Here is a 72,089-nt window from a genome sequence, read left to right on the forward strand (position 1 = left end):
GCTGGCCTAATAGAATGAGTTTAGAAGTATTCCTTTGTCTTCAACTTTTGTGGAACAGTTGGAGAAGGATAGATGTAACTGTTCTACAAATGTTTGAGAGAATTCACCTATGAAGCCATCTGGGCCTGGACTTTTTTTTTGGGGGGAGGGAGTTTTTTGGGGACCGGGGGAATTTTTAAATTACTGATTCAATTTCATTACTGGTAATTTGACTGTTCGTATTTTCTATTTCTCCCTGATTCAGTCTTGGGAGATTGTATATTTCTAGGAATTTATCCATCTCTTCTAGGTTGTCCATTTTACTGGCATATAATTGTTCACAGTAATCTCTTATGATCCTTTGTATTTCTGTGGTGTCAGCTGTAACTTCTCTTTTATTTCTGATTTTATTTATTTGGGGCCTCTCTCTCTCCTTTTTTTTTCCCCTTGATGAGTATGACTGAAGGTTTATCAGTTTTTTTTTTAATCTTTTCAAAGAACCAACTCTTAGTTTCATTGATCTTCTCTATTTTTTTAGTATCTATTTCATTTATTCCTGTTCTGATTTTTATTGTTTCTCCCATTCTAATAACTTTTGGTATTGTTCTTCTTTTTCTAGTTTCTTTAGATGTAAGGTTAGATTGTTTACTTGATGTTTTTCTTATTTCCTGAGGTAGGCTTATATTGCTATAAACTTCCCTCTTAGGACTGTTTTTACTGCATCCCATAGATTTTGGATTGCTGTGTTTTCCTATGTTTAGCCATTCTTCTCCAGAGTTTCCTGAACATCTTTATGATCATTACTTGGGATCCCAATGCTCAAATCAGATCTGTCATAGAGAATTACTATACTATGCTAAAGGCCCAGAATCTTAGGGTTGCTAAGAATCCTAACGATTGTCAGTTACACCCAAAAGATCCTGAAACCATCTATATAGTTCCTGCTGAGGGACTACTGCTTGAGTACCTTGTATGCTGGGGAACTCACTATCTTATAAGGCAGCCAAGCCATTATTTTATTAATTAAATATTTATTGAACGTATTCCCTCTGACTGGCACTAGGACTACAAGATGACAAAAACGTAGGCCCAGTATTTAAGAAGTTTACAGTTCAGAACAAATTTCTCTGCTGTATTTGTTCGTTTGTTTGTTTGTTAAACAGGGCCATATGCTTTGTTTCTGCTGATGGTACTAGTTACTACTCTCCACTCCACAGGTCACCTGGGTAAATTACAAACACGCTGCCATAGTCCTCTTTCAGACTCAATCAATCTCACCCTAATTATTCCTAGAAAAGTGCCTTCTAATTCCCCTGAGGCATTTAGAAATGGCTTACACAGCATTTTCCAAACCCTATTCTCCCCAGAGGGCTTTTTAGAGTCAGTCCTTTGTCTACTTGCAAAATTGCTTCTCTTCTGCCTTTCCATTTTAGGTTTCCAAATTCTGCCCCTGGGTCCATTTCAAAACCTGTAATTGGATCACTCATGGGCTGAGCTGCTGTGGAGTGTCTGTGTCCTTCTCCATATTCATTTTGGAACAAACGCACACCAGAACTCACTTTTCATTGCAAAACTTGCCTGTGCTTCTTATTCCAAAACCACTCATCTGAAAAATGGCCACCCATCTCAAAGCCACCCTCTACTTTGTGTTACCAATTCAAAACATGATTTGTGTCTAGAAACCAGGATGCTTTCAAAATTGTTTTGGAAGATATTCTAGAAGGTCAGTTTAAAACCCCAGGATTATCTTCCCTGACTACTCTCCTCCACTCCAGTCCCCAGCTCTTCATTCTCCCTCATTTAGAGTCCTAAGTCAGACCACAGATCATCTTCTCAATTTTTCCTCTCAGCCGCACCAGAAGGAATTCCTGTCTGATTAATTTGTCAAACTTCACTGTAAAGTGGGCATTTGCAGATTGATAAGCAAAAGTTATTTCTCAATCTCTCATTTTCAACTTTTAGGCAAAGCCCATTGTGTTCTTAAGCTCCATTCAGCACTCAGTTCGTTCTACTGGGCTGTCCTGTTCTAACTGGCCTTGGAATGTTCTAGTGATGTGAGGAGAACCAAGCAACTAGTGCCCACTGGGTACCTGATCTCTGCCAGCCCATTAAGTACTCTCCACAATCCTGGGAGACTGGCTCTATTATCTCAGTGCTAAAGATGAGGAAACGAGGCAGAATCAGGTTGAGTTACTTGACAAAGACCTCCAAGCTGGCAAGTGGAAAACAAATTCACATATATTTGACTCCAAAGCCAAAGCTTTTTCTACTGCTTCAATTAATTAACTTCCTTATTTGAAGGTTGCAACTATTCAGGCAAATAACCTTGGACAAGCCAATTAACCTCCTCTGAACAACAGGTTCCTTCCCAAATGAAGTTGGACTATATGGATGCTAGGGTCCTTTTATCTCTTACATACTCTCCATTCCTACTGCACTCGGGCTAGCTGATTGTGGAGGAAGAACTTACACCTAACTTAAGGCACAGTAACAGCAGTAATATCAACACTAACCATTTACTGAGTGCCTACCCTATAGGAGGTGAATTATAACTTTACTTACTTTTATCCTTCTACTATGTTCTACTTATCATTCCTATTTTATAGATGAGGATCACAAAAGCTAGAAACATGCCCAAGGGCATGCCAAAGGGCTACTACCCTTTTCTGGCTTCAATGTACAGCCCCCGTCAATAAAATGAGGATGACTAGAACTTCACAGGGTGGCTGTAAACATTAGAAATAATCCACACAGTGCTTTAAGCACACTGGAAGAACAGAAAGGAGGCAGGGCTTGTTATCCTTATTCTGAAGGAAACAGCATGAGAAAGGCTTTTTTTCTGCCATGAATACCCAATCAATCATCACTATTTTTCATGCTGGTTTGCTTGTCCGAAAATTGGGGTGTGACCACTTAGTAAAAGCTGACAATACTCCCTGGGCACTAAAATTTGGAATGAAGTAAGTCTTTGGAATAGAAAGCCAGCTACTGGAGACTAGAACACAGCACTCAGAGCTTCAGTGGAGGAGTCATACAGCTTTTTAAATGGGGAGTTTTGAAAACCTGCCTTCCCACCACTTCAAAATAGAGACCTAATTATTGCCTGAAGATCACTGTTATCCAAGAAAATAAAAGAATAATAGGTCAGAACCGGACAAGGAAAAGTACAAATCAGTTACAATAAAAAAAGTCACCTGTGGGGCTTCCTAGGTGGTGCAGTGGTTGAGAATCCGCCTGCCAATGCAGGGGACACAGGTTTGATACCTGCTCCAGGAAGATCCCACATGCCACAGAGCAACTAAGCCTGTGCGCCGCGACTATTGAGCCTGCGCTTTAGAGCCCGTGAGCCACAACTATTGAGCCCATGTGTTGCAACTACTGAAGCCCACGTGCCTAGAGCCCGTGCTCCGCAACAGGAGAAGCCACAGCAATGAAGAGCCTGCGCACCGCAACGAAGAATAGCCCCCACTCACTGCAACTAAAAAAAAAGAAAGCCCGTGCACAGCAAAAAAGACCCAATACAGCCAATAAATAAATAAATAAATAAATTTATGAAAAAAAAAGTCACCTGTGAAGTGGGGTGGGATGGTGACATGTAGGATGAGAAATGGACCCACCAGTCATGCAGGTGACCATATGTCATGGGTAACAGCTTTGTCCCAGAATTTTCAATAGTGCCCCCTTTAATTCTCAGAGATGTCCCAGTGTGAATAATAAATTCATTGGTCACCCAGTAGTCATGTGGAATCTAGACTATTACTCACATATTCATGTGATGGGAGGGGGAAACTATATATGCTATTTGGGCTACAAAGCCCCAGGCAGACGGACATTTAGAGAAGGAACTTCCATAACCTTGCTCTCTAAGCCCAGGCACTCTTCCTCATATTTTCACTTAGTCCCTCTGATTTTCACTTAAGGCCATCTGCTGGCTGGTGAAATGAAGTGGACAAAATAGGAGGGTGTGGGGTGAGGGAGGGAGGGGAGAAAAAGCCCAAGAAATCACAGGATCATCAGTCAGTCGTTTTACACAATGAAATCAAATGGGGAAATGGACTGAGTGACTATGTTTGTCTGTGGCAGCTCTGTTTGTCTTTCTGGAAGGCAGAAGTATTGTTTAGGGAGTGGACAGCATTAGTCAGCAGCCTGGCTTGGCCTGACTCAATGTCCCCTTTGAACACTGTCCTGGTCTGGGGTTTCTGGGAAGTGTCCTAAAGGAGCTCACCAGTTTCTGACCGTTGCAGACCCAACCATCTGAAGACTTGGTATTTGTCCCAGTTCCCCTGGAAGTGAGGATGTGTATGTGCGTGTCTGGTGGGCGGTGTGGGTGTACCACCCTGATCCAGGAAATGCACAAAGGCAACCCTCCTATTCTGGCCACACCCAGCTGCCCCACTGTGTTCTATTTTAAAAGCCTCAGCGTAGCCTGATCTGAGGTCTGTCCATTCCATCCCCTCCTTGTTTACTGGAACACTGGGTCACTGCAGTGCAGCTGGAATGCAATCTCTGGGCGATTCAGCAAGGCCCTACCAGGCGTCATGTTATTGCACTATTTTTCCTCCCCTCCCATTGAGTTTTCTTGGAAGTTCTGAGCCAGGCTCAGTGTGTATCTCCAGAGATGCATTCCAAATTCCCAGCTGCTTGCAACTCAGCAAGTCTCACTGCCCCTCCTTTTAAAATCCAGGTGCCCTGAAAGGCTAGAGATGAAGAAACCTGTACCAAGGGGTGTCCCAGACTCCTGATGTGTTTGTTACTGCCTGCTGTCACACAGAGTTCAGACACAGTGTCCCTCCCTTAATAAGCAAAGAGGAAAATTACCTCTGTTGAGATGGCTTTGTGACTTGGCAAACTTGCCTCTAGTTTGTGCATCTGTCCTAGCTGAGAGGAACTGGGGGCAGCTTTGCTGCCCTTTTTCTTCCTGGGTACAAGTTTGATGTAATTCTCCACCACCCTGAACTCCCGGTGATCTATTGCAGTCCTTCTTCTTATTTCCCTCCAACCTTCCTGCTTCCTTAATTTCTTCTCTTCAGTGTTTTCTCTCCTCATCACAATCACTTTATCCCTTCCCAGACTAGAGGAAATAAGGGGGGGCACAGGAGAAATGGCCAAACACATCAATTATGTAAAACTCATATTTGTCTCATTAAGGGTGAAAATGGTACCTGTGCCTTTTAGAGTTGTTATTGTTCTTGAATTATATATTGATTCTTTAGGATTGAGCACTGGTTCTCCAAGTGTGGTCCCCTGACCTGCAGCAGCAGCCTCACCTGGGAACTTGTTAGAAATGCACATTCACAGGCCTTAGACCAGACCTGCTGAATCAGAAACTCTTGGGCTAAACCCAGTAATCTGAGTTTTAACAAGCCCTCCAGGTGACTGATGTGTGCAAATATTTGTGAACCACAGGCTTCCTAGGTGGCGCAGTGGTTAAGAATCCACCTGCCAATGCAGGGGACACAGGTTCGATCCCTGCTCCAGGAAGATCCCACATGCCACGGAGCAACTAAGCCCATGTGCCACAACTATTGAGCCCATGTGCCGCAACTACTGAAGCCCACGTGCCTAGAGCCCGTGCTCTGCAACAAGAGAAGCCATGGCAATAAGGAGCTCGCACACTGCAACAAAGAATAGCCCCCACTCACCGCAACTAGAGAAAGCCTGCGTGCAGCAAGAAAGACCCAACACAGCCAATTAATTAATTTAAAAATAAAAATTAAAAAAAAATTTGTGAACCACTAGGGTGGAGGATTCTCCATGGAGTTGAGGGCAGGGGAGGTTTGAGGTTTCCCTCTGCTCTCCAGATGTCAGAATCAGTGTGAGAAGAACAGAGCCTATGCCCTGCTTCTGAGGGCTGGCTCATGCACTTTGCTTCTCAAGTTGGGGCAGGTGTGAGAGTGAATTTGAGGAGAAGGACTGAAGGGTGATGGCGACCCTATTTGATGCCCTCCATGAGCTGGCTTCATGGGCCACCCCTTGGATGGGGTCTGAAGTTTCCTGATCTTCTTGTGCCCAGCACCCCTCTAAGAGTATGTCATGTAATGGTGTAGATTCACCACTCAGCTTCTCATCTGCTTCAGGCAACTAAGCCAACCACTAGTTATCAATGGAAATAGTAGAATTGATTCCTTTTATTTTTTTCTTGGACTAAATCAAGCACTGACTAGAAACGTGCTCTTCATCTTGCCAATTCTTTCCTTTCTATTCTCTGAAGAACCTCTAAGATTATTAAGAGGATTGGGATCTATGAGTCTAGACTGGTGATGTCCAGCTCAGTAGCTTCTAGCCACATGTGGCCATTGAGCAATTGAACTGAGACATGCTGAAAGTGTAAATACACACCATATTGCAAAGGTATAGTCCAAAAAAAGTGTAAATTATTTCATAAACAATTTTTATATTGATTACATGCTGAAATCGTAACAGTTTGCATGTATTGGGTTACATAAAACATATTAACATTAATTTCTTCTATTTATTTTTACCTTTTAAAATGCTGCCTTTGAAAAAACTAAAACTATAAACGTGGCCCATATTTGTGACTCACATTTTATTTTCATGGGGCAGTGCCGATATGATTAGCTGGGGGCTCTGGTCAAACCCACGATTTTGTATAAGATTAGCGGATATGCTAGGAGCAAATACAAGGGAGCAGGCGTAAACTACAGCATGTACAGTATGTTAGGTAAGGCAGTGTAGCCTAAAGCATGGCAGCTGATCTCCTAAACCTTGAAGCTAGACAGACTAGGTAGGGTTGTCTAGATTCTGCCACTTACTTGGTCAATAACTTAACCTCTCTGAATTTCAGTTTTCTCATCTGTTTTGGTTCCTAACTCAAAGTGCTCTTGTGAGAATTAGTTAATACAATGACTGTAAAAGCCCAAATACTGTTCCCAGCTGTTAATACATACTCAATAAATACTAACTCTCCTCAAGTAAGAAGAAATTCTATTACTAGATGGTGTTAAATGTTCATTGTGGAACCTTGCTTTTGGAGAGTCCTTAACATTTAGATGGATTCTCCTCTATCTGGAATGGGTTGTGTTTCATCCTATTATGGATGAGCCCTGAAAGAAGAGTTTCAGTCCTTCTGTCCAGAAGAGCACAGAACATTTAGTTTAGATTTTCCCAAAGAGAAGGTATAGCTCTCACAAGTTTACTTGGAGGCAAGGATGAGATAAAAGGGTGATAGTGAGATAAAAGACAGTGGAAAAGGGACTTCCTAGATGGCGCAGTGGTTAAGAATCTGCCTGCCAATGCAGGGGACACAGGTTCCATCGCTGCTCCAGGAACATTCCACATGCCGTGGAGCAACTAGGCCCATGAGCCACAACTATTGAGCCTGTGTGCCGCAACTACTGAAGTCCATGCGCCTAGAGCCTGTGCTCCACAAAAAGAGAAGCCATCAACATGAGGAGCCCGCACACCACAATGAAGAGTAGCCCTCACTCTCCACAACTAGAGAAAGCCCGTGCACAACAAAGACCCAACGCAGCCAATAAATAAATAAATAAGTAAAATTAAAAGTTGGCACCAATAAGAAATACAGACCAAAAAAAAAGACAGTGGAAAAAACAAACAACAAACAAACAAAAAAAAATGGTGCTCCCTGGCTCCACTTTGAAAGACCCTAAGAGAGCGTCCAGTCATAGTGTATCTCCAGGTGCAAAGTCTCTGAGATCCCAGAACACTGAGAAAACCTGTAAATGTTTCTTAGCCATTAAAAAAAAAAAGATCCTGAATTTCCAACCATGGCTACTACTCAAAACAACTACAAGAATGAAGAAGCAGAGACCATGCAAGGTGTTTCCATGAAAGATTGAATGTTCTGGATATCTGCTCTGGGCGGTGTTCAACCCTGAGAAAAGAAGCAAAGTGTAGAAATGGTGTACTTGGCTGAGAAAGGGATTAAAGAGTCTTTGGTTTCTTTCTTTTTTCTTTTTTTTTTTTTTTAAGTACTTTTATTGAGATGCAGTTAACAGACAATAAACAGCATATATTTAGAGTGTACAATGTGGTATCCCAATCTCCCAATTCATTCCCCCACAACCCTCCCCGCTTTCCCCACTTGGTGTCCATGTCTTGGTTCTCTACATCTGTGTCTCTATTTCTGCCTTGCATTTCCTCTTTCATAGTTGTTAGCATTTGGCTTATGTATTGAGGTGCTCCTATATTGGGTGCATATATATTTATAATTGTTATCTCCTCTTCTTGGATGGATCCCTTGATCTTTATGTAATGTTCTTTCTTGTCTCTTGTAACATTTTTTATTTTAAAGTCTATTTTATCTGATATGAGTATTGCTACTCCAGCTTTCTTTTGATTTTCATTTGCATGGAATATCTTTTTCCATCCCCTCATTTTCAGTCTGTATGTGTCCCTAGGTCTGAAGTGGGTCTCTTGTAGACAGCATATATATGGGTCTTGTTTTTGTATCCATTCAGCCAGTCTGTGTCTTTTGGTTGGTGCATTTAGTCCATTTCCACTCAAGGTAATTATCGATATGTATGTTTCTATTACCATTTTCTTCATTGTTTTGTTTTTGTTTTTGTAGGTCCTTTTCTTCTCTTATGTTTCCCACTTAGAGAAGTTCCTTGAGCATTTGTTGTAGGGCTGGTTTGGTGGTGCTTAATTCTCTTAGCTGTTCCTTGTCTGGAAGGCTTTTGATTTCTCCATCAAATCTGAATGAGATCCTTGCTGGGTAGAGTATTCTTGGCTGTAGGTTCTTCCCTTTCATCACTTTAAATATATCATGCCACTCCCTTCTGGCTTGCAGAGTTTCTGCTGAGAAATCAGCTGTGAACCTTATGGGAGTTCCCTTGTATGTTATTTGTCGTTTCTCCCTTGTTGCTTTTAATAACATTTCTCTGTCTTTAATTTTTGTCATTTTGACTACTATATGTCTTGGCATGTTTCTCCTTAGGTTTATCCTGCCTGGAACTCTCTGTGCTTCCTGGACTTGGGTAGCTATCTCCTTTCCCATGTTAGGGAAGTTTTCAACTAGAATCTCTTCCAATATTTTCTCAGGTCCTTTCCCTCTCTCTTCTCCTTCTGGGACCCCTATAATGTGAATGTTGATGCGTTTAATGTTGTCCCAGAGGTCTCTTAGGCTGTCTTCAGTTCTTTTCATTTTTTTTCCTTATTCTTTTCCACATCAGTGATTTTCACCAGTCTGTCTTCCAGGTCACTTATTTGCCCTTCTGCCTCAGTTAACCTGCTATTGGTTCCTTCTAGTGTATTTTTCATTTCAGTTATTGTGTTGCATATCTCTGTTTTTTTGTTCTTTAATTCTTCTAGGTCTTTGGTAAACTTTTCTATCTTTGCATCCAGTCTTTTTTCAAAGTCCTGGATCATCTTCACCATCATTATTCTGAATTCTTTTTCTGGAAGGGTGCCTATCTCCTCTTCATTTAGTTGTTTTTCAGGGGTTTTATCCTGTCCCATCATGTGGTACAAAGTCCTCTGCTTTTTCATTTTCTCCATCTTTCTGTGGCTGTGGTTCTCAGTTCCACAAGATGAAATACTGCTGATACTGCTTGATACTGCTGTCTGCCCTCTTGCGGAGGAAGCTGTCTAGGAGGCTTGTGCGTGCTTCCTGATGGGAGGGACTGATGGTGGGTTGGGCTGGGTGGGTGGAGCTCAGTAAGACTTTAATCCGATTTGGTGGGCAGAGCTTAGTAAAACTTTAATCTGCTTGTCTGCCAATGAGTGGGGCTGTGTTCACACCTTGTTGGTTGTTTGGCCTGAGGCTACTGAGCACAGGAGTTTACAGGCTCTTTGGTGGGGCTAATGGTGGACTCTGGGAGGGTTCACGCCAATGAGCACTTCCCAGAACCCCTGCTGCCAGTGCCCCTGTCTCCTTGGTGAGCCACAGCTGCCCCCCACCTCTGCAGGCAACCCTCCAACAGCAGCAGGTGGTCTGGTTCAGTCTCCTATGGGGTCACTGCTCCTTCCCCCTGGGTCCTGGTGAGCACACTTTTTTGTGTGCCCTCCAAGAGTGGAGTCTCTGTTTCCCCCAGTCCTGTGGAGGTCCTGCAATCAAATCCCACTGGCTTTCAAAGTCTGATTCTCTGGGGATTCCTCCTCCTGTTCCTGGACTCCCAGGTTGGGAAGCCTAACGTGGAGCTCAGAACCCTCACTTTAGTGGGTGGACTTCTGCAGTATAATTGTTCTCCAGTTTGTGAGTCACCCACCCAGCATTTATGGGATTTGACTTTAACGCGATTGCGCCCCTCCTACCATCTCATTGCAGCTTCTCCTTTGTCTCTGGATGTGGGGTGTCTTTTTTGGTGAGTTCCAGTGTCTTTCTGTCAATGATTGTTCAGCATTTAGTTGTAATTCCGGTGCTCTTGCAAGAGGGAGTGAGCGCACGTCCTCCTACCCCGCCATTTTCTCTTTGGTCTCTTTCTGAATTGTACTACATAATTTATCAGCAGCAGCAACACAGTGCTTCCTACATGCCAGGAGCTTTGCTTTCCCTGGTTGATCTCATTTAATTCTCCTGACAGTTCTATGAGGTAAGCACTATTATGCCATCTTTACGAATCAGGAAACTGAAACTCAGAGACATTAAGTAACGTACTCAAAGTTACACACGCCCCTTTCCCGGGCTTGCTGGGACTTTCAGGCTCAGTAAACAGAGAGGCAAACTGAAATGCCTTATTATAGACCACAAAGGGAATCCCTAGATCACAAGTTCTGAACCCTATCTCAACCCTAGGGGCCCTTTCTATAAGAAATATTTTATAACACCACATTTACTATCTAGAAATGAAATTCACAGATTGCATAACCCATCTAACACACTACGAGGGTGAGTTAAAAATTATCCACACTCTGGTTATGTAAAACTTCGGTAAATTCTACAGCCAGAGTGTGGATAATTTTTGACTCACCCTCGTATATCTGAAAATCAATATTTAGTCATAAAGAGACATTAAATGAGTGTATATTATAATAAGGTAGTATACATTGCAATATCTAAACAATCAAGCATAATGAGATCATCAGATACTGGCACCTATATACAAAATCACCACGGAAACCACAGCTACAGATGCTGACAACTCAAATACCACAAGTAGTGCTATACTGGTCATACAATTATCTGGCAAGATAAGCAATTCCTAGTAAATTTCTAAATAAATAAAGTACAATTTTACCTTGATTTATATGTTGATTACATCCTGGGGAAATTTTGTGTGTATTAATTAAAAACATGCAAATAATACTTTGTGTTTATATGTGAGGTGGAGTTAAGTTCCAGATCATATAAGTTTTTCAACTATTTCAATATCCAGTAGGACACTCAAAAGGTGGGACAATTTTTTTATTGGGAGAGAACTGTCCTAGGTATTATAAGACATTATGACATCTAACCCATATCTCTGCCAAGAAAAATGCCTGTAATATCTCTGCCCCAATTATTGGGCCACCAGAGACACCTTATAAATTTCCAAACACCTTAGGACAATAGTCCTCAACCTTGGCTGTACATAAAATTACCTGAAGAGCTTTAACTCAAATACACTTGGGCAGCATCTGCAGAGCCTCTGATGTAGTTGGTCAGGGCTGAGTCCTGGTCATCAGGCATTTTAAAACCTGCTCAGTTGATTCCATGTAGTAGCCAAGGTTGAGAACCATGCCATAAGGGAGATTCCACCCTTCTGAGTATCATTGCCTTAGCTGACTCAGATCACCAGAACATTGACCCGACAGGCTTTCTTTCTGCCTCATGGAGCTATTTGCTTTCAGATAGAGCCCAAGGGCCTCCTAACCTAAGGAACAATCTCTCTAATTATAAAATGGGACAGCGGCTATGCGGCTATAGGCACTGAAAAGTCAAGGACCTACTTTCAAGAAATCCCAAGAGCTGGAGAAATGATTAACTGCTTACTTCCAAACTTAGAATAAACAGAAGAACATAGTTTAACTAAATAAAAAACAAATCAGCCTGTGACTGATTATTCAGGATACAAATTTATACTATATTGTGGCCAAGCACCCTCTTAGAGTTAACCCTTAGTCATCCTTCCTTAGGCTTAACCTGGGCCTTTAACTTTGTAGGAAAAATAAACTTAGAGTCATTCTTCAGTTGTCTACTGAAGCCTAAACCAGGAATGGTAGATACATTTATCTCCAGTGCTAACTGTAAACGGATCAGATTTGTCTGCCTGGAGAGGACTTTGAAGCCTGATCCCGGCTAACTGAAGAGTGATACAGTGGGTTGGTCAGTGATGCCTGTCATGGACACAGGATGGAGAGAGGAAAGGAAGTACCCCATTCCTCCCATAGACCCAGGGGAGGAGGCACATTTCTCAAAAATAATAGGTGAGCATCTCAGCCCTGGTCAGCTTTGGGAACCTGGTTGGGTTTTATTACCAGCATCATCACCATCATCAGCATCAGCACCATCTAGTGAGTTTCCATTTATTGAGGTAATAGTTATGCACTGCACATTTATTACCTCCTTAATCCTTACAACTCTACAAGTTAGGCATTTTCATCACAGTCTGCGATCCCACAACTCGTGGAAGGAACTAATTGTCTAATCTGTGGCTGCTTGATGCTCAAGTCCCACAGTACAATAAATAATACGCACTGAAATGTGGCCTCAGATCATCCTCCAAAGCTCTAATGTTCTTTATCCTGCATCCACATCCCCAGGGTTCTTGCTCAAATGACACAAGACTCAACAAATACTAAATGATAATACACATACTTATTTCTCAGTATTTTCCCATTATTTCCTGGTACTGCATCCTGTCCACATACTTAAACAAACAACTTAAAACATAAAGCAGGGATGTTTGTGTTAATAAACTGTCTTTGCTTTGTGTTTTTCCTTTGTTGAAAACCTTTTAAAAATGTTCATTTTCCTGCAACAGTCCAGTATAACAGAGGGAATCTGATTCACTGCCATAACTCAGTACCTAGAAGGGTGCTGGCACATAATAGACATTTAATAACTATTTAGAATGAATTAGTCAATGCAAGTGACATTTTTGTCTAAGAGCAAATGATTACTTTTTATGAAATTAAAATGTTTACTTTTGATGAAATCCAATTCACCAATTTTTTTTCCTTTTTTTCTTTTTTTTATACATTTACTTATATATTGTGGCTGTGTTGGGTCTTTGTTGCTCTGCACAGGCTTTCTCTAGTTGCAGAGAGCAGGGGCTACCCTTTGTTGTGGTATGCGGGCTTCTCATTGCAGTGGCTTCTCTTGTGGCGGAGCATGGGCTCTAGGCACACAGGCTTCAGTAGTTGTGGCACACGGGCTCAATAGCTGTGGCTTAAGGGCTGCAGAGCACAGGCTCAGTAGTTGTGCCGCAGGGGCTTAGTTGCTCCGCAGCATGTGGGATCTTCCCACACGGGGGCTTGAACCGTGTCCCCTGCATTGGCAAGTGGATTCTTAACCATTGAGCCACCAAGGGAGCCCCAATATTTTCCTTTTATGGCTTATTTACTTTTAAAAGTTGCCTTTTTTAAAAAAAATACATTTTTAAAAGTTTTATTTATTTTTTTGGCCATGTGGCTTGTGGGATCTTAGTTCCCTGATGGGAACCAGGGCCCTCAGCAGTGAGCGCGCAGAGCCCTAACCACTGCACCACCAAAGAATTCCCCTTTTATGGTTTATTTTTTGTGTGTTAAATCTAAGAGGTTTGGGCCTTACCTAAGGTCACAAAATTTTTCACCTGTTTTCTTCTTGAAGTTTTATGGTATTAGCTTTTACATTTAGGTCTGTAATCCATTTAATTGACATTGTTTTGATTATTAAGGTTGTACAGAGCTTAGGGTCAGCTCTCTAAACACATCTTCATCTGCTCGGCACTGAAGAGGCAGGTGAAGCAGTTTAACAGTATGGATATAATGCTTCCCGTCTTACAACATGGTCTAAAGGTTGTTTTTCCAGAAAAACGTCTCACAGCAGTGTCATTTATCGTTTCACTCTTTCTCCCAAGAAGGGGTGCCTCCCTCCTTCCCTCCTTTTCTCCCCCCAACTCTCTCCCCTCTCTTCAACAGTCTCCAGAAACAGAAAACTCTAGTCTCTCTTTCGTTTCCGAAAAACGATGACAAAACCCAGAAAAGGAAGTTTTAGTCAATAGCTTCCACCCTTCGTCTACTTAATCAGATAACCGCCGCGAGGAGCCCCCTCTCAAGCAAACCCTGAGACGGCGTCGCAGGCGGGTGGCGGCTACCGCGCTTGCAGGCGAGGGCGGGAGGGAGGGAGTCCGTTTGTGTGTGTGTGTGAGGAAGGCAAAGAGCCAGCGGCGCCGCGCCGCCGCCTGCAGCACCAGCCAGGCCCCGCCGCCCCGCAGCACCAGCCAGGCCCCGCCGCCCCGCAGCACCAGCCAGGCCCCGCCGCCCCGCCGCCGCGCCGGGTCGGGCACGGGTCCGGGCCCTGCCGCTCACCGTGTACTGTGTGCGGAGGTACTTCCTCGAGGTGACCTTTTCCCTGCAGGTCGTCACCGACTTGGAGCTGCACCACGCGAGCTCAAGTCCGGCATCCCAGCAGCCCAGAGCCAGACTGTCTCCGCTGAAAGACCCCTCACAGACCACCAGGCATCCCTGGCTTCTGAAGGCTTAAAAGATGGCGGCGTTGGGATTTTACGACAGAAGGAGAATGCAGACCCTCGACCTTCCGTGCAGTTCCCAGACTTACCCCGAGTGGACGCGTAGTTTATCAAAAGGCTTTCTTCAAAGGAATAGCACTGGGTCCTTCCCGTCAGCAATAAGTCTCAAAGTGAGAGGTGTGAAGGGAGAGGGGAGATATGCTGAGCCCTTTTATTTTGAGGTACTTCTTTTTTGTAGCCGATTTTACTTATGTGTATAAAAGCCCCACCTCCTGATAAAATCCACATTCATAACAAAAAAAGATACAAAGACAAACAAACAAAAAACACCAACTCCCGGCAGCACCAGCCACCAGGAGTGCAGCAGTCCTACTCACCTCCTGGAGAAATAGCTTCACCTCCTCAGGGCTTGGACAATCCAGCCTTGCTCTCTGAGACCTATTGCTGGCCAACCCACCGTGAGCTGTACTTGAAGGAACGCAATCCACCCTGGCAGATGCTCTGCTCAGAGGAGATCTTGAGAAATTTTCTAGGGTCCTGGTGGAGCAGCTAGCAGGACCAAGCCTGGAGAGAGCAAGAAAGGTTTCATCTCTTTTCTGCAGACCGTTTTGATCTTGAAGCTCAGGCAAAGAAAAAAAATATAGGGCAATGGGACACTGAGGAAAACATGGCTATAGCTGTGGAAGAGGCTCCGGAGAGTTTTTGCTGAGTAGTGATGCTTTATATTAACTGCAAAGTGAATGGATGTCATTCGAAAGACTTTGTTGACTCAGGTGCCCAGATAACTCTTATGAGCCAAGCTTGTGCAGAAAGGTGTAATGCAATGAGGCCGCTGGACCGTCGGTGGACCGTCGGTGGGCACCCAGAAGATTATTGGAAGGGTACATCTAGTTCAGGTTCAAATTGAAGGAGATTTCCTGGCATGTTCTTTATACTTGAGGAAGAGCCCATGGACATGCTTCTGGGACTGGACATGCTGAAATGGCATCAGTGTTCCACTGACCTCAAGAAAAATGTACTCGTGATCAGCACCACAGGCTCACAGACCGCCTTCCTTCCTGAGGGGGAGTTACCAGAGTGTGCCCGGTTGGCATATAGGGCCAGAAAAGAGGAAGTATGGCCAGAGGAGGTTGCAGACCACACATTAGCAGAAGCCCTTTAGAAATCTGTATGCAGAGCGTCAGAAGTCATGATGCATGTAGTGTGTGTGTCCTGCATCTGGAGTGGGCCCCAGACCAGAGAAAAGCGGTAAAGAAACTGCCTCACTGGGAATGCCATCATTTCCAATGTCAGGTGGATTTAACCATCAAGCCCATCCTTTAGGACAGAGTCCTGAGATTGGTAATCCTACAAGTCTCGCTCACTCTGTCTCTGCTTCAGCCTGCCCCATCAAGCCAGCATTGAACCTAAAGCTGTGAAGGCTTTGCAGGCTTCAGCTGAATTTCAGATAACCTACGAAAAGAAAGAACATCTTTCTCTACAGGATCTTTCTGACTGTGATTCTTCAGCAGACAATGCTCCAGCAAACCAGAGTCCAGCTATGCCTTTGCAGAATTCACTCGAAGAAACCATTGTTGCAGGTAATCTAGAGAAATCTGCTGAGAGAAGCACCCAGGGCCTCAGATCTCATCTCCACACAAGACCAGAAGCTAGTTTATCTGTCACAACTACTAGGATGCAGGGACCACAGAGGCTTAGAGGTGAAAACAGTTGGCATCCAGAATATCAGTACCTGAGTCAAGTGAATGGCCTTCAGCAGCATGAAGAACCAAGGAATGAACAGCATACAACAAAATGCTCCACGTAACCAAGAACATCTTTGTAACACCGGGCACCTTGAACTTCTTGGAGAAAGGCAACAGAATCAACAAAGAAGTATTGGTTTGGAAGCTACAATGAAAGGGGACAGGGGACACCAGAATGTGGACCTTCGGGGTACAGAGAAAAATATTCTACCTTCAGGATGCTTTGGCTTCTCAAATTCAGAAACGCTTATGGAAATATAGTAGAACAGTCCCTACTTGCTGTGCTTATTTCAGCAGGCAGCCAGAATACCAATGTCAAGAACACTGGTACATCTGATCTCACCTTAGATAATCCCTTGATAGACATGGAAATATCAAAATGTAACTCTTCCTCTGAAATTTTGAGTAATTCCGTTTCCACTCAGGATTTACAGCTTCCAGAAAGTAATGCTGAAATGTCTGGAACAAATAAAGAATCTGGGAATTGCCCCTCCTTTTTAAGTCTCTGTGGCTGTTGTCAGCCTTCTGTAGAGTCAGCAGAGGAATCTTGCTCACCTATAACAGCAACCTTGAAGGAACTTCGTGAACTTTTGGTCATTAGTAGTAAACCAGCTTGAGAAAACATACATGAAGAAAGGACCAAACAGGTATTAAGGAACTTTCTGAAAGATGGTCCCCAAATGAGCATCTTACAGCTAGCCAGGGTGAACAGTGTTCACAAGTCACCTTTAACCAGGCCATATCTGTGCCAGTGAAGACAGAAGAATTAACAGACACTTCAATGCTGGAGTAGAAGATGTAGGAAAGATTAATTTCAGGGGTTGAAGTGATGGCCTGTTAACAGGTAAGGTGTCTGCAAGTCTAGGGGATTAATAAATGAGAGCAGTTCTGTCACTCTAGCCTCAGCTAAAATGTCTAATCAACTACACTGCACCTTAGGTATAGAAATTTCACACAAGCTTTTAGCTAGTGAGGAGGATGCACTGTCAGACTTCTCAGCAAACTGAGTCCTTGTCATCTAGTTTCATATTGTTTAAAGATTCGTATCAGGGCACACAGAATCCAGTGACATTCAGGCCTGAGACCAGAGAAAATGTCCTGAAGCTGCAGGGCCACTTCTAGAATTTGAACCACCTACCAGCCATCCATCAAGACCCTCCTTTCTTGCACCATTAATTTTTCCCGCTGCAGACATTGGCTGGATTCTCCATGCTGGCTTTATTTTGCAGGAACCTCTTGGGGCTTTGCATCGAGTTGATGGAAATGCAGACCTTGCACTTCTTGTTTTGCTAGCAGAGAACATTGTAGTTCCTACATAACCATGAAAAAGTGGGCTAAACATTATTCCATTCCCTTAAAAAAAGCTGCACACACACACACACACACACACACACACACACACACACACACACACACACACACACACACACACACACAGCATATACAGTATATGTAGAAACCTGCAAGCAGAATGTTGAGCTAGATTTTTTTTAAGACTTTCTTTTTGGCCAAAGTAATTTATAATCTCTTGTCGGATGACTCTGTCTATTCTATTTGTTAAAATTTGGACCTTTTAAAATGTATTGGCAGTACATGCATTCAAAAGCTTTTTATTATCAAGATGGTTTATTCTGAAATAAACTTGATGGTATTGTGTATAGAATAAAAAATAAAAATAAAGTAAACCCTACATTGTCTGCAAAATAATCTTCTACCTAGTGCTTAAGGAACAGACAGAGACCACCCGTAGGAAGCTGAAGCCTATGGGTGGAAAGGGGAGAGAGGTCAAGGACCCACTATTCTGGTCAACCTGTAGCTATTTCAACTTTGAGCTGTGATACTACCTGAATAAGACCTCTCTGTTTACGGACTTTTGTGGGGAGTCAGGGGAAGGGGATGTCATAAGAAGGATCTTGTCTTCTGAATTCATACAGCTCCTGAGAAGACTTGATTTCATAGCTGAAATGGCAACCAAGGTTTCTGTCTGCTCGCAATTCCAATTGCACATTTATACGTATTTTTATTTCTCTGATGTTCTGGGAAGGGCTGAGCAGAAGGAAATAGACTTTGTTAGATCTTCATTAGATGTATGGAAAAACATTTGCTTCTCACAGTTGGGCTTTACTGTTTGTTTCACATACGCATGCTCAGGATCACCCTACTGGCAGGAAGGACATCCCCTGAGCTTTCAAATCCTACTTACCTATTGGTCAAAATCCAACCTGTCTTTTTCTATGAATCCAACTACTCAAGCATTCTTAGTGATCTCTCTTTTTCTTAAAAAAGGGCACTAATACCAGAAATAGCCAGGAGCTAGGAGAGATGCTGGGTGTATACAGGAAAATGAGACACAACCCATACCTATCAGGGAGCTTCCAGCCTAGTGAAGGGGTCAGATTCACCAATAGCTTATGGTAACACAGTGCTGTGATGAGAGATGTGCATAGACAGCTATGGAAGACAAAGGTTGGGCATCTAATACAGACCAGGCTAGGCCAGAGTGCAGTATGGGATGATTTTCTGGAGGAGGCAATAGGTTTTGTTGAGCGTTGACATTAATTTGGGAATATCAGCGGGGTGGTTCCAGGCAAATCACAGAGGCATGAGATGGCACGAGGAATCCAGAGAACGGCAGATAGTGCAGTAACCCATAACCAGCCCCTCTCAGCTCACTTTTATTTTTATATTTTATTTTTTACAGTAGGTCCTTGTTGGTTATCTATTTTTTTAATTAATTAGTTTATTTATTGGCTGTGTTGGATCGTCATTGCTGCACATGGGCTTTCTCTAGTTGCGGAGGGTGGGGGCTACTCTTCATTGTGGTGCGCAGGCTCCTCATTGCAGTGGCTTCTCTTGTTGCAGAGCATGAGCTCTAGGCACGTGAGCTTCCGTAGTTGCGGCACACGGGCTCAGTAGTTGTGGCTCACAGGCTCTAGAGCACAGGCTCAGTAGTTGTGGCACATGGGCTTAGTTGCTCCACGGCATGTGGGATCTTCCTGGAACAGGAATCGAACCTGTATTCCCTGCATTGGCAGGCAGATTCTTAACCACTGCGCCACCAAGGACGTCCTGGTTATCTATTTTAAATATAGCAGTGGTGTACATGTCAATCCCAAACTCCCAGTCTATCCCTCCTCCCACCCTTCCCCCAGTAACCATAAATTCATTCTCCAAGGTCGTGAGTCTGTTTCTGTTTTGTAAATAAGTTCATTTGTATCTTTTTTAAAAGATTCTGCATATAAGCTATATCATATGATATTTATCATTCTCTGTCTGACTTACTTCACTTAGTATGATAATCTCCAGGTCCATCCATGTTGCTGTAAATGGCATTATTTCATTCTTTTTAATGGCTAATATTCCATTGTATATATGAACCACTTCTTTATCCATTCATCTGTCGATGGACATTTAGGTTTCAGCTCACTTTTAACTGGTTTCCTTTAATTTTTTTCAGAGGAAACTAGGAGGGCTCTCTGATGGCAACATGGAATTCCTCATCTCAGTTGTCCCAAGCAAGTCTAATCCTTGGCCCCTGACTCAGTTCAACAAAATTTTGCAGAAATTTAGAAATCTTCTACTGTCACTCACACAGGTCCCTGGGGGATATCACTCCCTCCCCTTAGCAGTTTATCACAGGACCTAACATAATGTCTACCCCTTGAGGAGTTCTGACAATTCTATCCTCTATACCTTGCTAGATTTCTAGTGATGTGTTAGAAAGCCTTACAAATTGGCTCCCTGAGAGGACTAGCCACCCATAAGTCAGCTCCAAGAGTGGCTGGCACATAAAATGTAAGAGAGAAGTGGCAAGAAATGTGGCTAGGTGGGATATGAGTGGGAAACCAGATTATGAAAATCTTTGAAAATAGAGGGGCCAAAGGAAGATTAGGCTGTTGATGTATAAGCTGAGCCACACAGATGAAAACTTGCTTATCCTAATTACTCTAAGGTACCAGCTGGTCCCTCCTACTGAATTATACACGCATTTTCTAAAGGCCAGAGTCCTGCCTAGTCCTTCCTTAGTGTCCCCTATGATTCTACACACATGCTCAAGCACATAGGAAGTAGTACAAAATATGTTAGTCAGTGTATTCAAATGGATTACCAAGAGAGCCTGCATAGATTTTTTTTAATATTTGTTTATTTATTTGGCTGCATCGAGTCTTAGTTGTGGCATGCAGGATCTTTCATTGCAGTGCGCAAGCTTCTCAAGTTGTGTTGCGTGGGCTTAGTTGTGGTGCGTGGGCTTAGTTACCTGACCAGGGACCGAACCTGCGCCCCCTGCATTGGAAGGTGGATTCTTCTTTTTTTTTTAATTAATTAATTAATTTATTTATTTTTTTTGAGGTACACCAAGTTCAATCATTTGTATTTATACACATATTCCCGTATTCCCTCCCTCCCTCGACTCCCCCCCAACCTCCCCGTCCCAGTCAGAAAGAGAAAGATAAATATTGTATGCTAACTCATATATACAGAATCTAAAAATGGTACTGATGAACTCAGTGACAAGACAAGAACAAGGACGCAGATACAGAGAATGGACTGGAGAACTCGAGGTTTGGGGGCGCGGGGGTGAAGGGGAAGCTGAGATGAAGTGAGAGAGTAGCATAGACATATATACACTACCAACTGTAAAATAGATAGCCAGTGGGAAGTTGCTGTATAACAAAGGGAGTTCAACTCGAGGATGGATGATGCCTTGGAAAGTGGATTCTTAACCACTGGACCACCAGGGAAGTCCCTGCACAAATTTTTAGAGAGGGATCCCTTGCATTGCATAGAGGCAGATTCTTAAAAGGCAGAGGGGGTAGAGTTTGTATGTTTATTTGGAGTCTGAGATCCTCTCCAATTACTCCAGTCTATTCTAAATGGCTGTTTCTCTCCATTTCCCACTCTCTCCACCACTAGGAGGCAGCATCATTTCCCTTTGCCCACTGGGACAAAGGTACTACATATTATGGGATTCTCTATCCCATAATACATAGTACAAACATAAATACATAATACACACAGAAATATATACTCCACCAGTACAAACAAGCACCTGAAGCTTTGACCTTGATTGACTGGAAAAATGTTGCCTGGTGTTTTGACCAGTTGGCCCCAAAGCTCAAGACAGGGCTCTGGAACATAACAATGGTCTGACCTCCAACTATCCCTGAAGGAGCTGGCCCAATGAAAACTACTTTCCGTGAAGCATCTGAATGGTAGATTAATTCTGCAAGCAACAATTGGCAAGCTTAAACATTACAGAATCCTATATTGGGTAAAGAGAGTTTAGATGTGGTTGGCGGTCTTTTCCCATTGAGTTTTATGCAACCCTGGGCCTCTAGGGAGTTTCCACAGAAAATCAATTCAGGGTGTGCTGGCCTTGTGTGTTGTCGCTTTCTGTTTATTTCTTAGTGGTTGCAATATAGTGGCACTTGTGCTCATGCCAGCAGCCTGAAGCCTTTTAGCAAACTAGAAATATAATGCCCTATTAAGAAGCCAAAGTATGTTCCAAGCATATTTTTCTCAAGGCCTGTGTTTTCAGGATTACCTCTGCCTTTGGGGACAGTGAAACTCAAGCAGAGCTATTTACTTTGATGAGCGTTGTCCATGTGCCAATTAAATGGTGTCGAGGTGTCTCAGGCTGTCCCGGAAAAGATTTGTCAATCAGTTTAGCAGAACTTCTCAAAGCTTGTGACATCAGAGGAGTTCAGGTTATTTCTGAGTCATAGGATGGGATAGGCAAGGCCAAGGACATGGTCAGCCTCACTCAGACATAACAGCTTCTGTCAAAGTCAAGTCTTGGGCTGGCCTCCTGCTTAAGCCCCTTTAAGAAAGATTTGCTTTGACAGGTGACTAGAGCAAAGACCAAGATTATAAGCTACTATACGTATGTGGGGAGCAGACACCATGCAAAGTTTTAGGAAGAAATTCAGCTTTTCTTCCTCTGAGCTTTGCTGACGTCTCTCCAGAGTTTTCAAAGGCACAGTCAGCACTGTTCCTTTCATAAGCATGTACTGAGCCTGAACTCTTGCCTGGGCCGAGGACACAAGGGGAAATGAGATCTGGAGTGTGGGTTTGGCCACCACACATGCTGCAAATGGGCTTGCACTGGGCTAAGGGGCATAGCCAAAGACAAGTGTTTTCCATGTGACATGTTCATGAGAATAAATAATAAAAAATAAATGAAATATTACTTTTAAAAAGGAAATAAACATTAAAACAAAACAGAAACATTGATTTTTTGAGCTGCTATTATAATGAGTCACACGTGTATATAATAAAAGAGATGATGATAATGTACACAATTGCCACCCATATAGCTATTTTCTAAATTGCTAAGAGAACGCAGAAGAAGGAGTTATTGAAAGGAGTTTAACTCCCTTCCCACAGAGATTTTGCAATACTAATGACAGAGAAAGCCTGGTGGAAGCACCTACCAGGAAGACAGTGGCCTTGATTCAGACAAATCTTATTCATTTACTCAGCAAATATTTATGGAGCACTTACCATGCATTGTTTGGTTCTTGGGATCCATCAATTAACAAAATGGAAGAAGATTCCTGTCCTTGTATTCTAGCAAAGAAAACATGCAATGACCAATAAAAGAACCTCCTCTTTTTAATTTTTTAATTTTAAATTTTTAAATTTTCAATTTTTAAATTGAAGTATAGTTGATTTACAATGTGTTAATTTCTGCTGTACAGCAGTGATTCAGTTATACATATATATGTTCTTTTTCATATTCTTTTGCATTATGGTCTGACACAGGATATTGAACATAGTTCCCTGTGCTATACAGTAGGACCTTGTGGTTTATCCATCCTGTATATAATAGTTTGTGTCTGCTAATCCCAACCTCCCACTCTGTCCCTCCCCTGACCCCCTCTCCCTTGGCAACCACAAATCTATTATCTATGTTTGTGAGTCTGTTTCTGTTTCATAGATAGGTTCATTTGTGTCATTTTAGATTCTACATATAAGTGGTATCATATGGTATTTGTTTTTCTCTTTCTGACTGACTTCACTTAGTATGATAATCTCTAGTTGCATCCATGTTGCTGTAAGTGGCATTATTTCATTCTTTTTTTATGACTGAATAGTATTTCATTGTATATATGTACCACATCTTTTTTTTATATAAATTTTTAAATTTATTTTATTATTTATTTGGCTGCATTGGGTCTTCATTGCTGCACACAGGCTTTCTCTAGTTGCTGCAAGCGGGGGCTACTCTTCATTGTGGTGCCTGGACTCCTCATTGTAGTGTCTTGCTCTTGTTGTGGAGCACGGGCCCTAGGCACGTGGGCTTCAGTAGTTGCAGCACATGGGCTCAGTAGTTGTGGCTCATGGGCTCTAGAGCACAGGCTCAATAGTTGTGGCACACGGGCTTAGTTGCTCCGTGGCATGTGGAATCTTCCCAGGGTGGGGCTTGAACCCGTGTCCCCCGCATTGGCAGGCGGATTCTTTACCACTGTGCCACGTAGGAAGTCCAGTACCACATCTTCTTTGTCCATTCATCTATCGATGGACATTTAGTTTGTTTCCATGTCTTGGCTATTGTGAATAGTACAAAAGCACTTCCTCTGAAGTAACAGGTAGAAATCTAACTGGTTTGTTATTGCCATCAACTATGAAAAGCCATAGGACGTCATAGCTCTTGATCCTGAAGTCTCAGTAAAATAATAGAATCCAACAGTATGTTAGAATGATAATTGCCCCCAGTAGATCCTGAAGACAGTTTTAGAATCAATGTGGGCAAGTGGTGTGGTAGTAAATGCTAAACAATTTGCTGTCAGAAATAAATAATAAAAAATAAAGCCCTCATTTGTAGCATCTGCCATTTTTTGTGGTATAAATACTCTCGCTGTGGCCATTTCAAATTAACAATGAGATGCCACTGAATACAGAGTTGGAGAAAAAGTATATACAGTGACTCTTAAGAGCCAGTGCAACTTGGCTCCAGCACACCACTGATTGAGGGCTCATAGGATAATGAAATATCCCACATGGAAGGGAGCTCAAAGTCCATGGACAAATGTTTCTTGTTCATGGTGTATTGCAATTGGTTCTGGCTGAGGTGTCACAAGTGAATTGCTACAAATACTGTATTTCCTAAAATCACCTCATTGATTCAACAAAAGCTTTGGGGGGAAAAAAGAAACATTAAACATAGACAGAATTTATTTTATTTACTAACTAGAGCACATTCAGTACTTAAAGGTTCTTCTTATTACTGTTGGCCATAGCAGCTATGCAGCTATACATACTTCTCATATGTAGTGAGAAGCTGCTATTTTGGGGAGAGTTACTGCTTTTGCAGATTTAATGTTAAATCTTGACCTTGAACTTGAGGTATATTAAAGAATACCTGGGTTTGGTCTACATTTCTTATTGGATTAAGCAGGTAATTTGTTTTCTTGTTAAATTATGTATTAAGGATTGTTAAACAGTTCCTCTTGAAAATCAGCCAGGAGATTTTGTCAGATCCATGTTTGGTGTCTGAGTCCTTCATGATGGATAAGTTATACCAAATGATTCCACTTGGATGTTTGTTGCCTCTAATTTCCTTGTGTGTGTCTCAACAACAAAACAAAACCCTACTCGGGTGTAAGGGCAGTTGGTTGTTTCTTTACCAAAAAATGTGAAAGGTGCTCACTCCTCTTTCCACAAACTTTGATTCACTTCTCCTAGGTGTGTCTGCCTGAACTTACACACTAGGAAATTTTTCATCTCAAGGCTGAAATGTGGGGTAATATTTTGGTGAAATTTTAAACAAATTTAGAGAACCACATTGAGTAAAATGCAACCCAGCACCACATATAGTCTAACTTTGGAACTGTGAAAAAAAGTGAATTGTGAAGGAAAAAAAAAGACATAATACAGCAACTACAAAAACATAACCTTTGACTACTAAAATTAAAATCATAGTCATTAAGTTAGGTGCCCACGTTTATAAGAGATGCACTGTTGTTGGCTTTCAGGATGGAAGAAGGCAGCCACAAGCCAAGGAATGTGGACAGCCTCCAGACGCTGCAAAAGGCAAGGAAACAGATTCTCCCTTAGAGCCTCTGGAAGGAACACAGGCCTGGTGACACCTTGATCTTAGCCCAAGGAGACTCATATCAGATTTCTAACCTATGGAACTGTAAGATAATAAGTTTATGTTGTTTTAGGCCACTAGGTTTGTGGTAATTTGTTACAGCAGCCATAGGAAATGAATGCACATGTGCTTCTCTACATTTCCCAGTCTCTCTACAGAGAGCGCATAGGTGGGGCTGTGAGACTAGCTCTGGCTCTTGGAATGGGGGGTGGATGTGATTTGCACCCTAACTGGGCAATGCTCCATAAACTCTCTCTCTGCTGGTTGGGCAGCCAAATGCAGAGGGCCAGTAGAGGACTCCAAGGAGGCTCTAGTGGATGGCAGAGCCACTGTCCACAAGGAGCCTTCAAACTGAAGTCACCATTGGAAGACTGTTGCCTAAGGGGGCTGCCCCAACCAAATGCAGGAGGGCTAATCCCCTGAGTCACCAGAGTTCATGTTTTCTGCAGCAGAGCTTCTCCTAGTCTAACTCTAGAATCTCCAAAGCAGAGATTCTGGAATTCTTTTTTTTTTTTTTTTTATGAATTTGATACTTGAGTCTTTTTTTAAAGACTTCCTTAGCCTTATTTTGTAATTTAGTGTTTTTAAAATTTCACGTAGCACCTGGAGAGCGATGTAATAAAATTTCCATACTTAAGGCTTATGAAATTCTTAAACCTAGATAGACATTTCTCCAAAGAAGACAAACAGATGGCCAAGAGTCACATGAAAAGATGCTCAACATCACTAATTATTAGAGAAATGTGATTCAAAACTACGAGGTATTACCTCACACTAGTCAGAATGGCTGCCATCAAAAAATCTACAAATAATAAATGCAGGAGAGGGTGTGGAGAAAAGGGAACCCTCCTATACTATTGGTGGGACTGTAAATTGGTCCAGACAGTATGGACAACAATATGGAGATTCCTTAAAAGCTAAAAATAGAGCTACCATATGATCTAGCAATCCCATTCCTGGGCATATTGCAGAGAAAACCATAATTCAAAAAGATACATGCACCCCAATGTTCATTGCACCACTATTTACAGTAGCCAGGACATGGAAGCAACCTAAATGTCTATCAAAAAATGAATGGATAAAGAAGATGTGATATATATATATATACACACAATGGACTATTACTCAGCCATAAAAAAGAACAAAATAATGCCATTTGCAGCAATAAATGGATCTAGAGATAGTCATACTGAGTGAAGTAATTCAGACAAAGACAAATATTATATAATATTGCTTATATGTAGAATCTAAAAAATGAAATGAGTGAACTTATTTACAAACATAAATGGAGTCACAGATGTAGAAAACAAACTTATGGTTACCAGAGGGGAAAGCAGGGGAGGGATAAACTGGGAGATTGGGATTGCCATATACACACCACTATATGTAAAATAGATAACTAGTAAGGACCTACTGTATAGCACAGGGAACTCTACTCAATATCCTGAAATGACCTATATGGGAAAATAATCTAAAAAACAGTTATATGTATAACTGATTCACTTTGCTGTACAGCGGAAACTAACAGAACATTGTAAATCAACCATAGTCCAATAAAAAAAATTTTTTTTAAGATCAAACTATTCTAAATGGGCAATCAGAACTTTGTTGGGCTTCCTTAGCCTTATTTTGTAATTTAGCATTTTTAAAATTTCATGTAGCACCTGGAGAGTATTGTAATAAAGTTTCCATACTTAGGGCTTGTGAAGGTCTTAAACCTGTTCTGCTTTCCAGGCCATGGAGGTACCCACAGCCTCACAGTGCAGACAGACAGCTCACTGGTCTCTTACAGGCTCTTCTGGCCCTTTCCTAAATATGCTCTTTATTTCCATACATTTCTACATTTGTTCAGAAATTCCTATTTCTTGGAATATGTACCCCACCCCCTCCTTCAAGCTCAGCTCAATCCCTTTTCTTTCAAGAAGGCTTTCTAGATTCTCCAAGGAATATGAATTTTTCTTCCTCTATGATTTCCTGTATTCTTTCATCATACTTATTGCATTTGTATCTCCTCCAGTATACATACACGCACATACTAAAATGTAGCTTCTAGAAGGCAGGTACCATACTCACTGTTGTCCTTACCATAGCATAGGGTTCTAATGCAGTAAATGTTCAATGCGTTTGTAAATTTTAGCAAAACCATCTTTGGCTGATGGGAGAGTTTTGCTTTGTTTGTTTGTTTACTAGACAAGGTCATGTAGTGCCTTTTAAATGATTACACAGGACTGCTCCATTTATATGGAGCAAGGTGCCCACGCTGTACCTTGTTCATCCACTGAAAAAATAAACATCTGAATGCTTACTCTAAACCAGGCACTGCGCTGAATGCTGGAGCACTGTGTACCCTGTGTAACTATCATATGTCATCAACTAGGACAGCTGCAAACCACATATAGGGTGTACCTACTATGTGCCAGACTTTGTGCAGAGGACTTACATCAGCCTGAGCCTCTGGCCAATCCTTCTCTTTCCAGGACTTCTTCCTTTTCAGGGAAATCTAGCCTCCCAGTATCTGGGGATTGCACTACTCATTCATTAATGTTTGTTTGCACATCAGGATTTTTTACTTTTAGGAACAGTTTGTTTCTCTGGCTCAAATCTCTGTGTTCCCATACCATTATTTATGATGTAACTAAGAATCTATTGTACAGAATTAAACTCAGTTCCATTTTGAAATTTTGCAAGAGATCTACCCCGCCCATTTTCTTTCCATTTAAAATGCAAGAGGGGTGTATAGGAGCAGTTTATTAAGGGGCCCTGGAGCTATTCCCAGTCCCCTATTCTCCATTTCTTTACAGCTCACTGAGAAGGGTGGGGGAGAACAGGAAAGGGGAGACTATTCTTTCCTGAGTGATTGTTTGGCTGATCCACAGGGACCCCTGCTTTCCTACACCCTTCAGGGAAGTAGCTTTCAGAGGGTCATCCCAGGGGCAGGGCTGGCTGTGTCAGGCTGTGATGAATGGTTCAGACTGGAAGGTGGAATTTGGCCAACAACAGGGAAAATGCTGTAGGAGATGATAATCGTTAGAACATTTAGACATTGAGAATAGGATTCACGTTTGTCTTATGTATCCTGGGTACCAACACAATGACTTGGCTTAGTAACTGGCCCATAATGTTTAAATGATGTTCAATGAATGATTGAATGAATGCATGTCGTAATTTTGCTTCCTTCTCCAAACACTCTTTATAAAATGATGGCATCTCATTCACGTCTTCTCTATAAATCAGGAATTTGGCGAGGCCTGGAGTTTACTGCTTTGTACCAGGGGCTTGGGTAAGGAAAAAAGCACAGGCTAGGGAGCGAATAGGATAGAATCTTTCTAGAGACTTTTTTTTTTTGGCTGCCTTGGATCTTTGTTGCTGCACCTGCGCTTTCTTTAGTTGTGGAGAGCAGGGGCTACTCTTTGCTCTGGTGTGTGGGCTTCTCATTGTGGTGGCTTCTCTTGCTGTGGAGCACGGGCCCTAGAGCGCATGGGCTTCAACACTTGTGGTGTGTGGGCTCGGTAGTTGTGGCTCACGGGCTTAGCTGCTCCGCGGCATGTGGGATCTTCCTGGACCAGGGCTCGAACCCATGTCCCCTGCATTGGCAGGTGGATTCTTAACCACTGCACCATCAGGGAAGTCCCTCTAGAGACTTTTCAAATAGGCTAGAGCCCCATTTCCCTGTATGGTTAATGTCAAGCTTCTAAGCCATCCTTCTAACATGTTGAAAGCTCTATGAGAAGAACCAAGATCAGCAGTATTAGGATTAAATGCTCTGCAGTCTACAGCTCTTGGTTCTAATCCTGGTTCTCCACTGACAACAAGGAAGCCACTTAAGCACCCTGCCTTCAATTTCTCATCCATAAAATGTGGATGATACTAGTACCTATCTCATAAGATTACTATGAAGATTAGTTTGTGTATTATTCACAAAAAGTACTTAGCCCAGCCCAGAGACATACTAAGCTCTGAATAAATGAGAGCTATTATTATAATTAGCTCAAAGCATAGGACACAAAACATTACAGACATTTTTTGATTGACTGACTGTAATGGGATATAGCTTGGAGGAAGCAGAACAAATTAGAATCAGACAATTCATCAGGATTCCTTCTAGATCTGTAGTTCAAACTTTCTCTTGCCTTGGTCATTTTTCCAAATGTGAGCACTTTGGGGCTCTTTGCAATGAGGGAAATGGGTATATTTGCAGGGATAAGTTACAGTTTAGGGAAGTTCTCTGAAGGGATAGTTTTCAGGGCTTGGCTCATTCTTGGCTAAGTGCCTTAAAGAACTTGAAGGGTGTTGGAGAGCTATTATTCATCTCCTTTGAGGGCTAGGTAAGAGGAAATGGAACCCAATGGCAGCTGCCACAATTCCTGCTAGACAGGAAGAAATTCCTGGAAGCAATTTAGTCTCCTTTGGAGGGCAGGTGATATCCTTCGAGGAAAAAAATTAATGAATTTTATTGAGGTATAATTTATATACAGCAAATGCCTTCATTGCATGAGTGGAGTTCAATGAGTTTTAACAGATGAATACATTCATGTAACTACTACCACAATCAAGATTTAATACATTCCCATTGCTCCAAAAAGTTCCCTCATTCCTTTTTTAAGGTCAACCTCCCTGCATCTTGGGTCCCAAGCAATCACTGATCTGCTTTCTATCATTATTTTGACTACTCTGGAATTTAACATGAATGGAGCCACACATTATGTACTCTTCCATGGGTGGTGACTTTTGTTTACCCATGTTCTTGTATACACCTGTCACTTGTTCACTTTTTTTCTTTTTCTTTTTTTACAGAGTAACATTCTATTGTATGGATATAGCACATCTATAGCACATCTTTCATTTTCTCTTCACATGTAGATGAACATTTGGGTTGTTTCCAGGTTGTGATCATGATAAAAAAAAGCTTCATTTGTGTAAAGTCTTTGTGTGTATGTTTTCCAAAATGGCTGTACCATTTTACATTCCCACCAGCAGTGTATGAGAATTCCAGCTGCTCCACATCCTCACCAACCCTTGGGATTTGTGGGAAGTAGAATAATAGCCTCCCAAAGATGTCCATCCCCCAAACCTGTGAATAAGTCACCTTCCATGGCAAAAGGGACCTTGTAGCTGTGACTAAGTTAAGGATCTTGAGATGGGAAGGTTATCCTGGACTGTCTATGTGGGCCAGTGTAATCATAAGAATCTTTAAAAGATGGAAGACAGTTAGAAGCATGAACTGGCAGTTATGGAGGGAGAGCTAATATCTTTGGTTGCTTTTTTTGGTGCTTTATATTTATTTATTTATGTTGGCTGCATTGGGTCTTCATTGCTGCGCATGGGTTTTCTCTAGTTGTGACGAGCAGGGGCTACTCTTTGTTACGGTGCGCTGGCTCCTCATTGTGATGGCTTTTCTTGTTGCAGAGCACGGGCCCTAGAGCTTACGGGTTTCAGTAGTTGCAGCACATGGGCTCAGTAGTTGTGGCTCATGGGCTTAGTTGCCCTGTAGCATGTGGTATCTTCCCCGACCAGGGATCGAACCTGTGTCCCCTGCACTGGCAGGTGGATTCTCAACTAGGGAAGTCCTGGTTGCTTTGTCTTAAGCACACAGTTGAGCTGAGCCTTTAAACCAGATTTGCCTAGTTTATATGTACATTCATTCTGCTGCTCAGCCATCTCAGTGAAAGGCCCTCTCAGGACCCCTCTCAACAGAGAGATAATTGTGGGGTTTACGGGATGACATTGGAAAACTGGGAAGAGGGTGACAAAAGGAGCTGAGAAGGGAGTTCTGGGAAACACACTTCCTGGTTAACCAAGTTGACTTGTGCAAACCACCCCATGTGGCAAACCTTGCAAACCTCTTCCCATATGTTGCCATCTAAAGCAGCAGGGTGCCCCATCTAAGGGAGAGCTTAGATATTACCCAGGAGTCTTCAGGCACTAAAATTGCTTGTGTAATTCAATCTTGCGTTACCTTTAGTTGTAATTCAGAAACTTAGTATATGACTAATGTTCATTTACTTTCTTTTTCTTCTGTCAGAAAATTAGAGGAGGGCTTATCATTTCAATTTTGACCATTGGTTTAAAATATAAAAAAGAACAAACAAGTTAATTAAAAAAAGAACTCTCTACAGAGAGGCGAGGTGATGAATTTTTCAAGCATTGGAGCATAGATGACAATTAGTGCTGGGTCTGGATTCCATTTAAAACAAAAGGAAGTAAAGTTTAAAAAAAAAATCCTTCAGTAGTTGTATGCCAAGGATTCCAGCAAAGACAAAACAGCCTGAAAGCACAGGATGAGTCATCAGATTTGTTTGCCAAGGCTTATGCAGGGCTGTACTTTCCTGCGGGCAGAATTCCTGTTTGCAGCTTACTGGTAGTAGTCACCACACCAGTAGGTTCATATCAGCTGCTCACCATCAAAATCAGTATGGAGAAATGAGAGTAATCACGGGGTAAAATTATTTTCAGCTGATTTACAGCATCCAGAAAGACCCTGAACCCCAGAATTCAGGGCTCTCCAACCTGCCTCACTGATCCACACTCCTTGCTCTGAATCCATTCTTTCCTGCCTCAGCTCAACATCTATCTCTTATTTGTTTCATTGTCATCAGGCTAAGAAATTCTCTCCAGCAACAATGCTAAGTTTTCTCCAACATGAAAATTCCCATGGATATCTAGAGGAGAAAAGCAGCTTTCCCTGAGTGTGTGTGTATGTGTGTGTGTGTGTGTGTGTGTGTGTGCGCGCGCATTCACGCACGTGTAGGGCATATGTAATCATTACATAATTATTTGTGAAGCACCTACCTGTGTACCAGGCACTGTGCTAGGTGATGTAGAAACGATGGAGAATAACATGGATGATTCATATCTTTTCTGGACACTGCCATTTACAAGTACTCATATTCTCTGTGAAAATTAGTGTCTATGAGACCTTTATCTGAAAGTGTGAGTTTGGAAAATAGCATGACATGTGAGTATTTATTCCTTTCTATTTTTTCACATTTCACACGCCCTCATCTCCACCCTATTTCAGTCCTTATCTGGCTTCAGTAGATTAGTCTGTCAGTAGATTAGAGAGCAGGGGTCTGTGCGTCATTGTCTATTTCCTTAAAATTCTTTGTCATTAATTTTTGGAAAGACAAGACTGAGGGCAGCCATATCCCCAGTGGCGAAAACTGCAGAAACATCAGCCATGATGTCTTATCACCTGTAACCAGGTGATGTCTCTCATGTCTTTTTCATAGGCTCAGGTTGTAAGTTTCCTTGGAAGGCATCGTCCATTTATTTAAAAAAATTGGGGAAAAAAATCCCAAAACAATGGAGACACTGATGTGGATTCATGTGGGACAGAAGCTCTCAAAGCATCTCAGACCAGCAATTTCCCTGAATCAGAGTGATCACCACATTCTTTCATTTTCACTCAGACATCCCCAAACTCCAGGGACTTTTGCAGCAATAGTTGTCACAGTTGGGTCTTTCCCAAGGTTCTAGCAGAAAGTCCAGATGAATATTCAATTAAGCATGTCTTCTAGGCGCAACCAGACCCTCAGTAGAGCCAGGCCATCCAACCTTGTTCCACAAGTCAAGTTTCTCTCCTTTCTCCAGAGACGGCGCTTTCAAACCTTCTCCATCCTCCTCAGGGGGTTGAACCCTCAGCTTCCCCTTCACTTCCTACTTAACAGAAGACATGGAGAAGTAGCTAGATGAAAATTCCTTCAGCTTCCTGCCTGTCTCGTGCCTACCCTTTCCCTTTCCTTCCTATTCTGATGGAAGAGGCACTCATGCCTCCTGCCTGAGGCTGAAGCTGTGCCCCCATTCCGCCCCCTCTAGTCTGCTCAGGGACCACGCATTGGTCAGTATCCTCTCTGCTGGCTTCTTTCCGCTAGTTTTCACACATACTCTGTAAATTTCTCCCATTTAAAAAAAATCTCTATCTCACATAATCCTCCAGCTGCTGCCTTCCCTCTCTCCTCCTGTTCGTGCATTTACTTTCTCAGCTCCTCCTAGCACAGTCAAACCTATTGAAGTCCAGTTTCTGCCTCCATGACACCCCCCCGAAACTGTTTTGGGGACTGTCTGTGTTAATCATTCAGGGACGCATCTAGTCTCCCCTTCCGCTGACACCCAGCTGCTCCTCAAACCTGCGCTCTGGTGCTAGTTTTTTTGTGTTTTTTTTTTTTTTTATATACCCTTTGGATGAATCTAGAATAGGTCCATAGCTTTTCTGACCATTCTTAAATAATAAGAAACCCTTTAGTCCCTCTGAGTTGCCCCAACAACTTCATTGCCAATACTAAAATGTCTGGTCGAAATTTTATTTAAGGTTACGTCTTCTCTGCCTGAGCTCAGGGCAGCTCCAGGTTTGAGAAAGTGAACCTTGGTTGGCTGCCCTTCTCTTTATTCTGCCGACAGTTCCTTTTTCCCTGGTCCCCACTCCCAGACCTGAAAGCTATAGGCTCTGGTCCCTTGAAGACGGGAGTGAGGAGAGAGAAAAGAGATAGGGCTCAGGAAGTATCTCACTTGGTGGCAATGATGGATTGCACTCGTTTTTCTCTGGAGGCAGCAGGTACGTATTTCATTCTGACTCTCTGTCAGGGCAGTTTGTAGATTCTTCGAAGTTTTCCATTGCAGGAATCTCTCTCCTGCCATTCACTTGAATGGATAAATACATCCTTTGGCTGTTCACGCAGGATCCTCACTTCCTCTCCCCTCCAAGAGGCTGTCCTAGGTGGGGTTTAAGAAACGCAGCAGGCTCTCTCCTACAGCCCACATGTGGTTCAAGGAAGCACTCATTAATCCTTGGCCCTGACAAATCCTAGGAGTGCAAACTGTCAAACACAGCCACTTCTCCTGGCCCTTCCTACAGACCAGGATTCTCCCAACCACAGCTTTTCTGTCTTTAGATGCCTCAGACACGTGACAGAGTCCTCTGTGCCCTACAAGCTGCAGAAAACACATGCCGAGCTTTCCAGGTGGTTCCATGGAAGTTCCTCTTTCTCGATTTGAATAAAACAAGGGAAAAGTACTTCCTTTTCTCTCTCTACCTCCTTATGACTTGCAGGACACAGATGACTCTTCAAAAAACTAACCCCTCTCTCAGCCTCTTTAAACATCTTGTATAAAGTGATCAGCTAGTGGCCTAAAAAAATTTTCAGGCACCTCCTTTCCAAGTCCAGTATATGCACTTAGTACCTCACTGTAAAAAATGGAAGTCCCATTTTAACACTTTCTTGTAAGCACATCTCAACCTTTATCTTATTCAACCTATAACCAGCGCTTTCTCCTAAAATTCAGAGGGAAAAACGTGAGCAAAGTAAGAAGACACAGAAAATCCAGAGCACATGAGTAGACTTCTGTGATTGGCCATGGCCAGTTTCTGGGACAGGGGAGAAGGCATCTTAGAATGAACCTTCAGTTGAAATGCTGCTTGGTTGCATTTTACTTTGACTCAGACTCATTTCTTGGGTCCTGTGAGGCCAGCTCCTCCTCCAAGGTGACATGCCCCAACCAGGACACGGTGACAGTGGCTAGAAAGAGGCTCAAAGGTGGGCTCTGTCAGGCTGGGAAGGGCTAGGTTAGCCATGTAAAGAATTCCAATTTTGTCCTGTAGGACCCAGGGAATCTGGGGAGGCTTTTATGCAGAGGAGCATTATAACCTGACCTGTGTGTGGGAAGGATGACCCTGGCTGTGACATCCTTACCTTTTCTTTATTAGGCATGGGTACTTTTTTTTTTTTTTTTTTTTAACCTTTGCTGTGCGGACAGCAACAATCCCAAAAACGTGGGGACGTTTTTCTGTTCCCACTTGTCTTAGTTTGCATGGGCTGCCATAGCAAAATACCACAGACTGGGTGATGTAACAACAGGAACTTCTCGTGGTTTTGGAGACTGGAAGTTCAAGATCAGGGTGCCAGTATGGTTGGTTCCTTGCAAAGGCTCTTTTCCTGGCTTGTAGACAGCTACCTTCCCACTGTGTCCTCATGTGACCTTTGCTCGCTGTGTAAATGCAGAGAGAGAGCGCTCCGGTTTCTCTTCCTCTTCTTCTGAGGACACTAATTCTACCAGGTCAAGGCCCTACTTTTATGGCCTCATTTAACTTTGATTACTTCTGTAAAGGCCCTATCTCCTAACATTGGGCGTTAGGGCTGCAACATATGAATTTGGAGGCAAAACAAACGTTCAGTCCTTAACAATACCCAATAGATTTTTAAAAATAGTTGAGAGTATCCAGCTCTTAAAATATTCCATGAGTTTAAATGCAGTGGGGCCCCATGACATCAATCAAGGTGCAGTAATTAATCAGCAGATAAATACAAGAACTTTTAGTTCAGCTGTTGGCCAACTTTGATTTTCTTCTTTAACCTGTCCAGACTGTCAGTTTACCGCAGTTAAATTTGTGCTACTTGGATATCCCCAGGAATTCCTATTTACTCTCCTAAATCTGACTCTGGGGGGCTTATCAGGAGCAGAGTTCAAATTCTGGCTTCCTAAGTGGTCCCTAGGAATCCAGCTTCCATGCCATGCCTGCTCCTCGAGCACCCAGAGTTGCATCAGATGCCTCTCTGCCTGGTGTATGTCTATGAACTCTATGGGGAAGCCGGCTGCCCCGTCCCGATGGCACGCAGCAGTTACTCATGAGTCTCTGTGCCCTGGCTGGGGCACGTCACCTCGGAGGAGGAGCTGCGCTCATGGGATCCAAGAAATTGAGTCTGAGTCACAGTGAAAAACAACCAACTGGGGTTTCCAACAGGATGTCACTATGAAGTGGCTACATGTGGAAATTAAGAAGGCAAGTGTGAAAAATATATTTTATAAGTATTTTTACTTCAGTTTTGTTAACATATCTTATTGGCTTTTTTTCTTCCTTCCTTCCTCTCTCCCTCTTTCCTTCCTTCTTCTCTCCCTCTCTTTCCCTGTTTCTTTCTTTCTTTCTTTCTTTCCTCTCTTTCTCCTCTTTTTCTTTAAAAAAAAGAATATTTTTAGTGGATTTTAAAAAGTGAGGCATAATCTCTGCAATTTAAATAGCAAAACACTGGCTATGAATTACTACATATGCTTGATCCATAATAAATGCTAAAAGTTAGTCCTCTGTCATTATTTGCACAATTTATAGAAAATACTAAATAGCCACAAAGTGAGACCATCTCAGCTCAAAAGCATAATTAAAAACTAGCCCTATCCTATAAACAATCTCTATATTCTCCATTATTCTTTTTCTCCAAAGCCATTCTTAAGTTTGGTTCCTGATATTTTTCTCTATGTTTTCCCATTCTGTGGGTTCAGCCATGCTTTCAAAATACATGTAAATGTTTTCAGATTTTTTTTCTGATTACAAAAGCATACATTTTTATGGAAAGAAATTTGAAAAATTCAGATAAGCGGAAAAGATAAAACAAACTCACTCTTATGAATAGAAGTAACCATAGTGAATATTTTGCTGCCTTGTTTTTAGTTTGTACATGTAACATTTATTCACCATTCACTCATTCATTCATTCACTCATTTTTCCGACAATTATTTATTGACCTTTCTCAAGGATGTTACCTTCTAGTGGGAAACTAGATAATAAATAAAATATCAGGTAGTGATGAATTCTATCATAAAGATAAAGCAGAGTGATATGATAGCAAGTAATATTTAAGTTGAAATCTGAATGACAAGAAGAAGCATTGTGAAGATCTGGGAAAAACACTTCAGGCAGAAAGAACAGCTGGTATAAAGCCTTAAAAATATAAGTATCCTTTAACCAGCAATTCCACCTGAGATGGTTGCACTGTTGTTTATAGTAGCAAATGACAATATTTAATCTAATTGTCCATCAATGGAAATTTGTTAAATATTCATGGTGCTTCCATAAAATGGAGCACTTTATAGTTGCTAAAAAATGAGGTGGATCTCTCTGCATGTACTGATTTGGAAAGATCTATAAGATACATTTGTTTTCTAAAATAAGGTTGTATTATATACACATCTTGTGAACTTTTCTCAAGTAATACCTGAGAAGCATTTTTCCATGTTATTGAATGTTCTTCTGTAATGTCATGTGTAATACTGCATGGTCTCCTTACTTTGGATGGACCATGTTTTAATTAGTCAGTCATCATTGTTTCCAGTGTTTTCCTCTTATCAAACTTTGTTTTAATAAAGCTCATTCCATAACAGAAGTCAAAAATTCCCAATTCCCAATGTGACTATGTTTGGAGATAGGGCCTTTATGCAGTAATTAAGGTTAAATGAGGTCATAAGGGTGGGGCCTGATTTGATAGGATTAGTGCCCTTGTAAGATGAGGAAGAGACACTAGAATGCTCTCTCAAAGCACACACAGAGGAAAGGCCATGGGAGATCACAGTGACAAGGTGGCTGTCCTCAAGCTAAACAGGAACCAAGCTGGCCTACACCTTGATCTGGGACTTCCCAGTCTCCAGATCTGCAAGAAATAAATATCTGCAGTGTAAGCCAGCTAGTCTGTGGTAACTGAGCAGACTAAGACAATTTCCTACTGTGAAGAAGAGATCTTAACTTCTTCCTGCAATTTCCCTCCATACAAACATACACACTTACACACACAAACACACACACACCCCTCATACATACACAACAGTCACACACACTCACACAAACATTCACAAATACCTCACAGACACTCACATCCACACATGCCATAACACACATGACACTCACACACACCTCACACACACACCCCTTATATACACACATACATTTATATACACTTCACATACTCACACACACTGTCAAACACTCATTCACACACACCTCACACAGCACACATTCATTCACACACACACACACACCCTCATCTTCTTCTTCTTCTTCCCAGCTTCCCCTGTTTCTTACCTAGTGATGCTCCTGTCCCATTCTCTTTGTCCTTGATGATTTATGTGTAATGTGGTTTTAAAGTCTTTTCCCTGACATATTAGTGGCATTTCAGGTTGGTGACCACGTCTTCAGCCCCCCATGCTTACCAGAAGCTCTTATCACTTATCTTTACCACCATATATGCCCCTACTCCACTCTCCACTCACCGTCTGTGTTAATTTGCCAAGCAATGTCCCTGAAGAAGCACTTGTGTCACTACCGTCCTCACATGCATGGCTTTATGACCATCAGCTGGCTTCCTCAGCCTTGGTGACTTCCAGCCCTTGAACTCTGGCCGATTTGTGTGGCCTGTCTAGGAGTCCTCATGCTCAGCTTCTGCAGAGAAAATATCTTTGTGATGTGGATTCACTCCCGGTTATAATTTCAGAGAGGCATGTGAAGGTGCTTTTTAAAGTTTACAGGGGCACTGTTCAAATACAAACATTATTATTATCAACAGTAACAAAGTAAAAAAAAATGCATAAACTTTAAAATTGTGTCATCAAGATACTACCCTCAGCACTTTTAATCTTTGGACTTCTGACCACTTTCCAACTCTACAACATTTGGCTAAGGAAATGCTCTCAGTTTTGGTTTCCAGGACACAATGCAGAGAAGACTCGCTCCATATAAGGCCACTGATTCCTATTAGCTCACCCTTCTCATTCTGTAATGACCGTATCAATTCTGAATGGCACTAGTTTTTACCTTTATATGTAGAATAAGGTATTACATTACCTTCCATGGGAAACACAAGATTTCTTCTCAAGTGAAGAAATTAAATGCCCTACAAACTCAGACTATAATCCCAACTTGAGAAGTTTTCAGCAGGAGTGGTGTTACAGAATACTGTTTTGCTGAACTACATTAGCGTTACATGGATACAAATGGCTTTTTAACTGAATTCATTAATTTATGCAGAAAATATTTATTGAGTATCTCCTACATTCTGGCCACTAGAAGTAGTGGATAGAAGTAATAGCTAACATTTTTATGTGCTTACTATACTCTATATTGTTACATAAATTAACTCATTTAATTCTCCTAATGATCATATGCAAGAGCTACTATCATGATTCCCATTTTAAAAATGAGAAAACTGAGACACAGAGCCAATAAGTAACTTGATTGGTCTATACCAGAGGTTCTCAACCAGGGGTGATTACCCCACCACTCCTGCAATTTGGCAATGTCTGGAGACATTTTTAATTCTCATGACTTGTGGTAATAGGGAATAACATAGGCTAAGGATGCTGCTAAATATCCTACAATGTATGGAGTGGCTTGACAAATAAGAACAATCCAACCAAAACATCAATAGTGCTGCTATTAAGAAGCCCTGCTATATACCAGTTAATATATAGCATTCGTCTGGCAACTGTCATTGAGCCAGTGATTGACACATGACTTAACTCTGGCCCAATCAGACTAAAGGGGTGGGCTTTGGGGAGAAGTTACTTTCATTCATTTCTCTTCTGCTGGGCATGAACAAGGAGCACATAGCCTGATATCTAGGGGTAGCCATCTTGTTATATTGAGAATAACCAACCTTCCAACAGAGCTGATGCTGAGGACAGCAGAAAGGAAGGGCTGGAATAAGCCCTGTCCTTCACGATGTTACTGAGCAGCACTGAACCATATCTTTCCTGGGAACCACGCCATCTCTGGACTCTAAGCTATGTGAGGCAATACATTCATTTTGTTTAAGCCTACTTGAGTGAGCATTTTGTGTTTCAGGCAGCTAAAAGTGTTATAACCAACACACTTTGCTAATTACAGGCAATATCTTAGAAAATTCAGCAAAGTCTCTTTCACCTTGTCTGAAATTCCCACTTTTCCCTTCTGGCTGATCTTTGTCTTAGGAGGAGATTCAGAGACACCTTCTTTAGCTTGTTCTCCTGTCTGATCAGTCAACAAGCAGTTAGAGTCCAATGCCATGTGCTGGGGAAGAAGGAGGGAAAGGCCAAAGATGGAAATTGCAATCTAGGTGGAAACATGGAATGCTATACACATGGAAAAAACAGAGAAATGAGTTGTGGAATTCTTTGGTGAGGACCATCTGTTTAGTGGAACTTAGAAAATGGAAAGGATGAGCTGCAGTGATTTGGAAGAGATGGGCTTGGAAGAGATGGGCTTGGAAGTGAAGGCCATTCCCATGTACCCCAGGTGACTTGGGATGATATGTTGAGGGAATTGAAAAAAAGTGATCTTTAAACATTGTTCCAATGGGACATTCCATCATTGAAACTAAAGGAGATGGCAACCCGAACTGATTGGTATCCATATTACATCCTATGGACTCTGATGGTGGCAATTTTCTGTACATATTCTGGAAGCCACAGTCTTGTTATTGCCCAAGTACCTATGTGATGTAGCATAGATGAACCCCCACCTCCTTTCATACCATTAGGCACATCTGTGAGAAGATGAGTAGAAAAGGAGAAAGGAGCTGACTTTAGAAGCCCAAGAATGCCAAAAATGAAGTGTGTTGGATGCTGGATGACTTTCTTGGACATTTTTACTGCATTAGGGAATATTCTGGAGTCTGTATACAGAGACATTGTTTTCTTTTGTTTTGTTTTTGTTTTGTTTTGTTTTATTGGGGAATAAATTCTTAGTTTGGTTTCTGAGCCCTGGAAAATGAATCATTTCAACATAATCTGCCAAAAATAATAGTTGTTTTTGTGATGTATATAATACTTTATTATTATAACATCATTTGTGCTTCCCCACATGATCTCAGTGGATGTCAATTCCTCTCATCCTGGATTGGACTATAAGTGCCCAGTAAGTACACACTCCAACAGTGGGGCTACCTTCCTTCAGAACCCTCTCACATGCACAGAAAAACTCTCTCAGAACAGAGAAAACAGGCACAAGTTTTCAATATTCTCCTTCCCAGGTCCCTAGACAACACAGCAAGAAAGGTGGAGCCAAAAGTGGGAGAGTAATTGGGTCTTGGAGGCTCTGAAAAATCCAGGTGACACCATGTGTGTCCTCACACATTACCTGACTTTTAATTTCCCTCTGAAAAACTGGCACATAGTCTGTGGACTCCTTACTGAAAGGCTTAGCAAGACTCCAGAGTTTCCTGTTTTTGCCTTTTCCCTGATCACCCAAATTAGATTTGATTTGATAACTCTTTGCGGTGGTGTGTGAGAAGGGGGTACTTTGCTGACACCCGTATTCACCGCTTTTGCTGAAAGGCAGACACATGATCCAAGCCTCTCCCGCTGAGCCCTGCCCATGGCTGGTACACACTTGTTTTGCAATGGGTTCCTGTGTTGCCACGTCAGGCTCTTTCCCTCTGAAACTGAAGAGAAACTGGCCTGGAGACTGCTCTTACTAGCAGAGAGTCTCACCTGTGGTGAGCTCCCTGGAGCAAGCCATTTCATGTTAACCCAAGGGCTAGAGAGGCAGATATACTGCAGTGTTTTCCAAACCGCAGATCAAGACACATTAGAAGGTCCAAAACAAATTTAATGCAGCACAACTAGCACTTTAAAAATGTAACAGAGTTGAAAAGAACTGAGGAGGGAAGGTTCAACATTCCAGTGCCCTGCATGTAACAAAGGCAAGTATTATTTGGTGAAACTGTTGTTTCAGTTATATAAATTCAGCATTATGAATGTGCACATTGTGTTTTGAGGTAAAAAGCATTTCTTACTGTGGGGTGGCCATCAAAATAATTTGAAAGCTACTGAAATGTAAAATTGAAGTTTGATTTCATTATCTTCAAAACTCACTGTTGGGAAGTGACAAGTCTCTCATTTAATTAGGGAACTGGAGAGAAATGCTTTTAGTTACCCACTGCATAAACCCAGTGACATCAAGAACCTACATTTCTCTTAGGAAGTCCACTATGCTATGCACGAGAACACCCGTGCTTCAGCCATCTTTTCCTCCTTCTCTTCCTTCTACCGTCTTAGCAGAACCCACAAGAGGAGCAGGCATCAGAGCTGCTGAGGCAAATAGGAAGGTCAGAGCAGATTCTGCATCCCTCTGATGATGACATCCACTGAAAAACATCTGCTATGACATCTGCCTGCAAGGTTGGAAACCGGCAACCTTCATCAAATAGGGCTCAAGCAGAGCTGCTTGTGCAAAGAAGGGAGCAGACACTTCAGCTGCTATTTGGACACTATTTTTCTTCATGCTTTATATGATTTCCTATTGCAGTGAAATGTACACAACATAAAATTTACCATTTTAACCGTTTTGAATTGTACAGTTCAGTGGCATTAAGTACATTTGCTTTACTGTGCAACCATCACCACCATCCATCTCCAGAACTTTTTCATCACCTCAAACAGGATCTCTATGCTCATTAAATAACTTCTCATTCGTGTCTCCCTCCAGCTCCCGGCAACCACCATTCTACTTTCTGTCTCTGTGAATTTGACTACTCTAGGTATTTCATACAAGTGCAATTATATTTGTTCTTTTGCACCTGACTTATTTCACTTAGCATGTTTTCAAGGTTCGTCCATCTTATAGTGTATGTCAGAATTCCCCTCCTTTTTAAGGCTTAATAATATTCCATTATATGCATATATTCAGATGTTATTTTAATATATATACATATATATATACACATATACATATGAACACCTGGGCTTCTCCCCTGGCATTCACTGTGTAATGCTCATTTTGGACCAGCAGCAGAGGGAAGAATGCTATGAAGCTACTATTATCCATAAAAGACCTAGAGACAGTGGTTCAACATTCCTACAGCCAAAAGTGTCTGATGGCTGACCTCTCTGGCTCTATTTTGCTGACTCTGGAAGTATTAAAAGGTTAGAACAACATTTGTTTTTAAAGAATGCCAAACTTCAAAACCTGTTGAGTTGTTCCCTTTGGTCCTTACTCCCGGGAGTAGGACCCAGCTTCCCTTGGGAAGAAGCTGACTCCTCTCTCTCAGGGCTACATTTTAGCATCTGTTAGTGGGAAACAGAAGAGAATGTGCCTGCTTTGATTCCTTTGTTTCCCTCATTCATAAGCCCCCATTTGTATTAATGTAACTTAACTGTGACTTCTAGAGCAGACATTTTGCTATGTGCCACTCCCCTCTTTTCCTTACTTATCCAGGTTCTAGATGATCTAGATGCTCAGTAAGAATGTAGGCAGGACATTTGTCTAGAATGGAATTGCTAGAAATGAGACTGGAACAGAAACGGGGCAAAGAATTCTGATGTTTAGGTATCTGATGTCATTATACTCAATGATTCAGTGACAAATTCAGGTGTAGAAAGCAGCCTGGGTAGGAGACATAGACAAAATAGAATCCTACCTGAGTGTGTCTATGGGGTCTGAGCTGTGGCCATAATGCCGAGTCTTTGTTTATGAGCCAATCCAGTTCTGATCACTATTCAATAACGCTAACAACAGCCAACATTTTTGAACTCTTACTATGGGTCAGGCTATTTTCTAAATGCTTTGAGTTCTCTCATTCAATCCTCAGCCATAACCCTATGACATTCTATTACAATCCCCATTTTACAGATGAGGACTGGTTGAGTAGTTTGTATGAAGTCATGCAGTTAATAAATGATAGTGCTGAGATTCCAGCTGAGCTGGTGGGGGTCCTGAGCCTTCGCTCTTCAGCACTCTCCTGCACTGCCCTCATTTCGTTCTTCAACTCAGAAGCCTAACTCGTGATCAAGAGCAGCCTTGCAGATGCCTCCGAAGGATCATCCTGGGCCAGTTTCTCCGGAGATACTGCAAGCACACGGCAATACTCAGAAGAAACACTGCAGGTCTCTTCCTTTGTCATCCCATCCCCAGGGCATCATCCAGGAGATGTAGCCTGAAGATAGCCTGTTCAGGCATTAGAACCATCAAAATTACTTCTTATTTTTTTTTAGATTATAAGAAACATTTTATTACATGTCCTGCTAACACTGCACTAGGCACATCACAAAATAAGTACTGTATCTCCTGCATTCACAGCAAGAACACTGTAGACAATGCAGCTAGAAATTAGCTTCCAAAAAGACATTTGCTTTTAAGTCTTGTTAAACACTTCACTTCACTACATGCATCACAGAATAGGTATCACTTCATCAAAATTACTTCTTAATGTCCACCAATTAACATTGACTTTTTGAATACCTGCTAGATGGCCAGCATCATGTTAAGTACTATAATGGATACAAGGAAATGTGTCATGATCCTTTTCTTTTTAAAAAAACAGCCTTTATGAACCCATACAGGGTAATTTAAAAGTAAGAGTTTAGTTCTCCGACACATGGACGTTGAGCAGTGGATGGTCCATTCAGGGAAATCTTCATATGCTGACTTTTAATACACGATGCCGGCCTACTTCCTCCACAAGTCACCACTCATCTTTATCTCTAGAGCAGAGATTCAATCACTTCCCACTTCTTTCTTACTATTTATTTCTTGTTGATCAATTTCTTTAAGAACTAAAATATTCCTTTAAGTATTTCCTTAATTTCTTTGCCTTAAATGGCAGAGAAACCAAGGGCCAGAAGAGGCTCAAAGCAAAATATATTCACTGCACACAAAAATAAAAACAACCCCACTTAAAACTAATCAGCACCAGAGAGGAAAGCAAGGTCAACACAAACATTTCCTCTGTGTCCAACATGAGAGAAATTCCTCCCAGCGTTTTGGTCATGCTCATTTCTGCTCATTTTCTGGTTCACTTCATGTGACTTCCCCTGGGTCTTATTTGGGTTCTTTGAAGCAGAAATAACAGCCAGTGAACCCACTTAAATCTAAGTCAAGGATTGCATGAACACTGCTATTCTTAGAGACCCTGGAAGTCATTTTGGAAGAGGGAATGGAGTACATGTTTCACTAGGTGAAGACCTAGTACCTTCTTCTTTTGAAAAGTTATCATGTCTGCTGAAAGATGCTGAAGGATTCTCAGCAGCTCCAAATGGCCTGGTGAGTATACACCCTATAGCCTGAATCTGACTTTATGCTTGGAAGTCTGTTTATCCCATGGCTTGGGCTATATTCCAGTGTAGGTGATTCCTGAGAACAGTGTTTCTTTACTGTGTGACCAGCATCCTTCAGCATCCATCAAAACCTGCAAAGATTAGGGTGCTTGTGAAAAGGGCAGATTCTAGAACTCCACTGAAGGCTCACTGACTCCTAAACCTGGAGGTGGGGCCCAGGGGTCGACTTTCTTTAATATTCTCAGGGTCCCTTTCCCTTTTCCTTAATCTGTCAGCCACTGAGAAAGGGCAGAGGGACTACAGCCAGCTCAGGCTTGGGAACAATGTCAGCAGCAGAGGGTCCCTTCCAGCAGGCAAGAGTGATGGCTAGGGAAGGGCCAAGAGGAAGCAGTGACCAGTGGTCTTTGGCTATAAAAAAGCCTCAGGCAAGTGCCAGAGCTGGAAGCAAAGTTGGGCTCAAAGAAAAACAAACAAAAAAACTCCACACAGCCTGATTATAACTCTGCCTAGAGATCCCCTGGCTTTTAATTCTCAAACTTAACAGGAAAATCAGATTTCGTCTTCCCACACTCCACACCACCTTCCATATCCATCCCCTTCCCAGCACCTCTTATCCAACCTATACTTTACTGAAGTGATCAAATGGCAAGTTTAGTCCAGGAAGAGAAGGGATGGGGAGCTGCTGGGGGACCAGTGGTTGCCATGGGAACCCTGCCTGCTGCAGGGTCTGAATGGCTTTCTGTTTGCTGATGTCCAGTTCTTTAGGGCAGGCCCTGGCATCAGCAGGGGCCTGGGCACTGCGTCCTGTGTGTCCTGTTTCCGGCATCCGGCCCAGTGGCATCCACCCCAACAGGTCTCCTGGGAGCAGGCAGGGTGTCCGGGACTGAATGCTTCCTCCTGACCTCTTGTCCTGCTGCTGCTGCCCTCCCCAGCTGGGAAGTGAAGGGAAGCAGAGGGTGTTTCCCAGCTCTTTGAAGAGAGAGTCCTTGTTTTCTCTTGCATTTTATTCTTTCTTTCCTCGTCAACCAAACACGAACCATTGGCCATTTGCCTGTCTCCCTGCTGGCCAGCTGTCCTTGCCATTCTCAGTTTTGAATTTCTATTTATCTCACAGGGACTGCAGAACTTGTTTTCATCCAGCTTGTTACACTGGATGAGCTGCTGTCTCTAGTTTGCTCTCTGAAGTTGTGCCTCCAGCAGCTGATTAGAAAGCCTGAACCATGGTTATCCAAATGATCCAGGGAGATGATTGATGGTTTTAGTGTATCTGAAAGGTTTATTAGACCCAGGTTAGGAATGACCTTGGCCTCTAGGTACCTAGCTCATGCTGTGTATGGAGTATATGCCACCATGCTGCAGGCTACCGTGCTCAGACATCAGTTCCTCCAATTGCCAACTGTTTTCACATCTGTAGGCCTTTACATGGGCTACTCCTGCTTGGAAAGTCCTCGTTGCCCATTTTTACTTTGGCCTACCAAGCCCTGAATGTACCAGCCCTTTCCTGAATGTACCAGTGCTTTCCTCCCTAGCAGTGTATCATGCATCTCTCCTTTTCATATTTACTTGCACCAGACACCAGACACAAAGGCCTTTTTGCAGTTACTGTACAGTCTTGGCAGTTTTCTGCCGCAGGGCCTTTGCACACCCCCTTCCCCCCCCACCATGCTCTTACCTGTCTTTCCCATGGTTAATTCCTTCTTATTGTTCAGATGCTATCTAACATCAGCTCTTCAGTGAGACCTTTCTTGATCATTCTAATGTGCCCCCCCATCGTTCTCTATATCAGCACCCTTCTTGTTTCTTCCTAGCACATCACACTTTGTATTATTTGTTTACTTTCTATTGTTTTACTCCTGACTAAACCGTGAGTGCCAATGAGTCAGGGACTTTTTATGCTTCTATCAACTCTGAATTTGGGGTGCCTGATCACACTGCCTGGTGCTATATTTATTGAATAAATGAAAGAGTAACTCATTTCTACCCTTCCTTTCAAATTCCACCTGGAAGTTAATTGCCTCCTTGTGTAAATCCTTCCTGACTACCCCTCCACAGGCTCAGCCCCCAGGTCTTGGTGGGGTCTCTGCCCTAAGTGTCCCCTGCACCCTGGGCTTACCTCTCATGCTACATTATACTGCCTTCTGGTGTGTCCTTTCCTTCAAGCAGATGATAAGCTTTGTAAGGGAAGGATTATAGTTTTTATTTCTAGAAAAATATCTGACACATAGAGATTGCCAATCAATGTTGGTTAAATGAATCAATGAGTGAATAAATAAATGACTAGGTAACATTTCAGAGATGCAGAGAAAACTCGGAGTGGAGCTCCTACCTACTTCAAAAAGAGACAGAGATAAGTTTCAGAAGAAAAATTTTGTACAATTTGGTTCTCATGTTTCCTGGTCCTTCCTGGTCTGGTGATATTCCAGTAACCTAGGCAAGCAACAATCCAGTAAGGTCTTAAACGTAAATTAAGCCAAGGAGTCCCAATTGTTACAACTGCAATGTTTTTATCTTACAGGATTTTATGATGCTTATCTTGAAACACAGGGTTGGGGGTATATTTCAGAGACCTGTTTGGGCCTCAGTTTCCTCATCTGTAATGACAAGGATGGATGACATCATCCCTAAAGTATCTTCCAGCTCTAGCATTTTATGATGAAAAAAAACATCAAGGTAACTAGGGACTTCCCTGGTGGTCCAGGGGTAAAGAATCCATCCTGCAATGCAGGGGATGTGGGTTCAATCCCTGGTCAGGGAACTAAAATCCCACATGCTCTGGGGATACTAAGCCCTCACACCTCAACTAGAGAGCCCGCATGACCTGGAGCCTGCGCACCACAACTAGAGAAGAGAAAACCTGCATGCCACTACTAGAAAAAAATCCCATGTGCCACGTGCCACAACGAAAGATCCTGCATGCTGCAATGAAGATCCCGCATGCCACAACTAAGGCCCGATGCAGCCAAAAAGTAAATAAATAAATAAATAAAAGATTAATTAATTTAAAAAAATTAAGGTAACTAACATGGACCTTTGAATGCTTTGAAAAATTTCCAGCATCTCGGAAGTTCACTAGGGGTGCTCTAGGGCTGAAAGAACCCTGGCTAGAAACCTCAGCTCTTGGCATTTCATCAAGTGGGTTGTGGCTCAAAAGATTGTGGGAAAAGAGTATAACGTGGGACCAAGTCCATGAAGGGGAGAGAGAAACGTTCAATGACGTGGCCCCATTGGTCCACCAAAGAACGATGCTGAGGGTACCAGGGGTGGCTGTGGCTGCTTCAGAGAACACACGATGTATGTATGGCTGGGAGGGAGGAAGAGGACTTGACGGGTAGAGAAAATGTGAACTAAAATTAAAATGAGTTGAGAGGAAGGATTATTGAATCAAAGGAAAAAAAAAGAGAGAGAGAGAGAGAGGGTAAGAATAACAGGCAGCCAGTAAAATGCTGCAGAAAGATCATGAGTGCAGCAGTCAAAAGACTTTATATTTAGCTCAAGTTGTCCACTAACTAGCTGTATGAAGCTGAGCAAATCTCCTGACATCTCTGGGCCTCAGTTTCTTTTTTTTAATTAATTTTTTTATTAGTTATCTGTTTTGTACTTATTAGTGTATATACGTCAACCCCAATCTCCCAATTCATCCCACCATGGGCCTCAGTTTCTGAATCTGCAAAAATGGAACAAATAGCACCCTCCCCACAGCACAGGACTATTTTTTGAACTAAAATAAGTTTATGGAAATGAAAGCGCTTGAAAAGAATTTTTAAAAAAGTGAATGAAAGCATAAATGATGGGGTCAAAAAGGTTAAGAGCCGTTATGGAATAATACAGCAAAAAAATGCTACCACAGTAAAGAAATACTACCAGGAATTTATAACTCACAAGGAAATGGATCAAAGAGGTCAGGGAAAGGCTTTTCCCCCCAAAGGCTTGGTCATATTTTTCCAATTGTTTAAAAGAGAAAAATTAATAAATGTTATCTTTATTTTATCCAAAGGTGACTTACAGGAACTGAAAGGGTTGGACCAGGACAGGGGTTGATGGAGCTGAATCACAGGTAATTACAGTCCTGGCAAGGTTCCCTAAACTCAAGGCCCTGGGCTAGGCTGCCCCTCAATCATCCACATTCCCAGCCAGGGCAAGAAGAAAACCAACTAATCAACCAACACAATCCGAATCCAGAGCCTGAGATGACAGTCAAGGGAGGATGCAGGTCAAGTAATGGACCAGCTTACCACCAGATAAGAGCAGACCTTTAAAAATGAGAAAGCAACAAATAAGAGCAGATAGCTGCTGTTTTATGTCCTCATTTCAGTTAAGGCCCAAATCTGATTCCTTCCACAGGAAAATGGGTAAGTCTTCTAAAGCTGGCCAAGCCCATCTTCAGAGCGCCTTCTTCCACGGGGTACCACTTCCAACCCTGACCCTTGTCTAGTATCCTGCCCTCTAGAATGTCCCACTTTGTTCCAAGCCCCTGTGCTAGGCCTGCCTGACTTTCCTTTCTGCTCTGGCATCTCCATCAGTACTTGGTTTTTTTGGCTGCCCCATGATTCTCTAATGTCCAGCCCCCATCTCTTTGTGTTGAAGCATGCTAAGTCAACCCAGCCAAGCTTTAGCTAAGCCCTACTTATATGCAAATGGAGCAGGCCCAGAGGCAGCCAGCGCCCCCAGGGCCAACTCTTATGCTTCCTCTTTGGGGTCTGTACACTTTTCCTATAATGAACCAGATAGCAAATATTCAGGCTTGGCATGCCACATAGTCTCTGTCACAACTACTCAACTGCTGTTGTACAAAAATAGCCCTAGACAACAAGTAAATGAAGGGGCAGGACTATGTTCCAAGAAACCTTTATTTGTGGAGCTGAAACTTATATTTCATATAGTTTTCATGTGTCATGAAATATTGTTCTTTTGATTTTTTTTTCAATAATTAAACTCAGAAAAACTGTCCTTAGCTAATTGGCCATACTAAATACAGGCAGATTTGCAGCAACAAGGATGGACCTAGAGACTATCATACATAGAACTAAGTCAGGAAGAGGAAGACAAATACCATGTGACATCACTTACCTGTGGAATCTGAAATATGACACAAATGAACTTACCTATGAAACAGAAGCAGACTCACAGACATGGAGAATAGACTTGTATTTGCCAAGGGGGAGGAGGAAGGGGGAGGGATGGAGTGGGAGTTTGCGGTTAGCAGATGCAAACTATTATATGGAGAATGGATAAACAACAAGGACCTACTGTATAGCACAGGGAACTATATTCAGTATCCTGTGATAAACCACAATAGGAAAGAATATGAAAAAGAATGTGTGTGTGTGTATGTATGTATGTGTGTGTATATATATACATATCTGAATCTTTTTGCTGTACAGTAGAAATTAACACAACATTGTAAATCAACTATACTTCAATAAAGTAAATTTTTAAAAAAAGGCAGAAGACCCTGGTCTATGGGCCTAGTTTGTAGGCCCCTGCTTTACAGCTGCACCTTCATGGCTGGCTGTTGAGTACTCAAGATGTGGCTGGTCTGTATTGAAATGTTCTGAAGTATAAAATACACCCAGATTTCCAACATTTACTAAAAAAGGGAATATAAAACAGCTCAATAATTTTATATGGATTGTATGTTCAAATGATAGCATTTCAGATAAATGGGGTTAAATAAAATTAATTGTTAATTTTACTTTTTGAAATACGGTTACAAGATACTGATATGTGTATACATGGCTTGTATTATGTCTTTGTTGGATGGCAACACTCTAGAGGCAGTGTTGGGACCTTTGCTGAATGAATTCATGGGCTAATAGAGCACCATGGAGATAATCAGGTCCACCTCTCATTTCATGAATGGTGATCTGAGAGGTAAAGTACTTCCCTAAAATCTCACAGCTGGCTGGGCAAGAACCCTGGTCTTTCTGTGCTATCAGCCCATGGCATTTCCATTACCCATTTTGACCCAGACAAGGAATTCAGGTGTTGAGCAGGGAGCAGGTGGGGCCCTGTGTTGACCCCACAACTCACAGAAAGTAAGAACCTTTCCATCCTGGTTGATGTTGGGATAACTCCCACACAATATTTCTCCTTTACCACTTCTATTTTTTTCTCAAAGTCAGGTCCAAGGACCACTGATCAGAATCCTAAAAGGGCATTTTAAAAAATGCACCACAGGTCTCACCCCCAGGGATGCTGAATTCATGGGTTTGATGTGGGGCCTGTGAGTCTGTATTGTGCTAAGAAGCTGCCTAGGCAATTCCTAAAGCATATTAACTTTTAAGTTCTGCTGCTCCTGGACTGGCTTTGGAATCCTGATCTATATGACACAGGGGAAACTTATTTTATATGGTAGCAAAATAGACTAGAAATTAAAATGAGTTGAAAGCCCTTATTTTGCAAGCACTATGATCACCTCAAAAGAAGTTATTCACACAGGTTACATAATACGGTTGCAGCAGTAAGTATTAGATAATCATGATTTCTTTTGCTTCTTGGCATACCCTCAGATCTCTCTAAAAGGAGCAATTTTTTGATCTGAGAGGCAGCTCTTAGTACCTTAAGTCCCTTGCAAACTATGCCTTTCAATATTCTGTACAACAGCTGCATGTGGGTGAATAATATATTTTGAATACAATTCATCAAAATACTCACGGTGTTTGTGCAGGGAATGAAGGTTTAGCCAATGCTCATCACAGTTGTTGCCATGGTGACGCTTCTGCGTTCCAGCATTGGCCAGAATTTCAGGCCCACGCATTGCAGACTTTACGTTTTGGGACAAATTAGGACACTCAGTTCCTTTGGCCACAAAGGTGTCTATAATTTTGAGATTTTGCTGGTAGTAATGGCACAAGAAACACATGATACTATCTGTGTAAGACATATAGTTTGAAAGGGTGCCCAATGCAATATTCATCTTGTGTGTAAGGTATTTTCAGATTCAAGTTAAGCAAAGTAATGCATTTTTGAGGAAAATAGCCACACTCCATTTTGAAAAGACAGATACAGAGCCCCCTATTCTGATCCAGGAAAGGTCTCAATCTTTCCAAGAACACTTCGATTCAATGTGCTACTGCAATTTTATTTATTTAATTTTGAACATTTTTATACAATTTTTGTACAATTTTTAAAATGCAATTTTCATTTACAGTTACTACAGAATATTGGCTCTACTCCCCGTGTTGTACAATACAACCTTAAGCCTGTCTTACCCCCAACAGTTCATACCTCTCCGGTGCCCCATCCCTATGCTGCTCCCCACCCACCCCTCACCGCCTCTGGTAAACACTGCGTTGTTCTCTGTATCTGTGAGTCTGCTTCTTTTTTGTTATATTCACTAGTTTGTTGTATTTCTCAAGATTCCACATATAAGTGATATCATACAGTATTTGTCTTTCTCTGTCTGACGTATTTCACTTATCAACATGCTACCGCAATTCTAAAAGACCAATGAAATGTTGGAGATCGTCCGATACCAACTATAAAATATTATCTTAGCCTTGTATAAACCCTGATTAATCTATCACATGGAATGCTTCAAGCAGTTAAGGCTAATTCTTTTTTTTTTTTTTTTTCAGATTTATTTGTTTATTATTTATTTATTTATTTTTGGCTGCAATGGGTCTTCATTGCTGTGCATGGGCTTTCTCTAGTTGCGGAGAGCCGGGGCTGCTCTTCATTGTGTGTGGGCTTCTCAGTGTGGTGGCTTCTCTCGTTGTGGAGCAGGGGATCTAGGCGCTCAGGCTTCAGTAGTTGTAGCACTTGGGCTCAGTAGTTGTGGCTCATGGGCTCTAGAGTGCAGGCTCAGTAGTTGTGGCGCATGGACTTATTTGCTCTGCGGCATGTGGGATCTTCCCGGACCAGGGCTCGAACCCGTGTCCCCTGCATTGGCAGGCCGATTCTTAACCACTGCTCCACCAGGGAAGTCCCAAGGCTATCTAATTCTGATAAAGAAAGATCACTGTTCCAGAAAAGAAATGAGGCAAAACCACCGATTTCTATATTCACTCATGCACTGAGCCAATTCGTGAGTACCTAATTTAATACAGGTCCCTAGAAAGTAGATACAGACTTTGCCCTCAAGTAGCTATAATCTAAAAGGAGAAATATGAAAGGTTTTGCGTAACTAAAATTCAGTAGAGAAAGTGAAATGTACCATAAGAAGGACTGAAGGGTAGACACTGCTGTGGTTATTTCACATGAGAGTGAAATCACTTCCATCTGGGGGCATTAAAAAAGTCTTCAAAGAGGGGGTCATCTTTGAGCCAGTCATCGAGTATAGATTTTGGCTATGAGGAAATGAGGAACAGGTGGGAAAGGGGAGGGCATTTCACTTTAAAGGAGCGTGGGAAACTGAAGGCATAGACAAGGACCAGTCTAGAACTGTTGGTTTGCCTGGAGCACAGGGTCAGGAAAGGATGCGTGAGAGCTGCTTAACCAAAACACTGAAAACATGACTTTTTGGCCTGAAAAGATGAGGCATTAAAGCATGATATAATAAATCTAAAGAAAAGAAGAAGTTCCTATGAGGGGAAACTGGAATTTACAAATCTTGGAATATTAGAATTAAGGTTCTTTTAGATTGGAGATAGGAACATTAGTTCAAATAAGAGGAAGAACATAGATACTAATCTGATTAAAACCATTTTACTCAAGACATTGTGCAAGCAGAAGATTAAGATTCAAGAGGAATTTAATTAACTTAGAGGTAATAAAATTGCCATGGTTGTTGAGAGAACTAAACAGTGTTTCAGGGAGTCCAACCCCGATCTTGTGTGGTTAGTTCCTTTCAAAGAATATGATTCTTCCCTAAAAAGCCTCAGCCCCAGAGCATTAAAAGCTTGGGTTTGGGCCTTCCCTGGTGGCACAGTGGTTAAGAATCCGCCTACCTATGCAGGGGACACGGGTTCGATCCCTGAGCTGGGAAGATCCCACATGCTGCGGAGCAATTAAGTCCGTGCGCCACAACTACTGAAGCCCACGAGCCTAGAGCCTGTGCTCCACAACAAGAGAAGCCACCACAATGAGAAGCCCATGCACTGCAATGAAGAGTAGCCCCCACTCGCCACAACTAGAGAAAGCCCATGCACGGCAATGAAGACCTAACGCAGCCACTAAATAAATCAATATTAAAGAAAAAGTGGACTTGAAAAGAGATCTATGTAATTCAAAAAGCATTAGCACTTAATATACATAAAAAAAGCTTGGGTTTGGGCTTCAGACACCTCTGGGTTTAAGTCCTTTTCTGCAGCATGCAAAATACATCACTTTGGGCAAATTACTTTGTCTCCCCAAGTTCCAAATTCATCTGTCAAATGGTGATAGGGGATTCTTATGAGAATAGCCATGTTAAATAAGAAAACACTTGAAAAGTGCTTAACAGAGTGCCAGTTTTTGAGAGTAGATGTTGGCTGTTATAGTTATGACCCGAGTTAAATGGACCATGGGCCCAGTTGGGGGTGACATTTCTTACGGCCTGAATTTAGGGATTCAAAGGAGTAAGTAAATATGTTGGAGCTTGCCTTCAAAGGGGGCCTAACAGGTATGTGTTTTGCATGTAACATGCTCAGCAGTACACCCGAGAGCTGTCACTGCATGTTCTTGTAGTGTTGCGAGCCCTGGATCACACGTGAATTTAGTTTTAGGTACCTCAAGTCTTCCCCTGTTGAGCTCAAAAATCCACATAAGAGGAATCCTGTCTTGTGCCCCTGGCTGGGCTGAGACTTTGAGGTTTTTGAGGTGAGATGTGAATAAATTAGTTACGAGAGGGTCAGGGCCGGGCTAAAAAAACATGGCCTGAGTGAATGGGATCTTGAGCCGAGACTGACATAACAGGGAGCCACGGCTGGCCTGGGCACGAAGTTGAAATGGCTGGTGGGGAAAAGCACCAAAGCACAGAGCTCTCAGGAGTCAAGGAAAACAAGGAGAGGAAGGGGTCGGTAGGAGAGATGGCCAAAACTAGAGGCCACGTGATCCTGTCTGGAAATGCTGTGTTCAAAGCTGAACTCCATAACCAAAAATTTGCTCAGAGATGGGCTGTGAGGAATGGTCCGGAGACTCTCTAAAGAAATGTAGCGGACAGAGAGCAGAAGCGTTAACTACGGTGACTCAGGAGGGCTGGAGCCAGCTCTTCCTTCCCCTCCTCAGAGCTCTGTTGTCATAAGTTAGATGACGGCTGAGACCTGTTGTCTTGGGGCAATGAGACTCTCCATGGCAACGGGAGGTTGGGGCCCCTCAGGGCCACTCTGAGCTCATTTCTTAGAACAGCATCCACCCTCCCTGCATGAGTTGCCCCATGAGGACCTCTGTCACTTGGGGAGCACCTTCAAAGACACTTCCTTCCCTCCCCAGGTGCTCCCATCAAAGACAGCTCCCTTCCCCTCAAACCAAACCCAGTCCTCAGAAGCTTCCTCCAAGCCTCCCCTGACTTATTTTGAAAAGAGACACCAGCACTCAGAAAGTCAGATTCAGTCAGAAAGAAGGGTGATCTTGGACAGTGACAATAATAATCACAGCTTTCAATCTTCCTCCAGCTTTAGAACTCAGGTCTCTGAAGCCCCTCATCAGGGCCATGACACCAGCGGGGGGGTGGGGGGGGCAGGGGGGGAGGGGTGCTGATGGCAGGCGTCCCTCTTGGCAAACTGGCAGTGCGTGGAAGGAAATGGAACAATTTTCTCACTCTTGCATCCCTTATTTTTCTTCCACTTCCCTTATTTTTCTTCTACTCCTGCCTCTTGCCTCTGCCCATCTCCCTACAACCAGTCGTCTGCCTTTAGAACATCTCCCAATAACTGAAGAACTTCCAGAATGAAGTAGGAATAGGAAGGGAGTGAGCAGGAAGGAAGGAAGATCTTCCCAGAGCTGAGATGTCCTAGGGTTCAATAAAATATTTGGGATTTGGTGGAACTTTTTTCTTCTAAATACTTTTGCATATTGGCACTAAAAATAAAACCCTAACTCATTTCTTTTTTTTTTTATTTTTACTTTTTATTTTTTTCTTCAAACACTTATGTCAAGAGCTGATGCATCTCTTCTTTTTGAGCTTTCCTTCTGCTCCTTTGTGCCAAACACTCAATAACTGAAACTCTTTGAGCACCTACTATGTGCATGGCACTATTCTAGGTTCTAGTGAGATAAATCAAAGTTCTTGCCCTAGAGGAACTTACAATAAAAGAAGCTTCCAAGTATATTTCTCATTTAGTCATGCGTGTCTTAGAGACCTACTATGTGTTAATTCAATTTTTCCCAAACATGGTCTATGGACAAACAGAGATGATTTTTCTGGTACACAAAAGGAGGTAGGAGAGGTGGTAGATGTAGCAGAAGCGTAGGTCTTACCTGTAATAGAGGAGCAGGCAGAAGGAAGAAAGGAAGGGACTGGGATAGGGAGCAGTTCCAGGCAAAGGAGAAGGCACTGTGATTTCTCTGCAGGCTCTGGAGCCATTGGTTACGCCTGCACATACTTTTACATACACCCATGTCCCAGTGACCAAGGCTTCTTTGCTCCTCATCTGGGTTTCTAGGTAGGACTGGGTCAGCAGGCATCTACAGGGGGCAGAACATCGCACCCTCGTGCCCTGCTCTGAGGCCCAGTCTCATGGGAAAGGCTAAGGCAGAGCTGCAGCCTCAAATGACATTGTAGGAAGGGAAGAAGGGAAGCATGGGATGCAGGGCAGGCCCTGAATGCTGGTGAACAGATTTGCATCCCAGTCTTGAATGGTTTGCTCCTGAGTCACTTGACTTCTCTAAGCCTCAGTTCTCTCAGCTGTAAAATGGAGACAGAATACACATATCATTGGGTTATTATGAGAATTAAATAATTTAATCTTGCAGAGCACATAGTTAATCCTCCGTAAATGGTAGCTGGCATCAGATAGTACACCGAGGACTCAGGGATGTGTCTTCTAAGCTGACACATTCAATTCATTTTAAATACCAGAAAATATTTTCATTACCTGAACCATTTGAATAACTCGCTGAAAATCATTTTGATTATTATATAGGGATCCTTGGAAAAATGAAATAAAATATCTCTATAACTACTTTTCTAGACAGGGATGCAGCAGGGAGTAGATGAGGAACCCATTTTCCTTCCCTTTCCAGACATTACAAGGTAACTCGATACATTCTAAGGCTAAAATTTTAGAGGTTGCTTCGGATTACTTACTAAAGGAGAATTTTGTTGGGCAAAAGTCACTTGCATCACTTTGGTTAGAAATTGACTTTTAGTAACCAATCTCACTGAGGAATACAGTTAACTTTTTTTTTCAGTCTTTCTGACTCAGTACTCTAGTGAGCAGGAATTTTACGTCCGTGAGTCCTGCTGATGCTCATACTGGGACTACTGATTATTACGACAGCTGACGTTCATTGAGAGCTTACTAAGTGCCAGGCCGGGCAGTGTGGTAGTGCTTTGCATGTATTAACTCAGGCAGTCCTCAGAAACAACTCTGAGATCAGTGCTATTATTAGCTTTCCTTGACAAACAAGGAACTAAGGTACAGACATGTGGAGAAACTGGCCCTCAGTGGTCTCCCAGCTCTTCTCCTCAGTGGAGAGCCTGGACTCAGATCCAGGAAGTCTGGCGCTGTGCTTGCGTAACTGCCTCTAACAGACAGAAGTCGCATTTCATCACACTGAAAACGTAGCACATTGAACCAGCTATTCCTTTTTTACAGGAAGATTAGAAACTGTTTCATTTTTCTCATCAAGGAATTTATTTGCATACATTGATGAGGTTTGTTGCTACTTGCAAGGTATTTGAAATAACATTGTTCTGTTTTCATTTCATGATGTCATTTCTCGATTTTATTTACAGAAGAGATCTTTTTTTAAAAATTAATTTATTTATTGGCTGCATTGGGTCTTTGTTGCTGTGCACGGGCTTTTTCTAGTTGTGGCAAGCAGGGGCTACTCTTCATGGCGGTGCGTGGGCTTCTCATTGCAGTGGCTTCAGTAGCTGTGGCACACAGGCTCACTAGCTGTGGCTCGAGGGCTCTAGAGCACAGGCTCAGTCATTGTGGCACGTGGGTTTAGCTGCTCCATGGTATGTGGGGTCTTCCCAGACCAGGGCTGGAACCCATGTCCCCTACATTGGCAGGCAGATTCTTAACCACTGCGCCACCAGGGAAGTCCCTGCAGAAGTGATCTTGATTTTGAACTTAAAGTGAAACTATAGGGGGAAGCACCAGGGCCAAGAGAGTGAAGGGGAAACCGAAGTCTTAACCCAGGTGGCGTCAGGTTAAACGTGTGATTATGAAAACATGTGAAACGATGAGACTATCAATAAAATTTGAACACTGACTGGAAAAAAAAAAAGTGAAACTATAAAGTTTTCTTCTGAAGCAACCTGTTTTCAGTAAAAAAAAAAAAAAAAAAAAAATCTGCTTCCAGCAAAGTGATGAAGGATTCAAAGCATCAGTGGCGTGCCTGGCATGGTCATAATGGGCTGGTAGACCTGAGGCTTGCTGAGGACCATGTAAGCCACAGCCATCTCTGGTCAGCAAGCTGACATTTGCCTGGACAAGTCCAAGCAGCAGATGACATGGGACTGAGGCTGGAGTACTGGAGGCACAGTCACCCTCAGCTGACCTCATGATCCTTTGGGGGGCCAGTCTCAGATCTCACATTCCTAGTCACCTTGTTACCAACTCCTGCGGGAAATTTAATGTGGCCAGAAGGAACTCTGACCCCTTCTAGGGATAAACATTCTCATGCTTTAATTATTAACCGTTTAATATTTTTATTGAAAATATTTATTTTAATACTGCTCTAAAAGGGTGAACATTTTTAAGGTATTGCCCCACTGCTGATTTCTGATCTAATGCTGCCAAGAACAAGAGAGAATATAATCGAAGAAGGTATCAGATTCAATAAACATTGTATTTAATTGTTGTTTGATTTAAACCCTGCCCTGATCATGGACGTTGCCACATTTCTCATTTTTCAAAACTGCATGTTGGAAGAAATCAAGCAAAGGGAGCAATAGAGTGGCCTGGGAAAGTAGGGTGTTTACTGCCTAGAGGAACCAGAAGTTCACAGGGGCCTGGCTGGACTAGGAAATGACAGCTCAGCATAGAGAAGGGAAAAAAAGAAGAAGAAGAAGAAAAAAGAAAAAGAAAAACAACAACAACAAAAAAACCCCCGACAGCAGCAGCAAAGCAAGAACAAAACATGTTAAGAGATCTGGCCAGAACGGGTCTGCGCAAATTCCTGTCCCGCCTTCCTCCTCCACTCCCCTCCAAGCGGTAGCAATCTTCCCTCCCCTTGAAAACCTGCCTGCAACTCACACCCACTCGCGGAGAGCTGTGCACGCGCCCCGTGCGTTTCACCGCTCGCCTCGCACGCACACGCACCCACGGAAGGCGGACCACGTGTGAGGGAGGGTGAGGCGTAGAGCCAGAGAAAGACAGCTCAGCGGGCTGGCCCTGGCCCCCGAAGAAAACAAGGGGAGGCAGGGAGGAAAACACGCTGTTCCCTGCAATCTGATCACCTCCGTACAAGCCTCTGGGTTACACACCCCGGGACGCCGAGGCCCAGAGGCGAAGCTGATTAGACCGGGCAGGAAAACCAAGCGTGGTGACTGTTCCCGGGCAGATTAGGAACACATTGTTGGGGCAGGGGGGCCGGGGGGGCCCGGAGTGTGCAGGGCAGGAGGGCTGGGGGCTGGGTGTGGGGCTGGGGCCAGCGAGCGGGCGGGGGAGGGGGCAGAAGGCCTGCGGGGAGGGCCCTGTTTGTGAGCTGAGATTCCAGCTCCCGGGGTGGCCCCTGGCAGCTGCCCAGGCCTCACAGTGAGAAATCTGGAACAGCGAAGGCGCTGGGACAAAAGGGTCTCTGGCCAGAGGGGCTGCAGGCTTCATGGGGCCAGCAGCCCTTCAGTTCTGGGGGGCACCGAGCGACCCTGCTGTGCGGCTGGAGGCAGGCTGCCCCACAGGACTGACTGAGGAGGAGAACTAACATGCACTGGGGACGGGGCACTATGCCAGGCTCTTTTGACATATTTCATCGAGTTTCGGATCACAGTATGGAATTCTCACTGAGCTGGAAAACGGGAAGCAAATAGCTTTTTCTCCCCCAAGGTGACCAACACCCTAGAGGTGCCCAGTATTACATCAGTGCAGTTGTAACTAGAGGCGCACTGAAAATTTTGTTCCTAGGAAACCAGTAGAGCATGCCCCCCCTTTAGCTTCGAGCTCAGGCGATGACATTCAAGAGTGCGAGGACCAAAGTATGTCTTCACATCGTCCCCTCTGGGCCCCCACCCATGGAACTACTGGCCCCTCAGCCTCTCAGATCCCGGCTTCCCTTGCGGAATCCTCCCAGGGGAGCCTCCGCCAACGTTCTCTACTCTAGCGCCACCTGGTGGCCCTGGCGACTAATCCATGGCTGACTTCGCTGGAAATTGCAGGTTTAAAGCAAACAAATTAATGTCACCTAGCTCAGCTTTGTGAGACCCACCTGCCCTTTCGCTCTGCAGTTTATCTCCACGTTATTATCACTCTTTTTACTCTTGCCGGTTCTCTGCTGCATCATCTCACTAAGGCACCTCTGGTGTTATTTTCATGGGACCCCAAATCAGGGAGATCTTTCTCCCATTCTTACAGTATTGCCAGTGGACCAAATTTTTCATTTTACTACCTTTCAGTTTTCTGGGGGATCCTTCTCTCCCTTTCCCTTCGAGGATTTGGGACGTGCACATATTTCTGAGTGTTTGGTTTCTTTCCGTGTGAGTGGTACAATGTTGTATCCTACCCACATCGTCCCTCCCACCGATAGCTCAATCAGCATCATGTCTAGGGACTGAGACTGAGGACAGCAGCTTTGTCCAGTTCCCTGGTGGTTCCCTGCCCACCCGGAAGCTCCCTTGGAGAACGCAGCTGAGAGACTGCCCTGGTTTTGACCAGGAGGCTCAGTCTGGTGTCTGAATCTGATCCATGAAGCCTGACCAAGCCCAGTGGGAAAATGAGCCTTACGGGCAATGGACATGGAGGCCGAGATTGAGTGAAAAGGGAGTTTATCCAGAGTGGCAGCCACAGATGCACCCTGCAGGGTGAATGCCCACTGCAAAACAGGACAGCCAAGGTCGGAACCGGAGAGGCAGGGTCAGGCCAAGAGTGTAGGAGGGAAGAGGCCAGATGAGGTCTGGGAGGAGACCTTGAAGAAGCCGCAGCAAGGATTTTGAGGGCTCTAAACGGCGGCCTGCTGCACAGTGGGGGTTCAGGTGGGCGAAGTAGAAGTTTGCATCACTGGCCCAGGTCCACAGAGCTGAACACACCTTCCAGATATCTGGTTACTGTTTCTTCAAGGAGGCCAGTCAAGGTCTCATGAAAACAGAACTCCTGATTAGTCACCCTGGTGACACAATGCCCACTGTGGATGTAGTGCACAGGTGTCTCTGGGGCCTTTGTCACACTGATGTAATAGGTTGATCAATAGGGCTTTCGTTTATATAAAGCTTCATTCAAATGTTAAGTTGTTTCTTAAGTCGTTTATTCATTTTCATTCAGCTGTCTACTAATGTGCTAGGTACAGTGCTGGGTGATGGAGCAGAAGACAAATCAGATACAGTAACTTACAGTTTGAGGAGAGAAACATACATAGGGCCACCATCACATCATTATCTCCCAACAGTTTCACCATAACCCTGGGAAGTACCCAGGGCCAGCAACACTGTGATCACTCAGCAAAAGCAGCCGATGTTCTGAGACTCCGTTCTCTACTCTATGTAACGGTACTTTGGGAACGTTAAAGCCAATGACGTCAGCCAAGTCCTTAGCATCGTGTCTGGCATATAGCAATTGCCTCACAAACGTTAGCCTAATGATGGTTGTGGTAAATTTGGAGTTCAGAAGAGTAGTATAATTGGCCCAGGGTTATCCACTAATGAGAGAGAAAGTGTGGGCTCAACACCTGCATCTTCAGATTCAAAATTCAGTGTACTTCCCTTACTCTTTACTGTCTAGTAAGATGCTATCTTAGAGACAGACACAGCAGCTGGGTAGTTAAATGCTGTTAATCACTTTTCTGCCGTAGAGTTGATAGCAAAAAAAAAACCCCACTCTGATTTAGGAGGCAAAGAGGCAAATGACTGTTGGCTGTCCAAATATCAGTCACAGCTATGATTCTTCCTTTGTACTGGGCATGCACCTGAATCAGACATCACATGAAACATTTATAAGGATGAAAGGAAGCTGTGAATTCAACATAGAGAAGGAGGATTCTCCTCTGTCCAGGCTAATTGAGGTGGATGTCAGTTTGGATAAGAAATTTGACAGATGAGTGGGGACACAGCCCCCAGAGGTTCTCATTTGGTAAATCCCTCTCAAGGAGCAGGAATCTGTGTCTTTAAGACTCTGATGATGAGCAGGTTTGGGAAGAACTGGACTAGATGCCTCTCAAGGGTCTGTGTTGTTCCATGGCCTGGCTACTTCCAGAAAGGAAGGGTCTGTTTAGCTTAAAACATGGGTGGGAATGAAAGGCAACTGAACCACAGAGGACAAAACTCAGCAGGAAGCTATGAACTCAGAGAAATGACTTGAATTCTGGCCCCAGGAAGGGCATTGCCGGTCCAGCCCCTCCAGTGGTAAAGCCCTCTTTGGCCTGCTTACCGCTGCCAGCCAAAGACCAGTTCTCAGGAATTCCCTGGTGATCCAGTAGTTAGGACTCCATGCTTTCACTGCTGAGGGCCTGGATTCAGACCCTGGTTGGGGAACTAAAGTCCCACAAGCTGCACGGTACGGCCAAAAAATAAATAAATAAAAAGAGCAGTTCTCATGATAAAATAAAGAGTAGGTTTATATTTTTCTTCTAAGTTCTCTGCTAGGTCTGGATGGAGCTGATCTAGGTAACTCTCATTGGCAATTCAGCAAGATCAACTGTGGCCCAACACATTGAGAGACCACACATCTCCAGATTGGCTCATTTCCAAAATTCTGCTTCAGGATCCTTATTCACCTGCACTGTCCTTTCAGCCAGATCTTTTGTCCGAGAGTGAGGCAGCACAAGGATAACAGCACACAGATTCCTTTAGCTCAGACAGGTAAACAGATAGGTCCAGGCCAGGCCATGTGATGACCTCACCTGGCCCTGGGGTCATAGGCTGCTGATAAGTAAGCAGCAACTGCAGGTAGTATCTCCACCTCAGAGGATTTCTCCAGGCTCTACTTCCTGACGTCAGCTATAAATCCTCCCCGCTCTGTGCTATTTTCCCCAGATCTCTTTCCTGGATTCTCCTTGCCTAAATCCCTTGCTTTGATGATGAGCCTCTGAAATGTTCTCCCTGGATTTAATTGTTTTCCCCTTGAAACACCACTCTCTTCCATTGCATGTCCTGCCTCCCTCTGTGTGATTCCCGGAGCCCGAGCACCGCTGGCTTCCAGGACACAGCACCCCGCCTGTGTCCAGCTTCTATGGCTCCTCCTTGTCTAGAGCAGAGAATAAATGTTGGGTTCTATAGCCTGAGCAGGAACTGGGTGTTTCTATCCCAGGCAGCACAGGATCTGAGAGTCAAGAGGAATAGGAACAAAAGAAAACTGAGAAACAGGCAAGGAAGGAACTGAGCCCTGGGTGTTTAGTTTGCCTTCCTGGGCCAGCAGGCCTGAGTGTGTTAGACTGCCTTAAAGGGCCAGGAACAAGGAAAATCCATGGTTCTCAGACCTGGTTGTACCTTAGAATCACTTTAAAAGGAGAGCTTTTAAAGGAAAACATCAATGTCCAGACCCCACCATGGAGCAATTAATCAGAATCTCTGGGGATGGTCCTGACGTGTGTACGTGTGTGTGTGTGTGTGTGTGTGTGTGTTTTAAACCTTCTCAGAAGAGTTTGATGTGTAGCTAGGGTTAAAAACCCCTGAGATGATGACAGAATCAGATCCCTTTGCCTGGTCTTCAGTGTCTCTTGCCTCTGTCTTTCCCAGCAGCACGTGGGGAGGTCTTCCCAGAAGCAGCTTCATGGGGTAGAGAGAGTCAGGGCTTTGGAGTCATACATGAATTTAGGTCTTGGCAAGATCACCGACAAGTTGTGATCTTTGGCAGGTCTGAAATTTCTGAGGTATTCTGAGAGTTAAACGAGATGGGATATTTAGTACCCAGCATCTGGCAGGTTCATGACATGTCAATTCCCTTCCCACACAAATAGGTCCCCTAGTAGGCCTCCCTGTGTGCTGAGACAGTCCTGGAAGAGTTGAGATATGCATCAGAGCCCTTGCCCATCATCCTGTGGGAGCTGGATGTGAATTCAGACCTCCAGGCATGGGAGGGAGACCATGGCTCCTGGGCTCCCAGGTTGTCCCAAAGTTTGTTGCACTGTCAGCTCTTCCTAGTATCTCATGCTCAAATGCCCAGGATATATTTAGGGAAATTGCTTAAACCTCTCTGCCTCCCCCTACTGCCACACATTGTCCCCGTCCACGTGTTTGGGATTTTGACCTGAGCGAAAGGTTGTTGGATTCTCTCTTGTCGTCTCTCCCTTTGGGGAGAACTTCCTTGAGTGTTTAGCCTGGTACCTCACTTAACTCCTCTCATCATCTCTCCCTGGAATGAGGCCTGGCTGTCACATCTCAGCCCTGGTTGGGTTCCTAGCCTATGCTGGCACATCTTCAATATCACCTTTGTACCTGGTAACCACAGGCTCCCACACTTTGGCTCCTCCACCTGCCCACCTGCTCCAGCCCTGAGACAGAAATGGCTGTGCTACCCATAACACTACTCCCGGAGTACCAGCTGTCCTTCCAGGACTAGCCTCAAATCTGGGTGGCTTATTCCTGTTGCTCCCTCTCATCACAAGGGATCCGGCCCCTGCTTGATCCAGTCAGACCCCTCCCCTCCTCTCAGCCCCAGACTTACTATTCTTCATTCCTGAAGCATCTCAAGCCACCACACCATTTGTGCAATGTAAATACGTGGTGACAAATTATGACTTTGTGGAGTTTGGAAAGAAAAGGGGAAGCAGTTGCATTAAAGTGGAGCTGTCTGCCTGGAAGGGCTCTGTGATATTAACATGGACACTTGACTTCTTGCCACTTTGTATGGAATGATGAGGTACCTTTAATGTGTTATAGAAAGTATCTAGAAATACATTATTCTTTTCCAAAATCCAAATCAACTTCTAGTTTCTACATGAATTCAAACAATCCAGATGTATGGAACATGTAACAGAAAGCCATAGTCTCTTTCCAGAATCACTTGTTCAATTTCCTCATCAAAGGCTTTCTTTATGGGCAGCAAACTCATATTGACAACTTTTGGATGGCTTGAATTCCTTCCGTCATTTTTCCACACCAACAAATTGACCAATTTGGATCAACTTGGGAAAAGCAGTCTAGGGGGAACTTCTAATGCAAAAACCCCAAGTAAAAGTGTCAGAATACAATCTATGGTGGCAGGTCAGCTTTTGATGTTATTCAGGCTTACAGTGCTGAATCAGAATATGAGGCTGCATCTGATATGATATCACTAAGGTGTAGACCAAGGGCAGCGATTAGTCCTATCATGCGCCAACTCTGATCTAGCAATAATGGCTCTCTAGAACACTATGCTAAAAGAAGTCGAGAAGCCCAGTCTGGGCTGAGTGAGGAAGAATGCAGTGCTCGATTAGTGATGTCTGCCATGGGCAGGACAGCATAGTAGTTAACAGCATGGGTATTATAGTCAGACAGAAGTTCAAGTTCTGTCTCCACCACTTATTTGCAGGGTGACCTTGGGCACGTTACCTAATCATTTTCAGGCTTGTTTCCTATCAGTAAAGTGCACATCGATTATAGCACCAACTTCACAGGTTTTATTATGAGGATTGGTCGACACAGTTTTCATGGCAAGGGCTTAACAATGTATCTGGCACAGAGTACTCAGTAAATATTAGCTGTTGGTAGCATAAATATTATAAGCAAAGGACGGGGTGAGGGAGCTTGTGTCTGGCGTGTCTGCCTTTCCAGATTCAGGCTTATATGAGTGCTTGTAGGGACTTACGACAACCTTTAAAGGCACTCGTAGAGGTTGTTGGGACCTCTTTGTTTCTAGGATACTAGCAAAAAGTTTTCAGTTGATGTTGGTACAGATACATTTTTCCTACTTAAATATCAGGTGGTATCTCAGGATCATCTAGTAGCACAGACCCTCATTGTAGGTATATACAAGTTTGATCTGACCTTCTAACTGGATTCTCATTGTTTACAGGACAGAAAAAAATATCAGTGTGGCTTAAAAAGATTTACCCCTGCCTGATTTTCCAGTTCCTACTTGTCTCCAATACATCTCCTGAGCTCCAGCTGTACTGAACCACCAATTTCCCAAATTTGTTGTATTCGATAATGACAGCTGTGATTTTCAGCAGAGCCTGCTGCAACTTCAGAGAGAAGCTGTAATGTTTCACTGTTAATCAGCATCATCTGACAACCAACTTATATGGCCTGCGAAATCTCCTTTTCTTTATTTATATTGGTTAGTTTTATTTTGGTAAAGAGAATCCCTTATTCAAAGATGTCTCATGTTACAGAAATCAAGCAAGGGTCATTCATTCATTGATAGTGACTTTTTTTTAATTAATTAATCTTTATTTATCGGCTGCATTGGATCTTTGTTGCTGTGCGTGGGCTTTCTCTAGTTGCAGAGAGTAGGGGCTACTCAGTTGTGATGCACGAGCCTCTCACTGTGGTGGCTTCTCTTGTTGCAGAGCACAGGCTCAGTAGTTGTAGCACATGGGCCCAATAGTTGTGGCCCATGGGCTCTAGAGTGCAGGCTCAGTAGTTGTGGTGCATGGGCTTTGTTGCTCTGTGGCATGTGGGATCTTCCCGGAGCAGGGATCGAACCTGTGTCCCCTGCATTGGCAGGTGGATTCTTAACCACTGTGCCACCAGGGAAGCCTGATAGTGACTTCTTGAGGCCTGAGCACTCTTCTAGCCTTTTCCCCAAGCCCACATTGACTGTTACAGGAATGCCTGGCCCACAGCAGCACTCTCACCCCAGGCTTGGCTTTTTAAACTTTGGGTCACCAAATCCATGTTAGCAGTGGACACCTGAAATTAAGATGCATCCTTATGCTCCCTAAGGCCTTATCAGATTGATCCCCCAAGAGCCTGCAGGTCCACACATGAAGCTGGCCCAGTGGTGGCTTTCCAGGCAGACTTCATAAGCTTGGGAAGTAGGCAAGTCATTCATGTTACTGTGGTTAAAATGGCTTTGGGGGCTGCTAAACAGAAGAAGAAAAGTGCTAAATTTCACATCTCCACTGAATTAAAGTCTAACCATTCAGTTACTCTCTTCTTTGATAACTTCCCTGTGGGATTTAAGCTCCATGGAACAGGATCTGTCCTAGCATTGTAGTTCACAGAAGTGTCCTACAATGTCACCAGAGGAAGGAGGAGAGATTGTGGCCCAAAGTAGAAGGAGCACATGGGGGCGGTGGTGGGGGACAGCTCCTAGAACAGAACAACCTAGGTTCAGCTAAATGAAAGTCTCCAAGAGTCTTAAACTGTTCGACAGTTGGCTAAGAACAAAAGTGGCAAAACAAAATTGGGTTCAACTTCAAGGCTAACCAAGCAAAAAGAAAGCACATACATAAAACAATCTTTTAAGCCAACTGGCAAGTTTTGCAGGAACTGGGCAGTGGTTGGGAAACATTATACCAAGGCCAAGGGTGGGGCTAAAGTCAGGCCTCCTGGTAGGTTACTAGGGAAGCCATGTCTCTGGTCAAATAGGAGATCAAGAGCTAAAGGTGGGTGGCACTCTGAAATTGACAGCATAGTCCAAATCACTTTCTAAGATATCCCTATGTTTCCTTCCAACTTAGTGTGAAGTTACACCTAGGCATGGAAACAAACACCAGGATTTGAGTGCTCAAGCAAACCTCAGAGGTTTGTGACGTGCTCTACTTGCAGACGGCGTAAGCTAGGCTTAGAGAAGCTGAGAGACTTAACCAAAGCCATATAGCTAGTGAGTGGCAAATCCGTGAGAACCCAGGCCACCTGACCTGGTTCAGTGCTTTTTCTAGTACCCAATCTGATTCCCAATGTCTGGCCTCTTAGAATTCCTGTTTTCCAATGGCGCCATGTTTCGTGTGTGCCTTTGTTATACATTCTATTTATAGCTAATAGCGGCAGTATTAGCAGCTCTTCTGGTGGTAAGAACTGCCTCACGAGTTTTTATTTTGCAGGCTAGACACTGGCTACAGGAGATTAAAATGAGTTTTCTGCTTTCTCTTTTGGTAAAATGAGTTTCCTAATGCAATCTTGCTTCCTGAAGTTGCCTCTGGGGGTGGTGGGTGGCATTCAGGATATTTATTCAATGTCAACAAGAAAATAGTTTTCTTGTACTCAAAATCAAGGAGTTTACTAACTCGTCCAGGAGCTAAAACTGGCCCATATGGAAAAGCAGTGATTCTGTAAGGCAGAGTAGATTTGTGAGCTAAAAGGATACTCTCTATGACGTTCCTGGAGGGGGAGCCCGGTGAAGGAATTGATCAGGGAAGACTTCGTGTGGAAGATGGGATATATGTTAGTCTTGGGATAGAATGGGATAGATTTATGAATGGGAGACTCCATGCCAAGGGAAGGGAACACCAAGAGCGATGGCAGAGACAAAGAAATAAGCAGAGCATCTTCACGAAGAGTCAGCTGGACTGGGACGGAAGAGGACATGGGATGGCAGGGAATGAGGCTGGATGATATAGTTCCTAGTAACCTGAAATGATTATAAATGAGCCACCGTAGGAAATGGGGAGCCACAGAGATTGTGAGCAAAGAAATAACATGAGTGTACTTCTAAAAGATGATTGGTTTGTCCTGGCATGCAGGACAACTTGGAGGACACATAGACTAGAGTCAGGAAAAATAGCCATTACATCTATATAGTAAGATATAAGTATGAAACATCAAGAACCAGGGTGTACCAGTACAAATGGAAAGGAAGCTGCAGGTATGGTAGACATTTGAAAGGAAATTTTGAACACATGCCACCTGCTCATATTGGCCCAAGTAGCCTTTGTTCCATTCCTCAAAGTGAAAAAACACCAAATAGCTTTGCTTATGAAACATTGTGTCATGAAAATGTCTATATATCAATATTTATAGTTTCTCATGATTTACTTAATTTTCCAAGTATTTAATTGCTTCAGATGAGGTTTAAAATATCGGATGCATTTTGTGGGATGGAATTATTAGAACAGTTTATGGTTTTCAAATGTCATCTCAAAACACCTTTGAAATCTTTCAAGGGTCTGAATTTCACAACAGATGGCATATTAGTCAGGCTCTTTCAGATTACAAGAAAGAGCCATACCTAAATTATCTTAAGTGATGAAGTTTTCCTGTTGGAATTTACAGGGAAGTAAGGAGGTAGGCCAAGCGCTCAGCAATTCCGTAGTCATTGTGGGTCCTGCATACTGGTCCAGGGCTTTCACAATGGGATGCGCAGTAGGTCTAGACTGAATCCAGAGTAGTGATAAAGCAATTTGACATGATTCGGTTTACTGTCGTGGCCCCTGTGTGACCCGTCCTGCCTGTGAGCACCTCTCATACTCTGTTGTCAATCACCGTCACTCTCCAACGTGGAGGACCGCCACTGGGTAGAGTTTCTCCCTAAGGCACCATGTAGAAGATTGTTCTGTAGCACAGTCAGCCCACACTTGATGGCCTTTGACTGGGGCTCCATTCCTACTGTAATCAGCTGGAACAGGTTTGCTAACCCTCATCACAAATGACATAAACCATAGCCATTCAGGTAGAAAGAAAAGCCTGGGGTCACTTTCCTCAGTGGCGGTCCACGGCAGACACTCAGAGCTGCCTGTCTGTTTAGATGGGGTGGGCAATGGTGCAGATGCGCGTATGAAGGCAGAAGGAGAAATTCTCTTTATCAGAGAGTCTTATAATAGCTTCCTGAGTTTCTAAACTTAGGAAGACAACTGGGTTTCAAATGGGCAACTGGCTGTATATACTTCAACTTATCACTAGCTTCTGCTTACATCAGAAATTTCTCTCCTCCTTCACTGATGAGACAGGAAATAGGGTCAGACACAGCACATCTGGGGGATATGAGAGCTTTCCATATTTTATTGTGTCCGTTATTGGAAATTAGAGAAGGTCAACCGCCTTTTTTTTTCTGGAGTCCAGAATTTGTCTAAACTACTTTGCCCAAGGTTATTATCAATAATTGACCAATGACTATCTGGTGAGTACCTACTTTACTCAGTGCCGAGATGACATATCATGACTTCACCTCATGTACTAGCGCTGACCTATTAGAGTGGTTCCTGGAATGTTTTCAGTTGAGAAGGATTCTAAGGTTTTGATCTTTCTCGAAAGGAAAGAAAACCAACACTGATCTTTCTCTAAAGGAAAGAAAGGCAACTCCTCCATGAGTGTAGGAGGGAGGAAAAGGAATGTACGCATGGTTTTTGCCAACATTATACCAACCTTACACTCTCACATTATTCTCAGTAATGTGCCAGTTCCTTACCCCCATCTCAGTTTGCTGCTCCTAAAACTTGGAGACTTCGTTGATGCGTCATTTCTTTTGCCTCTTCACCCCCACTCAGATGTATGTTATCAACAAGGCCTTTCTGAAACCCCTCTCTCCCTTTCCATTCCTCCAGCCATAAGCTTGGTCCAGTTGGCTTTGTAGGCTTTTGAAGCTGGTGTCACTTAGAGAGGACATGGTATAGTCCAGGAGATGCCAGTTAAGTGCCCAGAAATAGTCCAAATTGGCTGGTCCTTGGGGATTGGAGCTCTAGTCTTCCCTCAGCCTTCTGGGTCTAAAAACTCAATTGATCCAGGGCCCCAAATAGGACCCCGAGGGAAGTGATTTATATGAATCGGTCATAGGAGACTGATAGATAAATAATTACAGGGGAAAAAATCGTATTGGCCTTACAGAAAATTGTACAGTTCCCTGGTTGCACATTTGTCCCTGTTGAGAAATCTCCATGCAAGTCAGGACGTGATCTGAAAGGGGTTTGATGAACACGCAACCAAAGCGGGGACCTAGCTGTGGGGTCTAAAGGGAATGAAGCCACGATGGCCCATCTCCACACAGGGATGTCTCATCACCATTTCCCCCGGACAGCCCGGGGAAGCGCTGCTGCGCTCCGCTCTGCCGTTCCTCACCCTGTGATGAGTCTTGGTCAACATGCCCTGTAACAACATGGACATCACTTTAGCTGCTGCCGAGTTGCTCCATTCGATTCATCCTGAACAACCCGCCTTTTAAAGACTGAGTGTTGATTTCGTTAGCTGACCCCTCTAAGTTTGGGGGGTTCCCCGCTTTCAGTGCCTCCTAAGCCATTCCTTAGCTATTTAGCTCGCTTTACCATCTCCAGATTTCTAATTCATTTGCCTAAAAAGACCCGTCATCATCTAACACCTTACATTTGATGGGCCCAAGCTGCCAAAGCCCTTCCCCAGGCAGTGTCCCCCAATAGTCCTCACCGCAGGCTTGGGCAGCAGGTAAAGGTGGACTCCCACACGAGGGAGGCAGCAAGGCCCAGGCAGGACTCAAGCAAGTTCGGACAGGGAACCCACCCCAGCACCAGGCCTGGGACCATGGCTCCTGACTTGGGGGCCCATGTTTTCTCTGCCACTCACCCTCCCCTGCTCTTTTTGTACTAAAGAAGCTCATAAAAGTTCCCAGTCCCTGCTCTCGGGGTAGAATGAAGTTCCTAATGATTGGTTTTCAGGCCCCCTTCCTGCATCTGACGTCCTGCTCCCGACCCCCAGACTTTTCATTCTTGCCGAGTCATGTGAAACTTGTTCCCGTTTCCACTTGCCCCCGCGCTCCAGCCCCTGCTTTGGCAGCTGCTGCACAGAGAGAAAACAAGTTCGGAGTGTGCTTCTAGGTCGCCTCTGCGTGCCCTTCCCCAAGCTACCCCGGGTATCAGCTTGGCAGGTCACCTTCTGCTGGCACTGGGCTCAGGACCTGGAGA

At 43.2% G+C, this 72,089-nt stretch overlaps 2 pseudogenes; both read left to right on the top strand.

The window, feature by feature from the left end:
- The first annotated feature begins 14,802 nt into the window (after positions 1-14,802).
- Positions 14,803-15,714, top strand: LOC130848842 (protein DDI1 homolog 2-like; annotated as a pseudogene).
- On the top strand, positions 15,680-17,616 carry LOC130849852 (regulatory solute carrier protein family 1 member 1-like; annotated as a pseudogene).
- Positions 17,617-72,089: the final 54,473 nt, after the last annotated feature.

The sequence above is a fragment of the Hippopotamus amphibius genome, chromosome 3, assembly GCF_030028045.1.
Source record: "Hippopotamus amphibius kiboko isolate mHipAmp2 chromosome 3, mHipAmp2.hap2, whole genome shotgun sequence".
In the NCBI taxonomy this organism is placed as follows: domain Eukaryota; kingdom Metazoa; phylum Chordata; class Mammalia; order Artiodactyla; family Hippopotamidae; genus Hippopotamus; species Hippopotamus amphibius.